We start from the raw sequence: 72,089 nt of genomic DNA, 5'->3' as shown, positions 1-72,089 counted from the left end.
GAAAGGATGCCCTTTGTCCTGGCAAGTCAGTAGAGTCAGAGTGTGTCTTGGGCAGCCCCAGGAGCAGGAAGTGAGAGGGGGCACCGCCGCCAGCCTGGAAGACATACTGTCTGTCCTCCTAGCTGTGTCCCGTCTAGCCCAACGTCTGTTGAGTGTGCTGAAGGACCAGCTGTTTTGTGCCTGAAGACAACTTGGAGGGGCTGTGCTCTGTAGTGAGCTGAGGATGGGAGTGGACAAGCTCTTTGTGGCTGCCGTCCTTTGTTTCTGCTACCAAGTGGCCACCCTGTGACTCTGTGCCCGTAATTAACACTCTGTGTGCCCGTCTGTCTGAGAGCGACGTACCCTGGGTCCCTGCTGCACATATCCTACACTAAATGCTTTGGGTGCTCTTCTCAGCTGGAATGAACAATTTCTTTTTTCTTTTTATGGTGTAGCCTATAACGCCTGTAGGTTAACTTAAAGAATATAGGAAGCAATGTGCAGCTTCCACCCATTAGTGGCGCAGGCAATTTTATCTATAGTGGTACCCATATTAGGGCTGATATCATCACCCAAGCCTGGGTATCCTGGTGACATGTGGGTAACTTTAAACCACTCGAAAAATGGCAAAGTATCCAGGTGATACGTGGTGTGATTTGAACCTACCGGTCGACGTCTGCCCGATCCCACGCTCACCATTGCTACAGTAATGGTGTCTAACTTACAGCATTAAGGCATACACTGAATTTCCAGAAGACATTCATCATGCATCACTAGCTGTCCTGGAGGTGAAACAGCTATTTTGTGCTGTGATCAGTTGTGATGACAAATATGGTGGCACAAACAAACATCTCGCGGTATCTTTTAACTCTAGAGACTTGACAGAGCAGCAAAGCATCCTGGGAATACAGAGGTGCCTCGCGATATCGGACATCGCAGTAACTAATTTCGATCGATGGACTAGCCCATCCTAACCAATTGATTTTGGGGGGCCGTTATGGCAGCTTTCTTCCCCCCCCTACCGAGTGCCAGTGCGAATGAATACACATATGACACGATTAACATGTCAATAAAGACATGCCAAATCCAACTGTAACTCTCTTTGTTCGTATACGATTTACGAAACTTGTAATTAGGTTGAGAGAGACAACTGCTTGCCTGTGGTGGTCATCAAAGTGACATTGATGGTGATTTGTGGTCCCTGGCTGGTTGGACCCACGGCCTGCCGAAATGAAATGCTTGTTATGTATTTCCGTTTGCTGGGAGAGAGAGAGAGAGAGAGAGAGAGAGAGAGAGAGAGAGAGAGAGAGAGAGAGAGAGAGAGAGAGAGAGCGCCATGACTGACTTTAAATATCCAGACGACAGACAAATGCAACCTAAAACTTTTCAATCACTTGATTTCTGTCATTTTCCAGTCTTTGGAAGTTTACAATTTCATTTCTTTCTTCTTTTGAGTGAGGGTGATTTAATGAGAAGTGGACTAGCTTTCCTTCTTGTAAATGACATGAGCATCAGCACGGTGAAAGTGGTGGTGAGTGGTGACGAAAGCGTCGCTATGTAAACTAAACATCACCGCCACCTGATCTCTCTCACTCTCTCTTCCAGAAGCACTTGTTCACGTTGCAGATTACTGCTTTAGATTGGCTGCGAGTGTGGCTATAAGGCGAGTTTACAGCAGCACAATACTCTACAGCAAGACTGCATAAGGTGCGGGCCTTTGAGGTATCTCAGCAGTGTAGCACTTCCCTGCTAAAATGCCATATGCCTAAAATAAGGGAACACTTTTCTATAGAAAACATGCCTTAATTTTGAAACGACGATGTGGAACAATGTTATAAATTAGAAAGATTTCAGAAGTAATTTCGAAAACGCACCAATTCATATAGAAGATAAATGCAAAGGAAGAAAGACAGGGATAAAGGGTGAGAAGGTGGTGTGACATTAGACAGAATTAAGGGAGGCCCGTAACATATGGGGAGGTGGCAATAGTGCGGAAACAGTCCCTTAATTTGTGTTCCTCCCTTCCTTTGCCACCTCAGCAATGTCCTTCAGGCAGTCACTAAATGTTTGTTAAGGATACCACTGGACCACATGGGAATTGGCCATTACACTAAATTGGAAGCTATATTTCTAATTCTAATATTCTTGGTAAAACAAAGTTTTATTACTGAACACTTCTTGAATAGTAATGCACTCTTTTATTTTGACATTGAGTGTAGAATAAGATGGATTAAATTATAAAAAAAAATATTTCCTTTATTTTAAGAGGACAGACTACCGCAAAGAGAGTGTTTAAGACAATCCACTCTTAGTAATGCACAATTCGCTGTAACGGACAACCCTCACCCTCGAAGTGTCTGTTAGTGCGAGGCACCATTGTATTTTTTTCTTAGTGTTCCAGCCGTGCAACTTGATTTTCCTGAAATCATGTTATTCTAAATAATCTGCATAATGCAAAAAAAAAAAAAAAAAAAGACTTTTCCTCACGTTATTCCAGAAATTGCATATTCTAAACACGCATAAATCAAGAAATTCTTATAACTAATGTAGATAACACATTGAAGACATACACTAACTACAAAGTCATGAAAGATATCACCAAAAATACAATCAAGAAGTGTATAGAGAAGAGCATTACCAGCGCGTCATGAGCATAAGAAAGTGTCCCAGTTTATGTTCATTTTCTTTTATCATTATTTGTTGTTATCATTAACATTTATTATGTATTTCAATTGTATGGTATGTTTTGTTCCTCGTTTGACAGAAGTTCAGACTGAAGCAAACTGACAGCGCTTTGCTATAACCCACTCCACTCACCTCCATAGCCATTGTGACAAGCAAACACCACCCACGCCAGCACCGCGCCCCAGGCCAGCCGGTGCCCGCCGCCATACACCACCTGTGTCATCACCTCATATGGCATGGGCACTATCACCCTGTTGTAGCTGAACATGCCAAACACCACCAGCAGCCCCGTCACTGCAGCCACCGTCCAACCCACACACACTGTCAGCTATGGGGTCAGGGCAGGTTAGGTTGGGTTAGTTTGGATTTGTTTGGGCTGGGTTAGGTTACGACAGGTTATGCTGTAACCAGAATCATATAAACACCCAGAATCCCCACCACATCACACCACCACATAACAAACATGAGGGGGAACATAAAAACCAAACACCACACAGCACCACACATCAGTCTTAACACTGTTCACCCAAGTTGGAAAGTAATATTAGCAGTAGGAGTAACAATAAGAGTAATAGAATCAGTAGCAGTAGTTTACATGTATATACCAGGCTTGTAATTCCACATGGGCAGCACAGACAAACTACCACACACCACACACACATGACTCACAGCATTCATCTTGTATCTGGTGTTGCCTTGTTTGTAGATAATGTAAGCCAGCCACACACCAGCCAACCATGGGCTAGCACGTGACCAGGGCGGGGCATAAATCATGTCAAAGTAGTTACCGCTCATTTCCGACCTGCAAGAGACACGGAATGAGTGAGTGCCTGCTGGTGAAAAGTACATCTCATCCTAACTCATACATGATTTGGTGTTGCTGAAAGAAGGTGGAAGTAAATACACCAGAGGACATTCAAAGATAGGGAAGAGTCGGTGCTTAAGGGACATCAAGAAGTATTGTTTTCCATAATAGTACTGTAGATATTTAGAAAATTAGAATAGCTTGAATGTGGAGATCATTACAGCAACTAACATATACATGTATTTAAAGAAAAACTTGGATGAATACAGATATGGAGAATGGACATTATAAACTTTGCTCGAACCATGTAATGTACAACTGAGTAAATGAGCACACACACACACACACACACACACACACACACACACACACACACACACACACACACACACACACACACACGTAGTGTGTCGCCCCTGTTCACCTAGCAGTAAATGGGTACGGGATGTAACTGGAGGGGTTGTGGCCTCGCTGTCCCGGTGTGTGGAGTGTGTTGTGGTCTCAGTCCTACCCGAAGATAGGTCTATGAGCTCTGAGCTCGCTCCGTAATGGGGAAGACTGGCTAGGTGACCAGCAGACGACCGAGGTGAATTACACACACTTACGTGACTAAAGGATTACTGAGAGATGTAGGAGGAAGGTCGTATTGGTAAATGATTGCAGCAGGAATAATGGCAGACGCAGCAGTCAGCAGGAACAGCCACGCCTTGCCTGTGGACCATAACATAATTTTACCAAAAATAAAAATAAAATATTGTAAGTTTCATAATTAAATGTTTTCCTTAAAAGCCCCCTCATTACAAGAGGCGAGTAATTTTGAAAAGATGTAGTGATGGGATGTGAAGAGGAACCTAAGCTTTTTTATAAGTATATAAAAGGAAAAATGACAAAGAGACCACCACTAAGTTAACTAAGGAAAACAAGAATTATGAAACAACAGAATAAATTAGTGAACCCTTGAATGAGAGCTTCTAATCGGTATTTAATGAAGAGGGAGATTTCATAGAACCAACCAACCAAGCAACACAAGAAAGATTAAGAAACATTGTGGTCCATAAGCAAAAAATCAGTAAACTGCTGGAAGGGGTGGACGTGAGGAGGCCAATGGGGCCAGATGGAGTGTCAGGATGGACACTGACAGAATGTAGAGAACAGCTGGTGGAACCAATGTGGAATGTGATCAACATCTCTCTGATGGAAGGGAAGGTACCAAGGGAGTGGAAAAGAGCAAATATAGTTCCAATATATAAAGGAGAAAAAAAATACCGGGCCCCTAGATTATAGACCAGTGTCACTGACTAGTGTTGTGGGAAAGATCTGTGAAATTGTAATTAAAGAAAAATGGTTAAAATATCTGGAGGAAAATTAAATAACAAATAACTTTCAATTCCGTTTCAGAAAAGGAAGATCATGCCTAACAAATTTACTGAGCTTTTATACAAGAATAATAATAGATGAAGTACAAGCGAGAGATGGATGGGTTGACACAGTGTATTTGGACATTAAAAAGGCCTTCAATAGAGTACCACATAGACGATTCCCATGACAAACAGAACACACTGGTGGAATACAGAGAAATATCTTAAAATGGATGACAGACAACCTGACAGACAGGGAAATGATAATGATAAGGGGCAGCTCATCTACTTGGAGAAAAGTCACTAGTAGCGTAACACAGGGTTCAGTGCTACCACTCATTAGGTTTCAACGTCCAAGTATATATTAACGATATGCAAAAGGATCTGAGTAGTTACATAAATTTGTTTGCGGATGATGCGAAACTTTTGAGAGTAGTAAGGAACATCGAAGAACGTAGGGAATTGCAGAAAGATATTGATACGATCTAGAAGTGGAGCCAAGAGTGTCCGAGAAGCGGTACCGGGCTACCAGATATAGGCAAATATAACTAGGTAAATACACACCAAATTCATACTTTTAGCTCCATCGGTCCCTAGGTGAAAGAGTCAGTCACCACACTTGCGCTCTACAGCTAATAATCGCATCACAACACAACAGGAGGGAGACACTCACCGAACTTTTTGGAGAAGTAAAGAGGGAGGATGATAAGTGGAGCCACCAGGTACAGCTGCATGTCAGTCCCCAGGTACCACGCCTGCCCCACACACTGCCAAAACACAACACTACTAGTACCCAATACTCACAACTTTACTACTACTCCTGTACTATGTTAAACACTAAAACACTCACACCTTTTCTTCTTTTGTGTCTGGAATGAAGACCTCCATGCCAGATTGTCTTAAGCCTCTCTATGTTTCTCTTCCCACTCTGCCAACTAACAGTCTGCATCTTCTCTTTTCCTCTCTCATCAACTCCTCTCCTCTACAACCACCACCATCACCACCACCTCCTCATATCTCACCACTCACCACTGGATCACCAAAGTAAAAATTGTCCAGGAAAAGTACGTCCCTCCACCAGTAGTTCCGACAGTTGGGGTAGAATGCTATGTCCCAAACGAACTTCAAGGGTCCAGTCACCCAAAACCGCATCACAGTGGCATACAGGCCCACCGTCAGGCCAATCGGAGGGAGCAGTCTGTCAGATAGGGAGGAAATAAGTGGCGAGGTGTTGCCAGTGATATTTAAAATGTAATGAGAGGTGTTGTAAGGATGAGAAAGGGGTGTTGCACCAATCTAAGCACTGTAGCAAGGGTGTTGTAGTAGTAGTAGCACTAGTAGTAGTAGTAGTAGTAGTAGTAGTAGTAGTAGTAGTAGTAGTAGTAGTAGAAATGGCAATCGCAATAGCAGTAGTAATAGTAGTTCATAATCTCCTATCCCCCAAAAAAACCTCGGAGTGAGACATTTTTCATATTTTTGAATTGAGAATAGAAGATTTTAGTAAATTCTTAAATTTTTTCTTTGTAAAACATTAAGGATAGTCAGTGGGTGAATGTGTGAGTGTGTGAGTGTGTGAGTGTGTGAGTGTGGGAATGGATGGCCTGGTCTGACAGGTGCAAGGTTCATGCTTCAATGCTGGCAGTGACTTGGGTGGAGATATCAGTCTTGACACCCTGGTGGGGCTACATGGCGCAGGGCCTTGGCTGGTAAGGCTTTGGGATTCTTAAAGCCTCCAAATAAATAATAAGAAAAAAAAGATAAAATTCTACATACACCACGAATGAGGCTCTACAGTGTCTGCAAAATAAATAAACAAAGAAGTAAACAAAAAAAAACTATTGATGAAGTGGGAGCATGACAGTGTACTCAGGAGCCACAGCCTTGATCTGCTCCCGCGAGAGGCGACACGGAATGGTCAATAGTCATGGATGGCAGCTCACACACCCTCATGATGCAATGCTGTTGTTGACAGTAAAACCAGAGTCACACATTCACATATCAAGCCCACGTATGCTCACGTACGCGTTTTTTTTTTTGTCCATATGTGGTGATGGACCGTGTATGTGGGTTGTGGCAATGTACATAATGGTTGCGCGGTCAGCACAACGATGTTGTATACGAGGTACATCTATGCACTATGCTATAGTCATGTAGTAGTAACCAGAATGACCAACATATAAAGGCCACGCCCACACATGATTTGAGCAGCAAACCATGCAACCCATATGTACATATGGCATAACTCTTCAAATATTGTTGCACAGTGTGCAGTCACCAACCCTCACCATGTAACAGGTACAAAAGGCCTGAGTTCTGCACAGCAAGCCACAAACTCACGCCGTGTTGCTGATTGCCATGTCTGCCTGCTGCCTCATCCTTGTCGTCATTGTCCTCATCATAGGTCATGCTATTGAATCTCATCAAGGAAGTGCCTGAGCCATTCCTCTGTCTCTTGGTGTCCTTGGGCATGACGTTTGAGACGGCGCACCGGCACGTGCCGGCGCGAGACGTATCCTCTCAAACGCCGGTGAGAGGTAGCGAGTTGCCGTGCCGGGATTCTTTGGGACGCTCGCTCCCGAGAGGTGGTGCTGCGGTGACGTCATTAACAAACATGGCGGCCCAAACAACATGTTTCCAGTGCCCTTCGTGCCCTTTCCAGGGACTAGACTATGACTTGGTTCTCCGTCACACCCACAGATACACTGGGAAGTACTTTACAAGTACTTGAGTGGGAGAGGTGCTTTGAAGCAGTGGCAATATTTCGCAGTCATGGATGAAATATTTGCTGGAGATCCATCACAGCTCATGATGCTTTGGCCGCCAGGGACGCGTTACCATAGCAACGAAGCGGGTTTGTTTATTTTACAGAGGAAGCTCCCAAAAGCGTTTGAAAAGACGATCCGGGAGTCTCGGTACGCCGGCACATGCCGGTGCGCCGTCTCAAACGCAGCCCTGATATGCTCCCTACGTACATTATCACGCAGCATGATACATTTTACGTTGCACTTATGTAGCCGGTTGCCAAGTAGTGATTTCGCTTCATATGTGACCATGCGTGCTTTGATACGTAAATGTGTGACTCCGGACTAAGAATAAGACAAAGGTTGAGCAGATGTATCTCCCCACACTCCCCTATCCATCACTTTCAACACCGGGACATCATTTTATCATTTTCCTTTTTTCTGCTTGCATTGTGATGGTCCCAGCAAGCTTAACAACAAAGAAAAGTGTTGTGATGGTGTGTGTTTAAAGAAAGGCTCAGTAATTGTGAGACTGGAAGGAAGATAGGAAGATACACACCCACCCACCCACACACCCTTTGTCTCTCACCGCATGAATCTGTGTACATAGAAGAGAGGCATATTGAAGGTGTTGGTCTTCTTGGCCTGCCTCAGCACACTGTAGGCCACAAGCAGCCCACTCAGGAAGAAGAAAGTGTCCACACTGGGAAAGCCATTCATAATTGTCTGGGCCAGGATGTTCCGGTAGCTCTGTCAGGAAAGTGGTAGTGGTGAATGGTGAGGGGAGGAAGAGGAATAGAGGGGAAGGCAGCAAGAGAGGAAAAAGGGTAAAAACACTGTATGGTCATTCAGTTTCCGAAGCAATTTACACACACAGTTCTCACCCCTAAGAGCAGTAGTATATTAGCCATGTTTAAAATCGGTATGGTCTGCTGGTGGCACCAAATCACCCACACCATTGAAAGTGTTCTGAAACAAAGAGAGAAGGAAGAGTTTAAAGGATTCTAGTGGATGTTTTTTGGGGGGATTTTAAGGATGTTTTCATGACTTTAGTGTAGTTTAATAGGTTCTAAGGGAAGTTAACAAGATTTTTAATGGTTTTACATTCACCTCATTGCATGCAGGCAGGTGATGTTTCCTGGAGTGGCCTTGGGGTTCACCTGGAGTATCTTGGCCAGGTTGGTGTAAGCTGAGAACACCAGCAGGTAACGAAGCACACCTGTTAGGCAGTGCACCAGGTGAGGGAGTGAAAAATAGTAACATAAAGGTGAGTAGTATATTGTTATTTTTTGAGTAGAAAATATCAGTTGTGAGGAACGATTGACACAAATAGTGACTACACGTATATACACTGGTGACGTCACGGAGGTCATAAATACTGGCGCGTGGGTTAGCTCACCCTTCTTACTCGCGCTGGACACGTACGGAGGTAAGACAGCCCCAGTGTTCTTTGTGACCCTATATACACCACTTGGAACCCTTAGACCTGGTATCTAACCTGTATCTGTCCTCACTGTTGCAGGGACCCCATCCCTTGCCTGTCTAATACACCCCCTCCCCCTTCCACGTGTGCTGCTGATTTTAGAGACCACAAGAGAGAGAGAGAGAGAGAGAGAGAGAGAGAGAGAGAGAGAGAGAGAGAGAGAGAGAGAGAGAGAGAGAGAGAGAGAGAGAGAGAAAGAGTGTGTGAGGAAGCGGAGGTAGAGGGGCAACCCACGTCCAGATCGCCATTTGAGTGGTTTCCATTGTTCCTAGTCCCCTCATAGGTCATGTGCCAGGTTAGTTAGGTTAGTGTTAGGACGGGTAGGTGACTAGAGTGTTCACAGCGGTATTTGTTCATGTCAGGGCATTGCCAACAATAGAAGAGGAAGTATATTTTTGTTAATTTTTATATCATTAAAATTTACTTAATTTTTACCCTTTTGGTTTTCACTTGTTTCAGGGAGGACAGAGAGGCTGAGAGTTCTGTACACATAGTTCAGTGGAGGTAGCAAATGGCACAGTCTAAGATATACTTTAAGGTTTTGCTCTCCCACAGCCAAGTCGTCAACAATGTTCCTCCTGGTAATAATGTGAAAGCGTTAATCTAATCTGACATGTTAGTGGGTGAGCTGCAGTGTAGCTGTGACTGCACTTCGAGTGTGACTGTCTGAGCCACACTTGCTACGTGCCTGTACACCCTCAGGTGTACAGGCAACACAACACTGGATCCTAACACATTATTTAAGGATGATTCTTAAATCTGAATTCATAGTAGAACCCATCACCATTTCATCATCGTTTTGTTGGAATATATGCTAATCCCATCAGTGTGTACCCTTAGCCAGGAGTTGGTTGTCGGTGTAGTGCAGGTAGATGTCCACCACTGAGGCACAGACTACCAGGCCAAGCAGGAAGCTCACCAAAGCTCTGAGGGAGGGAGGGAAAAGGAATGAGGAAGTGAGGGGAAGGTTACACTGCATTGTTTACCCGCCCACCCACACACACACACACACACACGCACACATACACATACACATACACATGCACACACACAAATAGCAACAAGTAGGTACGGGATGCAATTCCAGGGGTTGTGGCCTCACTGTGCTGGTGTGTGACGTGGTCTCAGTCCTACCCGAAGATCAGTCTATGAACTCTGAGCTATTTCCGCAATGGAAAAGGCTGGCTAGATGACCAGCAAGTAACCGTGGTGTTTTACACACACACACACACACACACACACACACACACACACACACACACACACACACACACACACACACACACACACACACACACACACACACATACACACACACCGGATGTAATGTGCATGTAGAAACAAAGGTAAAGGAGGAGGTCCATGTTAGCTTTAAGGAAGAGGGATATAAAAGGTGGAGAAGAGACAGAAAAGGAAAAGGTGGTGGAGGAGTGTTAATAATGGTTTGTGATGATATATGTGAGAAGGAAGGGCACTATGGAGATGGCATGGCGGAAGTAATGGGAGTAACAATCAAGACTTAAGAATTAAAAAAAAGAAGAATCACAATCCTGTATGTACCACCTAAGACATGGAGAACAAAAGAACATAAGGAAATGCAACGAGAGGTGATTAAGTGCTTGGATAATATGATAAGAAGAGATGGAAAAGTACTATTAATAGGAGACTTCAGAGTCCATCGGGAAGAAGTGACCATGTAACATTAGATATAGAAATACAGGAATGGGAAGTGCTAAGATATTGGGTGGACTACATACGGAGAGATTAAATTGTGGAAGAGCAAATCTTGAAAAGCTAAAACAATTTCATAGTGGCACAGAATGGAATTATGAACGGAAAGACAGTACATGGGAAATATGAATTATTCCTACAGAAGTATAACGAGGGTGAGAGGAAATACGTACCAATCTATAGAGTAAAGAAGAGTATACATGCCTGATGTGTAGAGGCTAAGAGGGAAAAAGATAAACCTTGGAAGAAAAAAAAAAAAACCCAGATCTCTGACACCAATATAAAGATGCTAGAAATGAATATGTTAGAATAACAAGAGAGGAGAAAGAAACTGAGAAATATGAGATGTGAAAAAGTGAAGATGAACCCAAGCTTTTCGACAACTATATCAATGGTAAGATGAAGAATAAGGGAACGATAGAAAAATAGTTAAAGAAGGGAAGACATACCAAACAATAGAAGAAATGAGTGAAATAATGAATAAGAGCTTCAAGACTGTTTTCACTGAAGAAGAGGATTTTACAGAACTATACAAGACATTGCATTTGTACATGCTTGCAGGAAATCATAGTGCACAAACAAGAAATTGGAAGACTACTAGAAAGTTTGGATGTCAGAATAGCGATGGGACCAGATGGTGTGTCAGGCTGGACACTAAAGGAATGTATATATCAATTTTTAGAATTAATTTCGGAAATAGTTACAAGCTCATTAAAGGAAGTGAGAGTACCACTGGAATGGAAGAGAGCTAACGTAATCCCAATACTCGAAGGAGGAAAGTCAACCGAGTCATTAAATTACAGACCGGTGTCACTTACACGTGTTGTGGGAAAGTCATGTAAAATTGTTATTGAAGAAAAATAGGTTAAATATCTGGAAAAAAAAAGTTATATCGAACAGATAATTTGGGTTCAGAACAGGAAGATCATGTGTGTCAAATTTACTAAGTTTCTACTCAAGAGTAGTAGTGGACTGGAGAGCAGAGATGGATGGCTGGACACTGTGTACCTAGACATAAAAAAGGCTTTTGATAAGTCCTCTCAGCAGACTATTTTGGAAGTTGGAGAACACAGGAGGACTGAGGAGAAAATATCAGATTGGATAAGGGATTACTTGAAGGATAGAGAGATGAGAACTGTGATCAGAGATACATACTCATCTTGGGGTAGAGTAACAAGTGGAGTGCCACAAGGATCAGTGTTAGCCCCCATTATGTTCCAGGCATATATAGACAACATACAGTATGGAGTATCCAGTTATATAGATTTGTTTTTTGCTGATGATGCAAAATTGTTAAGAGTAATTAAGACCCCGGAAGACTATTTGCTGCTGCAGGAAGATGAGGACAAAATCTATGAGTGGAGTAAGAAGTGGAAGTTAGAATTCAATGCCAAGAAATGCCATGTAGTGTAATTAGGAAAGAGCAAGCGAAGACCAGTATGGAACTATTTGATGAGAGAGGAACAAATAATGAAAACTAAAGAGGAAAACATCTGGGAGTGGTTGTACATGAAACTCTGACCCCCTAAAACACATAAGTAAAATATTTGGAACAACGTATAAAATGTTGACTGATATTAGGGTGGCATTTCAATACATGGAGAAAGATATGATGAAAGAAATTATAACTAGTATGATACGTCCCAAGTTGGAATATGCAGTAGTGGTGTGGTCGCCGAGCTTGAAAAAGGATACAAGTAGATTAGAATGGTTCCAGAGGATAGCTACAAAGATGGTGCTAGAATTAAAGGATCTAACATATGAAGAAAGGCTGAAGGAAATGGGACTGCCAACCGTACAAAATAGAAGAGAAAGAGGAGACCCAATAACATTATATAAAATAGTTAATGGCATTAAAAAGATAGACAAGCAAGACCTGGTGCTGGTGACAGAAGAAAGTGGAAGGACAAGAGGACATGCAAAGAAGATTAGGAATAGAGGCAATGTGAAAAGGATATTTGAAAAAACAACAACAGTTTTTCACACAGACCAGTGGAAAAGTGGAATGCTTTAAATGATGACGTTATGCAGTACATAATGTGCATAGCTTTAAAGAAAAAATAGATAAGTGGAGATATGGAGACAGGATACTATGAACCCCGCTCGAACCCTGTACAATAGAACTACGTACACACACACACACACACACACACACACGCACACACACACACATTACTCCAGTCATACAATATTTTCTTCTTTTAATTCTTTCAGCATTATACTATTTTCTTTTACATTAGTCACCATAAAAAAGCTTTACTTTAAACATTTATCATATTAACATGTCCTAAATATATACAGAGAGAGAGAGAGAGAGAGAGAGAGAGAGAGAGAGAGAGAGAGAGAGAGAGAGAGAGAGAGAGAGAGAGAGAGAGAGAGAGAGAGAGAGAGAGAGAGAGAGAGAGAGAGAGATACTCACATAAATCCAATATCCCCATCAGTAAATTCTACCTCTTCTTCCAGCACAGAGCACGAGAACACCGTCGGGTAGATGCCGCGTGGCAAGAGCTCCAATAAGAGGCTTTCCTGTTGGTGAAGCAAAACAATAACACATCAACACCAGAACAATAAAGAAATGACAAGAAAGAGAGAGAGAGAGAGAGAGAGAGAGAGAGAGAGAGAGAGAGAGAGAGAGAGAGAGAGAGAGAGAGAGAGAGAGAGAGCAAATATCAATACAATAACAGCAAAGGAACAAAAGAACATATAGTAATTCATATGTACTTAATCTAATCCAACCTAATCTAACACACACACACACACACACACACACACACACACACACACACACACACACACATCATCTTTAACTCTTCCTTGGCGTGAACAAAATAATAAATGAGAAAACAAATAAAAGAAAAGAAAATAGTAGAAGAAATAAAATGAACATTAAATACAAACCAAAAAGCAACAAAGAAAGAAAAAAAAACATGCAAAAGAAAAAAAAAACTTAACCTAACCTAACCAAACATCACAAAAAAAAAAAAAAAAAAAATCAAAGAAAAATAAACACACAAAAAAGTGAAAAATGTAAAAAATGTAATCGAATCAAATTAACGCAACATCCCACCTGCAGTTCCTCCGTGGTGCACACATCCGGTATACACGTTTCATACTGCACATCTCCGTACGGCAATGCGAGGGGAAGCACACCAGCTTCGAGGCTCCCGTGCCAGGCTCCCCAGCAGTGCCAGGTCCGGCTTACCAACATGTCGGCGGAGGAAGGCAAGGTACTCAGCGGCTGGATCTGTGTCTGGTAATGTGTGTGCCTCTCCTTCTCTGCTCCGGCCATCCTTACTGTTCTTGATTAGTGAGCTGTTTAGGATGTGTTGGGTTGGGTTAGGTTGAGTTGGGTTGGGATAAGTAGGGTTATGTGAGGTAACGTGAGGTATGGTTAGGTTAGGTTACGTTAGGAGTGATGAAGGTAAGTTAGTAGTTGTGACTGTAATGATGTTACCAGTAAAAAAACATAGTAATCTTTAAAAAAAATAATGGAATACATGGACAAATAAACCATGCAAAACAGACATCACCATCCACCTTCCATCCACGCTGCATAAACCACAGACCAAAGTGTTGACCAACTAACTCACCACACCACACCACACCACACCACACCACACCAGCACACCACACAAAAGCTCATATGTGATAGTTTACTCTCAAGTCTTCCATCATTAAGTAACAAAAAGGCTCCCACATGATAAGCTTGTGGTGTTTTGACTAAATTGATCAGAAACACAACAGAACATGGTTTGTTGTGAGATAATTTTGTAGTTTAACCATATTCTTCAACACACCCCAAAAAAAAAGTAACAAAAGATTCTTAATGTGATAATCTTGCAGTTAATTTACCAACAACAGAAAACACTACAACACAACACAACCCAATACAACACCAGTAACACACCACAACACACCAAACTCAACCCAACCCAACCCAACACCAACACCAGTAACACATCACAATACATCACAACACACCAAACTCAATCCAACCCAACCCAACACCAGTAACACACCACAACACACCACAAGCCAACATAACACACCACACCACACCACAATACAATCCAAAGACTCTTACGAATAGATCCTGCAGTGCTTGCCCTTAATTCCTCCATCAGATGAGGCAGCGGTGACACACTCATCATAGAAGCCAGTGTATGGATTCCCCATAATCTGCCCATCTGTTGTCTTCCCCCATGAGTCAACCACTGGAATTGTTTTTGCCTTCTTGAGATGGGATAAAGGGGTTAGATTAAGAAACTATTGGTATTGTAATCTAAACTGATGAATTGTTTTTCCTTCAGTTACAATCAATATGGATGATGTATTAAATTGTTCTTGCCTCATAATTTTGTAAAGGTATATATGTAAAAGCTAGTCATTAGTGAGTTGACTTTTTTTACTTTAAACACTCTTCTGTCCACCTCCCAGATACAAAAGTTAACCAACCAGTATTCTCAGTCTTTCTACTTTTTCTCACCACTATTCTGTTCACTTCCGTAATGCAAGAGTTCAACCAGTATTCTCAATCTTTCTACTTTCTCTCACCACTATTCTGTCCACCTCCCTAATGCAAGAGTTCACCAGTATTCTCAGTCTTTCTTCTTTCTCTGACCACTATTCTGTCCACCTCCCTAATGCATATTTTTCAGTGATCAGTTAAGGTCTCTCTCTCTCTCTCTCTCTCTCTCTCTCTCTCTCTCTCTCTCTCTCTCTCTCTCTCTCTCTCTCTCTCTCTCCAGGGCACTCACTGTACTTGGCCCACATGGTAGAGGAGTCATTGGACTCCAGGGCCTTGGCCATCTCCCTCAGGGCTCTCCCACAGGACTGGAGGGAGGCACAGACAGGGGGAGGTACAAAGCGCCCAGATTCCATGCCGCCCGCCTCACGTGATCGGCGTCATCTGCAAATTGCAATGACCAGCTATTAGCCAGCAACATTAGCGTAGCCTTGCCTTTTCTTGCCTTACCTTGCTTTTCCCTGCCTTGCCTCACATTACCTTGCTCTATCTTGTCTAGTCTTACATTGCCTTGCATCATCTTGCCTTGCCCTGCTTTACCTTGCCCTGTCTTTCCTCACTTTGCCTTGCCTTGCCTTGCCTTTCTTCATCTTGTCTTGCCTTGCCTTACCTTGCCTTGCCTTGCCTTGCCTTGCCTTGCCCTGCCCTACTTTACTTAGTCTTGCCTTGCTTGCCAAACCAGCCAGCCTGAACACACGGTCAAAGCCATCCACCATTAAGACACTCCATTCACCAAGAACATAATGCATACTGTAATCTGCATGGGAACTAACAATATATGGGACTTTTTTTAAGCTGTTTCTGTTGCCTTGGCTAGTTTTTCTCTTACATAAAAGAAAAAAAAATGTATGATAGATTGAAGCTTCCTGTTTCTACTTATTCTTATTCCTTCCCCTCTTTGAATTATCATCCCTATTTATGAGTGTGTGTGTGTGTGTGTGTGTGTGTGTGTGTGTGTGTGTGTGTGTGTGTGTGTGTGTGTGTGTGTGTGTGTGTGTGTGTGTGTGTGTGAGAGTCAGCATTTTCTTGTTGGATAACATATAAGCCTTAACCAAACCATTGCGTAACACTGGACATGAGGACAGACCCTGCTATCTACACATTATCTCCACCCCAATGAGTAAAGGGGCAAGGTGTCATGTTGCTTAAGTGTGTGTGTGTGTGTGTGTGTGTGTGTGTGTGTGTGATAATTTGATAAAGATTGCGCCATGCTTCATCACAGCCTTAACCTTACTCACAGATAAGAAGGGAAAGGTTAATTACATGTATGAGTAATCAGTGACTTATCTTGATCAATTTTAACAGGTTCTAATGGGGGATTCGATTTACATTTTTTCTAATACTATTGCAATGGGACCCTTGAAAACCCCACTGACTTCCATTACAGTGTGTTCAACTTTCACTGTGATCATAAAAACACTCTTCACCTTCAACACCCCAGTAACTTCTATTAGAGCCTGTTGAAAGAAATGGTCCAATTAAAAAAAAAACGTAAATAAATGAGAAAAACAAGGCATAAATCAATATATGAGTGAATAATCATGAAAGTGTTCTAGTGATGATAACGGTAATGATGATAATGATGAAACAAGAATAATAATAATGATGATGATAATAATAATAATAACAATAATAATAATAATAATAACTAGCAATAATAACAACAATAATAATAAGTAATAGTAGTAGTAGTAGTAGTAGTAGTAGTAGTAGTAGTAGTAGTAGTAGTAGTAATAATAATAATAATAATAATAATAATAATAATAATAGATAGTAATAATATAACATTAATAACAATAGTAATATAGTGAAACCTGCATCACAAGTTTAATATCCATGACCCAGTTCGTTTTACGCTCAGTTCGATTTCTAAGTCAGCTTTCCCATTGAATCTAACATTTTCTAAGTCCTCAAAACATTTTCAAAATATTTCTTTCGCGTTTGAAGACAGGAAATGTGTTATTAAAAGACATCTATGGAATTTATGAAAAAAAAATATATATATAATCATCGAGAATATAAAAGAAATAATATAAAGTGTTTTTATTAATTCAGTTACCTAAAAGTTGGGATGATTTTTGGGCAAGAAAGATCAAGGGCGCAATGGAGGAGGAGGAGGAGGAGGAGGAGGAAGATTGTTTGGAAGGAGAATCTTAGGACCCATGATAACACAACTACAGAAATCATTACGAATCAATAAAAAAAAAAAAATGCACTAAAACTAAGATAACACCACTGGAAAACACAACAAAGATGCTTCCATAACGAGAAGATCAGGAACAGCATTCATAAATAACAATGACACTAGCACCAGTTCACCACCACTGAAAAATACATAACAAGCCAACAAACAAAACCAAGTGTGTGTGTGTGTGTGTGTGTGTGTGTGTGTGTGTGTGTGTGTGTGTTTACCTTCATGAAGCAGCGACTCAGCAGCTGCCCCTGTCACCACCACAACCGCAACCGCCACCACCAACCTGCCCAACATGCTGCTGACTGATGCCTCAATGACCAAACTTACACTGCTTCAGCCCATCTCTATCTCTCTCTCTCTCTCTCTCTCTCTCTCTCTCTCTCTCTCTCTCTCTCTTATCTATTACTTCAGATAGGAAAATAAAGAAATGGTTAAGATTTTGAAGTGCCTTATTTTTTTACGATCTCACAGTTTTCTTTATCATAGCGTTCCTCCTGGTGAGAGAGAGAGAGAGAGAGAGAGAGAGAGAGAGAGAGAGAGAGAGAGAGAGAGAGAGAGAGAGAGAGAGAGAGAGAGAGAGAGAGAGAGAGAGAGAGAGAGAGAGAGAGAGAGAGAGAGAGAGAGAGAGAGAGAGAGAGAGAGAGAGAGAGAGAGAGAGAGAGAGAGAGAGAGAGAGAGAGAGAGAGAGAGAGAGAGAGAGAGAGAGAGAGAGAGAGAGAGAGAGAGAGAGAGAGAGAGAGAGAGAGAGAGAGAGAGAGAGAGAGAGAGAGAGAGAGAGAGAGAGAGAGAGAGAGAGAGAGAGAGAGAGAGAGAGAGAGAGAGAGAGAGAGAGAGAGAGAGAGAGAGAGAGAGAGAGAGAGAGAGAGAGAGAGAGAGAGAGAGAGAGAGAGAGAGAGAGAGAGAGAGAGAGAGAGAGAGAGAGAGAGAGAGAGAGAGAGAGAGAGAGAGAGAGAGAGAGAGAGAGAGAGAGAGAGAGAGAGAGAGAGAGAGAGAGAGAGAGAGAGAGAGAGAGAGAGAGAGAGAGAGAGAGAGAGAGAGAGAGAGAGAGAGAGAGAGAGAGAGAGAGAGAGAGAGAGAGAGAGAGAGAGAGAGAGAGAGAGAGAGAGAGAGAGAGAGAGAGAGAGAGAGAGAGAGAGAGAGAGAGAGAGAGAGAGAGAGAGAGAGAGAGAGAGAGAGAGAGAGAGAGAGAGAGAGAGAGAGAGAGAGAGAGAGAGAGAGAGAGAGAGAGAGAGAGAGAGAGAGAGAGAGAGAGAGAGAGAGAGAGAGAGAGAGAGAGAGAGAGAGAGAGAGAGAGAGAGAGAGAGAGAGAGAGAGAGAGAGAGAGAGAGAGAGAGAGAGAGAGAGAGAGAGAGAGAGAGAGAGAGAGAGAGAGAGAGAGAGAGAGAGAGAGAGAGAGAGAGAGAGAGAGAGAGAGAGAGAGAGAGAGAGAGAGAGAGAGAGAGAGAGAGAGAGAGAGATATGACCTGACCACCACACCGAGAGGACGTGCCTACCTGTACTCCCCAGTCAAGGTAGCAACACTCAAGGAAAGTGAAACTTTGTGCCTCTAAACACGTGTGAAGTGTTAGTGTTAGTTACTGCTCAACATAAAAACATATTCTTGTGAGAAACTTACAGTGCTGCAAGCGTCAACTTAAGTGATAACACGCCATACATACAAATACCAAGAGTGAAGTCTCAAGCGACAGCTGCGAGGTACGAGACCAGTGTGTGCTTAGACTGGCCACCACTGAAAAACTGTGTGTGTCAGCAACATTTTGTGACAAACTGTGAGCGTTAGTAACCTACTCAGTGATCTAATGCACCTTACTGTGATCTAGAGTGTAACCTGTCATGGCTGGCAATCCGGGAAACCACTCTCTTATTGCTCGACCTCCAGGGTTATTTGGGTACGCTCCGCGGCAATGGTGTGCGGTGTGCGGTAAAACCACCGCAGACAAACCCTCTGTCAACTGCAACACCGACGAGTGCCCAAACTCCTGCCACACACACTGCCTAAGGGATAGTACATCATTTGACTGCAGCGAGGTAGGCAACCTGCGTGAGGCTCAGGAGTCAATGCACACGTGGAGTACCTGAGCAAAGAGCAGCACCAACCCCCACAGCACGACCTCACTGAACAACACGACGAGGACAGTGATCTGTTACGCCTTGACAAGCCTGAGCTCATTAAACTAAACAAGTCACTCCGTAAGGAACTAAGGAGTAAAAAAGCCATCCTTAACTTGTTTGAGCCTCACACTCACCACATCGCTGAAAACAGGGAGTACTTGGTGTCCGTCATCCACTTCCTTGACAGGATTGTGGCGCTCAGATCAAGCCTAGAGGAATTAGATACAAATTCCATCGCCTGCACCGCACGCTCGGAGAGGATCGACAAGGAGTGGCAGCAACACGTGACCAGCAACGAGGCAGCCCGTAGCTGGTGGACCTCAGGTAAACCACGTGTTTTCCAGACCCCTCGAGTATCTAGCCAGATAAATCCCCATAATCTTGAAAGCACTTCCTGCCCACCTGGCCGGACCTCACAAGTGCAGAGTCAGGTCAATTCCGCCCCACCAGTAGCTGCTCCCAACCCTGCTTCCAGCCCACCTGCTTCCAGCCCACCTGGCCAGACCTCACACGTGCCTAGTCAGGTGAATCCCACCCTCCCGCACACGAGCTAGGGCTGTCTGTGAACGTTGCTGCATTATTACAAGTGCAGTAGTCGGTCGCGACGGACGCACAGGAGAGCTAACGTTATTAAATCCTTGCCAATCAGCTACATCCAAACGCAAACGAGGAACGCGTGGCCGGGATTCCACATTAACCGTAACCGATTCCAATAGGACTAGAAAGTGGTCACTACCGTGCAAATCTAAAAGACAGTTAGGAGTGCAAAGTGAAAGATCAATGGAGGTAAAAATCCCAGTTTGAGTATGAAGGTGCGTCACTAAACCGGAGTTTTGAAACTTCCAAACCCTCATCCTCGATAAAAGAAGCAATTAAAACCCATGAGGATTCGTAACATTATCATCCCACAAGGGATCATGACCGTTAAAATCCCCTAACAAGAGATAAGGAGGGTGCAGATCACGTGCAAGACTGTCAAGATCAGGCCGTGCTACAGGAACACCGGGAGGGAGATACACTACACAATGTGTAAAATTTGTAAAGGAATACCTTGACCGTATCCACTTGTAACGGAGAGGTAAGCTGCAAAGTAACAAGTGGGACATCCGAACGAACAAAGATAGCGGTGCCACCATGAATCAGGAATAGGAGTACTAAAAAATACCTGGGAGGACTAGAATGAGTCAAATACAAGCTGGAGAAAACCTGAAGACCAATACTCGGAGCTCCTCCCAAGAGGCTTGAAGAAATTTGAAAATAGATTAATTACAACAATTTTGGGTACGATGCCATTGAGGAAATTTGAAAATGATTAATTGCAACAATTTCGGGCGAGTTCCTTTCAGGAACTTCCCTCTACCTTTATCAATTTGAAATGGAATAGTAATGCGGCGAAAACCAGCAAAGACCAGAAGGTCCAGCAGAAGGAGGAACTGGGACAGGGTAGGAGGAGCGATCGAGTTTAAGGGAACTTCGTGTCTTTCCGTAAAGCATTATCAGCCACAGCTGCAGAGGGACCTGAACGATATGGAGAGGAAGTATATATGGAGAAATGCACAGAATCTTCCATAGAAACAGGTGAGTCGGCCCCAGAAGAGCGGAAAAGCCCAGGAGAACTTAAAGAGGCGCCCTCAGAAACGGATGAGGACCTTTCAGCAGACCGCGAAGAAGGGGTATTAGTGAAAGAAATGTATGATGGAGGCAAACTTGCCAGATGAACTGAGTCGGTGAAGCCATGGTGTTGCTTGGGAACAGGGCGGGTGAAAGCTCTGTGCCTGGAACTATGAGACACTCGAACCTCTGGGGCAGAAGACATTGACGCAATAGCAGAATGAAGTCTAATCGAGACCTCTTTATAGCCTCACTATCTGCCTCCAATCCAATTTTGAAAACCGATTACAAACAGAGATATCCGAAGTAGGACGAGAAGCTGATAAGAGGGATGGCCTAGTGAGAGTTATGTTATCTGTGACTCAGAGTTATGGGCTCTGTGCTGGAAAGAGTAACGAAAGCCTAATGAGACTGCATAAGAAGAAGCCTTACCCCGCCCCTTTCCTTGTCTATAGGCAAGTTCTCGACGAACGACACTAAGACTGATAAAATGGGCATTGGCATGTTGAACATCCTGGTCTAGGCGGTACCAAGAACACTACCGGATGAATGAATAGATTTTGGATTCGGCGCCGCAACAGCAAGGGTCATCTGGCGCCGCTACAGTATGCAAAAAAAAGATATAAATGTAAGCTATTAGAAACAAAGAAATCAAAAGTAACTCAAAATACAGTTAATGGAAATAAAACATTAAAATACAGATTATAAAATAATATTCACAGATTGAGGAGAAGGCCAGCTTCCCCTAGGTATCCAAAACATCATGGCCATGGGCCAGACACGCTGGTCCGAGGACCTTAGAGAGATAATAGACAACGAACGCTATCTCTACCGCGACACCGGTAGAGGTAACGGTGTCGTAAGTCCATCAAACTTGGACACTCCACCAGCAAGTGCCGCACCGTAAGCGGCACCAGGCAGTCATCACAGTAGGGTTGAGGGTCCCTGGTCAACAGATATCTTTGTGTAAGGTACGTGTGACCGATTCGCAGTCGCTCCATTACAATCTGTGCACTGCGGTCGCTGATATGGATGGATGTCCAGTGATGGAGAACGGAAGTGGTGATCTCTCCGATTTTTGAAGTGGCACCATTCGGTATACGTATTTCTCCCATGAACAGTGCATTGCAGCCCCACAGCCCAAGTTAAGTAAGTGTTCTTGAGGAAATAAGGAACTATAGAGTGATTGAGTCGCGCGTGTCGGCGCCAGTGAAAAGAAAATTACCTTAATGTTTTGTGAAGTAGTGAATTAAACCATGTAATTCTTTTTCTAGGATTTACTTTGTGGTGAGTGATATATCCTCTTCCAGTGTACTAGACTAAGTCGAACGAATGAACATGATTGTGGGGAGGAAAAATTCTCTTGGTGTCAGTCAATCAGTTTATTTCCTCTGAATAAAGCATTGTGAATTTGTATTGTGTTAACAATTTGAAATTATAACCAGGGCCTTAATTCAGCTACCGCTACCGTTTATCAAAAATAAAGTTTCAAATTTTCTTTTAAAGTTTCATAATCTTTCTTCTTTTTCCTTCGCATAACGCCTTACAGGATATATTTATTGATAAATCCTGGAACATTTGCTACTATATCAAAGTAAATTACTGGATTAGTCCACAAAATATATGAAGCGGAAGACAAAGAGGTGACCATGTGTTTCTCCACCTTTTCCCAAATACTTGTAGCAATGTTGTGTCCCGCCACCATGCCTCCCACTCCCAGTCCCATCGCGCCACCAGCCCCCAGCCACCACACACTGGAACTCTTGACATTCTAAAGCCACAAAAACCAAGACACAAAGCTAATAGAGGAGATTTCTTATAGTACAGCTGATAGTGTTCTCTCTCTCTCTCTCTCTCTCTCTCTCTCTCTCTCTCTCTCTCTCTCTCTTTCTCTCTCGGATGAAAAAGATTATTAATCCTGCCTTAAAATTAGAAAATAAAAGTTACCATGTGATTTTAATACATTTTATTCTGCCTCGAGAAGCCCAGTGCGTTTGACTAGTAGCCTATCATTATCATCATTAGTAGTAGTAGTAATAGTAGTAATAGTAGTAATAGTAGCAGAAGTAATAGTAGTAATAGTAGTAGTAGTAGTAGTAGTAGTAGTAGTAGTAGTAGTAGTAGTAGTAGTAGTAGAAGCAGTAGTGGTAGTAGTAGTGGCACCTTTGGTGAGGCCTTCCTTTCCCTCCTGATCCACATCTCAGCTTGCTTTAGTCACTTCCTCTACAGTAAAGACGGGGTTAGAGAAACCCACTCCATTGGTGGTGGTGGTGGTGGTGGTGGTGGTGATGGTGGTGCCTGCCTCTGCGCTGTCACCATCGGGGTTGGCAGGCGGTGGTGGGGCAGCCTCTCCTTTACTAGGTGGTGCGGGCCGCGGTGTGTTGTGGTCTGTGGGCGGTGTGTGGTCACAGATACTTACAAAACAGCACCCATTAAAATGCGAGGGGACAAAAATAAATAAAATGGAATAGAAAAAAAATTAAAACCTCTTGACCAAAAAAATAACTCCTGTAAAAAAATCCACCAGGGCTGACCACCAACGTTACAAAGAAACTTTGCTCCTACAAATAATTCTAACACACACACACACACACACACACACACACACACACACACACACACACACACACACACACACACACGAGACAAACTCAACTATATTTTGTCCAAACATAAACGATGCACTAAGACAAACTTTACACTAAAAATACCTGTAATCAAACAAACATAATCAAAAGAAATCTTAAATATAATCGCGAGGCACTTTAATCATAGAAAAGAAAATAATAACAACAACTAATAATAATAATAATAATAAATAATAATAATAATAATAATTGGTACCTTGCAATAACGGACACTTCGTGGTGAGGGTTGTCTGTTGCTGCGAATTGTCCGTTACTGAGAGCGGTTTTTTCGCGAGACCTTTAAACACTCCTTTTTACTTTTTCGGTAGTTTATTCTCTTTTAATAACAAAAAATGATTTGATATTTAATCTGTCTTATTCATGTCGAAATAAGAGAGTTCATTATTGTTCAAGAAGTGTACAGCAATAAAATTTTGTCTTATCAGGAATAGATGAATTAAAGACAGCTTCTCTTGTTGTGAAATGGTCGATTCTCATGTGGTTCAGTGGTATCCTTAAACATTGACTGACAGCCTAAAGGAGCTTGCTGAGTTCACAAAGGAGGAGAGGAAGACGAGGGATGATCAAAGTCAGAGTAGACTACCTCCACACTATTGCCACCTCCCCATATATCACGGGCTTGCCTACTTTCTCTAACGCCGCTCCACCTCTTTACTCTCCGTCTCTTTCTTTCTTTTTCTCGACCCCCTGTTTTCTATATGCAAAATTGGTGTGTTTTCGAAAGTACTTCCAAAATGCCTCCAACTTTTGTTCCATATCGTTGTTAGTGAAAATTGAAACGTGTTCTCTAGAGCTAAGTGTTCCTCCATTCTATATTTGGCATCTTTTAGGAGAATGCGACCCTGCAGAATGCAGATACCTCGCAAGCTTGCACCTTATAGAATCTTGCTATAAAATATTGTCCTGCTACAAACTTGCCATTTGGCCATCCTCACAGCCATTCTAAGGCAGTAATCTGCAACATGAATAGAATAAGTACTTGAGAGAGAGAGAAAGATAGATAGATAGATAGATAGATAGATAGATAGATAGATAGATAGATAGATAGATAGAGAGAGAGAGAGAGAGAGAGAGAGAGAGAGAGAGAGAGAGAGAGAGAGAGAGAGAGAGAGAGAGAGAGAGAGAGAGAGAGAGAGAGAGAGAGAGAGAGAGAGAGAGATCAGGCGGCAGTGTTGTTGACTTAGCTTCCTGGCATGGAGCTAATGACACAATTTGCTCATGTTTCATCTAGAAGAAGAAAACTTAGCCTACTTCGTATTATATTACTCTGTCAAAAGAAGAAAAACGAAATTGTAGACTTCCAAAGACCAGTAAAAGAAGACAAAAAACAAGTGATTGGAGTGATTTTGTTTGTATTTGTTAGTTGCCTGCACTTTCGTCAATCACTCGTACCTCTCTCTCTCTCTCTCTCTCTCTCTCTCTCTCTCTCTCTCTCTCTCTCTCTCTCATAAGTGGAAGTGTCATTACCCTCGCTTGCCCAACAAAATTCAAATAGGAATGTATAACCAGCAATTCACTTCTACAGGGCACGGGTCCAACCAGCTCAGGACCCCATTATGAGTGTCACCCCAGTGGTCCCCACAGGGAAGCAGTCGCCACTCTCCACCTTATTACAAGTTTCGTAAATCGTAGACAAACAAAACGAGTTACAATGGTATCAAGTGTCACTTTATTGGCTTGTTTATCGTATCTTATGTGTATTCGTCCGCACGGCCACTTGGGAACAATGGATTTGTGAAATAAAACTGTCATCACGTTTCAAAAGAATGTGTTAATGTCTGACCAGTACGTTATTGAGCGAAATCAGTTACTGCAAGGTCCGTTATCACGAGGTACGAGTAGCACTGCATTACAAACTTAGTCATACCTAGTCTAAACATAAACAAAGACTCACGGGGCCTCAGCAACATTAGGTTAGGTTAGTTTAAACAAACACTTACTAGGCCTCAGCAGTATTCGCTCCAGGCCCACCACGGGGGACTCGGCCAGCAGGGACAGCAGCAGGGCCAGCGGCAGCGTCACCACCACCGCCCCCACCGTGGAGATGAGCTGAGGGGCAACAGTGACGCCAGGTGAGGCAACAGACAATAGTAATGAAGCATGAAACAGAAAAAATTCTTCAAAAATCTAGTCAGAGAGAGACGGAGAGAGCAGTGTTACCATGTTGAGGTGTGAGAAGTAGTATGCCCCGCCCTGGCTGGTGTTGCAGTGGATGATGTACTGCACAGGGAGGGCCAGCAGGTAGGTGGTGTAGGTGAGGCGACTGACAGGTTGCCACACCGGGTGAGAAAGGAACCCGTTCACCACACCTGTCACAAACGGTGGGTAAAACTAATCAACAACAGGAAAACACAACTAATCAAGTCAGACGAGTAGAGGAGGACGAGGAATGGAAACAAGACTCATCACCAACTTACAACTACATGACCTCTAAGTCTTAGTGACAGGTGGTGAATCGGCCTGTGCAGCTGTCATGACTGACAGCATCTTGGCCACGCGGAACGCTTTACACAGGCACATGAACAAGCAAAGCCTAACAATACAGTACTGCAAACACCAATAATACAAATTAACAAAGGGTAGTAGAATGAACTGCACAAGCACAGAAGTGACAGTGTGGCTGTGATAGGCACTTCTTGAGTGATATGGAGTACTGTTGTGATCAAACAATTAGGTAAGAGCAGGAGAACCACACCACAAAGCCACTGACGCGCCCAGCCACAGTACAACTAGTGATGTGCATGGTGGAGTGTGGGAACTGCAAGAAGCGTGGCGTGTGGCGATGTGTTTATCCACCACACATTATCACATGTTTAATTATCATTGTTATTATTTCGGGTATACCACATTCATATATATATATATATATATATATATATATATATATATATATATATATATATATATATATATATATATATATATATATATATATATTCATTCATCTACTCTGCATACTTATATATTGTATATCTAGTATTTTTACATGCACCAGCGGTCTCTGCTCTGCGCGCTTATTTGTTTATCGCCACCTGCTGGGGTCAGGTCAACTTAGTCTGGAGGTGACGGTCGCCGGGTTGTAACCTTTCTTAGACCTCGAAATCCTATGCATAGACACCAAAATTATGATTTTACGACATCCAGGAATAAAATTATGATATTATTTCACTTTGTAAAGATCGGATTATGTAAATCTTATAAAATAGCCAAAGTTTGTCCTAGAATATTGAGTGTGGTCTCATTTTAAAGCTAATGAAATGCTGTAAATTGTTCATAAAGGCAATATCTTTTATATCTGTGACTGTTTTTTAGTGACCGTAAAGTAAATTTTATCTTCCACAAAAATTTTACCATTTGCGTAAGAAAACACGCGATTATGATAATTTGGGTTTAATTTACAATAGATTGAATGTCATATTCTGATTCCTCATGTTTTAAAACATATAAAACCATGATGCATATATGCTCAAATGTTATTTAGTTATGTAGGTAAGGCCATCTATGATTACATATGATGTGAGAATTTTAGCAGAGCATATGCTAGAAAATGGAAGAAAATGGGTATTGCATCCCAACTTTTTTTTTCGGGAAACATATCAAAAGTGATTCTTAGGATATCTCTGAAGAAGATGAAACCATCCAGGATGGATCCTGGGGGGGTGGGTGCACGCAACCCCCTCCCTAGATCCCGGACTAAATGTCGTTAAAGAAAGAACAAGGAGGGCCACTGTCAAACCCAAAGAAGGTGGAAAAATGGTGTAAAAACGAGGAAAAGCTAAGACGTGGCTGTGGTCGGAATCCGTGGCCTAAGAGTCCTGTGGATTGATTGATTGACTTTGATGTAGGCGCCGCAACAGCCAAGGTCATTTGGCGCCGCAACAAAATTCTAAATAGGACGAAATAGGTTGAAAAGAAAATTTTTTAAATAATTAAAAGCAATTAAAAACAATACAATTAAAATTAGCTAAAAAACTAAATACGATAAAACCAAATAAAACATCAAAACATGTATAATAAAAAAAATAAAATTCTAAAATTCGCAAATAGGGGAGAAGACCAGCCTCTCCCAAAAAAAAAAAAAACATCATGGCTGGTCCAAGGACCTCAGATAGGTGATAGACACCGCTATCTCCATCGCGGCACCGATAGAGGTAGCGGTGTCTTAGGTCAATCAAGGTAGGGCACTCCACTAGTAGGTGCCGCACCGTAAGCAGCACCAGGCAGTCATCACAGTAAGGTTGAGGGTCCCTGGTCAACAGGTACTTTTGTGCACAGCGGTCCCTGACATGGGTGTATGTCCAGTGAGGGATAGAGGAAGTAGTGATCTCTCCCATTTTCGAGGTGGCGACCGCCGTTAGCCACCTCCTCTACCAAATTGCAGCAACCGTCAAACGAATAAAATGAAATACATCTCGAAACGGAACAGGGGCAGGAGAGGGAGTGCGACTTGTTGCCTCCTTAGCCAGGCGATCTGCGTGTTCATTTCCGGGAACACCTACGTGACCAGGGACCCAACAGAACCCAACACGATATCCTCTTTTGGTAAACAGATATAGCCACTCCAAGGCTGATAAAACCAATGGGTTAAGAGAGATAGTGGAAGAGAGAGCAGTAAGAACATTGCGACAGTCACTAAAAATTATAAAAGATGAAACCTGGGGAGTAGAAATGATCTGTAAAGCAAGGACTATGGCAGACAGCTCCGCAGTAAAGACGGATGCCACTGAAGGAAGGCTACCACACCGATAAAAAGAGGGGAAAACCACACTAAACCCAACGCCTGCGTCGGATTTGGAACCATCACTAAAAACAGGGATGTCATCAGAATGGGTAGAAAAGTGTTCTAAAACCCGTGTGTGGGACAGAGCTGGTGGAAAATCCTTCTTACCATCCATGGTAGGAGGGCATAATGAGACAACAGGAAGCTGCCAATAACCAACTCGTGGGAGCCAGAAAGAGTAGACAGGAGTGGGGTCGATAAATAAGTCCGCCATGAGAATTGCAACTCGAAGGCCAAAAGGTTTAGGGAGACTAGGTCGAGTGACATATATATGCCTGCGAGCACGAGTCCCGCAATAATGACAGACAAGGGACAGAATCAGGAAGACGATGGGTGCGAAACCAACACCGGAGCATCGAAGACTGGCGCCGGAGGTCGAGCGGCCAGAAACCAGCATCCACTAGTAGGCTAGGTATTGGAGATGTCCGAAATGCACCCGTAGCCAAGCGGACCCAAGCATGATGCACGGAGTCAACCGACGAGAAGACACCGGGAGTTGAGATGTGCTGGGTCGTTGGACCGCAGCCTTTCGCCCTACTGGTGAGTGATGTGAATTATCACCATTCCTACCGGTCACCGGAGGACGAGGGTCAGGCTGCACTGCACTTTTCGCTACAGTGGGTCCACGAGGGGCGGCTGTAATAATATCATCGGTCATCTCCATGCTAAGACCATCTTCACATGAAGCCCGATCTGAGACAGAGGGTGTCTCAGAAGGCTGAACAGAAACCGTTGGTGCCACCATTGCAGAGCGGTTCCTGGAGGACTCGCGGTCATGTGCACCAGGGGAAATCTTAGATTGCTTTGGCTGAGCTAAATCTATCGACTCCGCAGAGCCGCGGTGCCGCTTGGTCAGCCCCTTCGGAGGCTTAGGTGATACAGGATGAACATGTACATCCACAACTTGGGTCACGTTGGTCAAGGCAGGAGGATTCCCATCGCATCTTTCAGATGACTCAACTGAGTCATCAGGCAAAAGGGCAAACCTGTTAGCTAAACGAACGGCAGAACCACCACCCACAAGAAAGTGAGAGGTAGTAGATGTCTTCGGACCTGCAGACTCAGCTGATGAGTTCATGGCGAGCACTACCAAGGCTAATGAACTAACTATTAGCGAGCTGTAGAATATCCTGTTCCAGGTAATACCTCGGGCATTGCCTGGAACGTACCTGGTGAGCATCACGGCAATGGAAACAATAAACAGCAGTATTACAATGCTCCTCAGAATGTGAGTCTAATGCTGAGCAATTACCACATCGAGAAGCTTCCTTGCAGGAGCTTTTGCCATGACCGTAGCCGTAGCACGAGAAACACTGAAGAGGGCGGGAAATAAAACGCCTCACCCTAAGATTGATGGGACCGATATGAACACGGTCTGGAAGGGTGGAACCAAAGAAGGTGAGAAGGACCATGTTGGAGGAATTCCTCATCTTAGTCACCTTTTGGACTGAGCTAGGACACATAGCCAGTATTTCCTCCTCAGGAAATTCATAAAGATCCTGACTGTGCACACAACCTTTGCTATAATTAAAAATGGGATGGGCCTTTACGGTTTCAAACATACTGTAATTAGGGCATGGGAGATGTTGCAACATCTTCGCCTAAGTAATATCTTTAGCTCGCACGAGCACCCCCTAACCGTACTTCTTGAGATTTGCCTCAGGAATCGTGCCGATCTCTTTGGCAAGGTACCGGGAGGCATGGGTGAAATTCCCACGCCCATTTCTGTAGTATGCCACAAACCAACATGGAGGTGGGATCTGGCAGACTTCTGGAACTGAATTCTCTAGATAGTTGGGATATAATCCATGTCACTGTCTGAAACATCATGTGATTGGAGAAGTTCAGTTTTAAAGCCAGAGCCGGCAAGGGGCAGAGATGCTACATGTTCAAAAGCCAAACGGGCTTCATCACATGACAGAAACGTCACATAGCAGCGGTTAGATGGAAAGTCCTTATCATAAACAAGTCGGATGCGAAGAACCGTGCCTTGAGAAGGGAGTGCAAGGCGTGATAAGAAAAAGATGGGTTAACATTTACCATCAAAAGGGAGTCAAATGCAGCAGAAATGCATCCCTCAGAAGAACTCCCAGAACAGGAGACTGCTGTGGGAGGCCCTTGTGGAGGGGAATCCTCCTCCCTACTCAGACCTGAAGATGACGTCTCGCGGGCCAGGTCAGCCACCTCACGAGAACCTGATAATTTTTGTGTTTTCCCATAAGCATACAGTAACACAAAAGATTAGCTCCAGGGGCAAGGGAAACCACCTACTGGGACTACAATGGGAGCGCTGGCTGCCGTGGACGGGGTACCTCGTCCCCATGCGGACCAGTCGCTTTAAAAAAAGGCCCCACATAATACGAATGTTTGTCCATGACAGAGCTGAGACCCCCTCCCAAAGCATCCCAGCCTGGACACCCAACCATCCAGCACAGGACGCCCCCTATTAGGTGATCCCTCTATCAGGTGGCTCCGCTGGTCCACTGGCAGCTTACGTAGGATTCATTTAGTCTGGCCCCTCACTGGCGACCTTACTAGCATAGGTAGCCCTCTCCCCCTCGGAAGTGCGGAGCAGGGGCCTAAGCCCACTCTAGTCTAGCTCGCATGGTCACAAGGGCATGCAAGCCCCCCCCCCCCCCCCCCCACCACGACAAGGCGGTTCCCATCTGGGGCGGGGTAGAGTCCTGTGGAGCCGCTGAAGGACCCTGCCTCTTCATCAAAACACTTCATTGTTACATGAAAGGCCTCTCGGAATAAGGATTGAGCTCCCCACTCCCTGCGATGGGAACAATATTCCCCTTTCTTTTGGAGGAGGACCTGGTGTTTGGCATCTCTCTCTATCAGGCCAAGAGACCAGCCAACACACTTGTCACAGCGATTATCCACAGAACAAATACCATGATGGCAAGCAATGCACACAGAATGGAGGTTGTGGGAGAAGCTACCAATGAACTTTTTACAGCCAGGGAACACCTCCTCGGAGCCCTACCACCTACCTGGTGGTAGATGGTCTAAAGATGAGGTGAGCAAAGATGGCAGCAGGTGACCTGCATCACATCAAGAACCAACATGTAAACATAACACCTGGTCTTGTGCAGCAGGTCCCAATTCCCCAACCTCTTCTGGAGGAGCGTCTCCATATTCCGTCAACAATCTGTACAGAAGACTTAGCACAAAGAAGTAATCAAACTGGGAAACAAACTCCGAGAAAGGCGATGTGAACGTCGTGAGCCTGGATAACAAAATGGGAACGAAGGTTATGGTGTGCGGGTGATGTGGAGTCGCACTGCCATCTAGCTGGAAGTAATCACAATCATTTGTCTTACTCCAGGCTGGGTTAATTTCTCGAGAGCATTATATACTTTATTAAAAGAAGCAGACTGTGTGAAACAAGTAAAGTGTTGTGTGTTTTACGATTAAGTGAATTTAGAGCCAATTTAATTCACACCATTTCTCATTCACTTCAGCACATAAATGTACTATTCTCACATTTTCTTGTAACTAATAGAAATTTGTCACTCACATATACATTAGCTTCCTCCACTTACCTCCATAACCATTGTGACAGGCAAACACCACCCACGCCAGCACCGCACCCCATGCCAGCCGATGCCCGCCGCCATACACCACCTGCGTCATCACTTCATATGGCATGGGCACCACCACCCTGTTGTAGCTGAACATGCCAAACACCACCAGCAGCCCCGTGATAGTAGCCACCGTCCAACCTACACAAACTGTCAGCTGTGGAGTCGGGATAGGTTTGGTTGGGTTAGGTCAGGTTAGATTGTGTTAGATTGAGTTAGAACGGAATGCGTTGTGGTCAGTTGGATTGGGATGGGATAGGCTGGATTGGGCTGGGCTGGGCTGCGTTGAGTTGGGTTGGGTTGATTTGGTTTGGTTTGGTTTGGTTTAGGCTTAGTTGGGTTAAGTAATGTTTAGTTGAACTAAGAATATACACATTAATTTCTTAATAAAATAAAGCAAAACTCACCACATGTGTATAGAGTACTTTTTTTTATTTAGAATCTTATGAACTATTGCATCCTAAGATATAAACCTTAATCTACTAGGCATCCTGTATACTAGGCTATCAATCCCACACTGTGCACCCTTAAAAAAAAGCAAAACACATGCATGCACGCACGAGCACACACACACCACTCACAGCATTCATCTTGTATTTGGTGTTGCCTTGTTTGTAGAAGATGTAGCCCAGCCACACACCAGCCAACCACGGGCTAGCGCGTGTCCAGGGCATGGGATAAATCTTATTGGTGTATCCATCAGTCTTTTCCGGCCTGCATGAAACAGAGGAAGTGACAACTTGCTCCTCTAAAAGTAATAACAGTCTATTTTGTTGTGATCTATTCCTGTGAGATTATTCCCTGCTCTTCACCCGCAAAATACTTAAATACACATACGCACTTACATGACTAGAGGATTATTGACATATGTAGGAGGAAGGTCGTAGTGGTAAATAATTGCAGCAGGAACGATGGCAGACAAAGCAGTCACCAGGAACAGCCAAGCCTTTCCTGTGGACCATAAAGTAACATCAGAACACAACTCAAACCATTAGGCCTACACATAGCAGTCCCATGCATGGGTATTTTAACTTGTCACCCTTCCTCATGCAAACATCTGTCTAATTATTATTACTCTAATACTTCAACGGGTCCCTATTGGCACACCAGTTAAAACCTGATCACTGAGTCTGTTTCATTCATCCACCACTCTATTTTATAACTAATTCCTTTCAATCTCTTCTTCAAACCTAACTTTCCCCGTGCATTCATACACAAGTTATTCTTAGTCCCTTCAGCCTCTGCTGGAAAAGAGCAACAGCAGCAGCAGCAGCAGCAGTAGCAGTAGTAGTAGAAGTAGTAGCAGTATTATGTTTATTATCTATATACCAAACTGACAATCCCACACAGGGTGACCTAGACAAAGCACTACACACTCACATACACACCATTCACTGTTTTAGCCCTACTAGCTCTTGATGGAAAGGGACAGTCTCACAAACTACCCAACTACATCCCAGGAGCTCTCTATCACAATTCACTCCACTACACCAAGCCTTACTTTGTATCACACTTGCTAAAATCCACACCAGCGTCACAGCACAACAGCAGGAGTGAGGCACTCACCGAAACTTTTGGTGAAGTAGAGAGGGAGGATGATAAGTGGAGCCACCAAGTACAGCTGCATGTCAGCCCCCAGGTACCACGCCTGCCCCACACACTGCCAAAAAAACAACTTTAGTAGTAGTCAACACTCACAAAACTCACTACTACTACTGTGCTATGCAGCGCACTAAAAAACTTAAATAATTGCGGATTTTCTATTTCCTGTGTCTGAAATAAAGAACTCCATGTTAGGTTGTCTTCAGTCTCTGTCTCTCTCTTCCCACTCTTGATCTCAATGTAGACTCTTTTCCCCATCATCAACCAGACAAGTGCTTCACCCACCACCACCACCACCACCACCACCACCACAACCATCACCTCACATCCCACCACTCACGACAGCACTATCGAAGTAGAAGTTGTCCAGGAAGAACACGTCCCTCCACCAGTACTGTTGACATGTCGGGTAGAAGAAGGAGCTCCATACAGACTGAATGGGTCCAGTCACCACGAACCGCATCACAGTGGCATACAAACCCACCGTCAGGCCAATGGGGGGCACCAGCCTGTAGGGAGGAGTTGGAGAAAATGGTATGGTATTGATAATTTTTTCTCTCTTGATTTTATGCAAGAAGAGAAATCTGGCCAAGAACTTTGATACTAATTCTCGAACAGGTCTTAGAGAGTTAGCTTAAAGATACGGTGACGTGGAGCCATCGCACAGGTGGCGAAGGCTGCACCAGCGCCAGGAACAGCTGTAACCACCCAAGAGAATGAAAGGATCTGGATAAAAAAAAGAAGGACAGATACAAAAACAGTAAATTGTTGTTACTTCTCTCTCTGCCTCTACCCAGACCTGAGCAGATTATTGAGGATCTTTGCCCCTCACCATCTACCCAGGAAAGTCATCAGAATATTGCCACAACCGACTAGACTTTACTTAGACGCGTCTCTGCTCCTCCCCAAGACTCCAGACAACGACACCGCTTTTTTTTTCACCCCCTGACCATGGAACGCGCCCTTATTCCTACTTTTATGCCACCCTGCTGAGTGAAAGCTTCATGGGCTTCATGGACCCTGGTGAGGAGCGCACTCACGCAATCATTATACATGGTGTGTCGACCCACATTAATGTTAACTTTATTGAGGTACCAGGTAGCGTTCATGGGCTCAAGAGGAGGATGGTGGATCAGAAGCTAAGATCTCAACTGTTGGGTGTGACTAATAAGGTGGCCCGTGAAGCGCATCTCTTGGGCCTTGGACGTCGGCGTATGAAACGGTACATGCCAGTGCGGGACCTACGTCGCCACTGCAGTCGCTGGGGACACAAGGAGTGGCGTTGCCAGTCCTCTTTGATCTAGTCCAGGCACTGCACTTATGAAATACCGCGGCATTTCATAAGTAATTCACTATCACTCAGTGCCACGGAATCGAGGTTATCCTCATGGCATGAGCGTATATAAATACTAAGATATGATATCCATTATAACAGGCAATAAAGGAGTGGAAACAAATGTCGTGATGAAAGCAACACGCAAGCTAAAAGGGTCACAAGAAGAAGAAGAAGAAGAAGAAGAAGAAGAAGAAGAAGAAGAAGAAGCGGCCGAGTCGCCGCAAGTCTCCGCTTCGTCTGTGGGCGATCTCATCTCTGCTTTATTTTTTGGTATTTCATGTAAGATTTCACTTTATGCATTATAAAACAATCCTTTCTTGGGGGCAAGTTTTGTAAAAAAGTAATAGAAATGTTTTGTGAACATAGATGCATATAATTATAAGACAGTAACACCCCAGCAACCTGAGAGCAATCTGAGAGCAACCTCGTTACCGTCCCTCCAAGCGTTCATGGATGCCATTTCGCGGCAGGAGGTTGCTCAGACGTTGTTTAAGTTTCTTGGATCCAGCTCCCGCTCTTCTCGTGCCTCATTTGCAGTCTGCCAGCACTGAGTACAGACGAAATCTCTTCCATCTGCCTATAATTCACCAAGATGACCCCAAAACGTCCTTCATCATCTTCTGCATGTGGGGTTATTTTTGATAAGTGGATTTTTGATAAAGTGGACAAGCTCAGAGGAAGATGGTGACTGACTGTGATGTGAGTGGTGAAGGCAGTGATGCAGTGAGTGTTGTGTTTACATGTTCTTTGTTTTGTTGTTTTCTCTTATTATTTTTTGCTTTCTCTTATTATTTCTTGCTTTTTCCTTTACTTTATATACACTTCAAGTATTTAGAATGCTAAATAATAAAAACATGTTAATTTAGCCCCCCAAAAATAGAGTATTTTGTACGAATTTTTTTGGACCACATCCCACATCCCCCATATTATCTATTGTTTCTTATGAGAATTACTTGTTTGTTTTACCTGTACAGTTCTTGAGGTGGCAAGTTGCTCTCCATGACCAGAATACATTGAGAGCCTTTCAACATGACTACTTTGTCAATACTTAAGTTATGATTTATATATGCACATTTATTCTTATTACTATCAAATTTAAAGTAAATAAAAAGCATTATAAATATAAAATCAAATACAAAACTGAGTAATATTAAGGGAGAGGGCGTCAGTGGGATTCAAGTTTGCAAAAAAAAAAAAAAAGTAGCTAAATGCCTTGTCATGTACTTAGTGACAAGTGCAGATGTAGCCGAGGACTGTATTAATGTTGTTATGTCACTGCTCTAACCCGTTTGAAACCCTCAGCGTGTTAGTGTTGATATTCAATCAATGCATCAGTCCATGAGGGACTGATTCCCTCACGTGCTGCAAGACATGTTCATGATTAAATTATCCAAGTATCCCCACGTTCAGGCTTTTCATGTTTATTGCGGGTTCAGTCAATGGTAGCAGGTCCAGATGTTGGCTGTTCATCTGCGATTACATTTGTGCCAGTCTGGCACTAAGGTTTCCAGGCCGCCCCTGCACACATGTCCTCCACTAGGGCAGAACTGTATACTGTTCAGGAGGCACTCCATATTGTGGCGCCTCTCCATAAGGGCGTTTACTTCTTTGTTGACAGTCAGGCTGCACTGTATACTTTCCCATCTACCTCCCTCTTGATCTTATCCACGCCCCAGAAGGTGATGACGCCACGGTCCATTCCACCTGGATACCCTCATGTGGGTACCCTACTTAATGAATAGGCAGACCCCCTTGCCCAATGTGCCCTTCAAGACGACACAGTGGACCCTGGCATCGAGTGCACTCGGATTTTGTTGAGAGTAGCATTAAGGACTTTGTGCATAGTAGCATTAGAGATCAGTTGGAGCTTTGTTGCCACAAGGGCAGTGGCAGTAGTAGTATTTACTATGTATGTATCTCCCAGAGCTGTACTTACACCTATGGGAGACACTGCATCACACGACAGGGTGCAGTGAAGCTCAGATTAGGCTATAAATACTTTAGGGAAGATTGTGCTTCTCCCAGTGTGTGCTGTGTGCTGTGTGCTGCACCAAGGGGACACACTGTACTTCATTATGTCACGGAATGTCCTCTCAATGCTAAATTCAGGCCACAAATTCATCATAACTTGTATACTCTCATTGATCATCTCTTGGACCCAGCCACTCTCAGGGATATATTCAAGGAATATATCCTACGTTTGCTCCCAGACTGTTGATGTTTATGCAATAAGGTGTGCAACATCTGCATTTATTTCTTCATTTATATTCTTGAAATGTATACCATCTAATTATATATTATTGATACTCTATCCTAAAGTCTTAGTCCAGGGGGGGGAGTGGCAAGGTCCATCCTCCTCCTTTGTTGTATTTCATTATTTAATGCAACAATAAATCTATCAATAAATCAATCAACCTATCATCTCACACAAACATTCCTCTCTCTCTCTCTCTCTCTCTCTCTCTCTCTCTCTCTCTCTCTCTCTCTCTCTCTCTCTCTCTTACCGCATGAATCTGTGCACATAGAAGAGAGGCAGATTGAAGGTGTTGGTCCTCTTGGACTGCCTCAATAAGCTGTAGGTGACGAGCAGCCCACTTAGGAAAAAGAAAGTGTCCACACTGGGGTAGCCGTTCATAATTGCCTGGCCCAGGATGTTCTTGAAGCTCTGTCAGGGATGTGATGGTAGTTGTGGTGAATGGAGGAAGAGGAAGAGGAGAAAGAGATGGAGATAGCAACAGCAAAGGAAAGAAGAAAAAGACACTCGATGGTTATTTAAATTCCAAACCAATTAACACACGCACGTCTTACCATAATAAAGGTTATAATATTAGCCATGTTGATAAGAGGCGTCATCTGCTGGTGGCACCAAATCACCCACACCATCGAAAGCGTTCTGAAAGAGGAAAGAAAAATTCAACATGCCCTAGTGAGAGTTCCTGGAGCTTTCAAGGGTGGTTTCATGACCCCACTGATAGTTAAACAGGCTCCTGTGTTATGGTTTGCTCTTGTGGAAAATAGTAGTAGTAGTAGTAGTAGTAGTAGTAGTAGTAGTAGAGGATTATCATATAACAACTATCAAAATTCCAGACATCTTCACTAACACCTGATGTAACATTGGAAAACATGTAAATAAAAAAGAAAAACTCATATTATTTATCTTTGCTGCTGCAACAAGGTCACAAAGCCACAAACAAGCAAACAGTAATCCAAACTGATGCATATATCATCGCAGGGTAAAGAGAAAAGCCTGGCAAATAATGTGAGGCGCGTTATGTGATGAAGGGAAGGCTGGGACCATCGACTTCGTACAAGGCCCATACACATTGTGACGTTAGTCACAACGTGTCACACTAAAACAGCTTCCACATAGTAAACCCTTCCCATTTCTTCTCTCCCACCATTTCAACCTACAGAAATGCGACATTTTTCAGTCATTCTTGGGAGCTGCAGTTCAGAACATTTGAGGACTTTAAAAAAGATTCCCTGACACAGATTTCGACACGTGAATTCTGGACATGTCCGGGAAATTCCGTACGTAAACAACCCTATAGTAGTAGTAATATTGGTAGTGGTAGTGATAGTAGTAGTGGTGGTGGTGGTGGTGGTATTTCTATACAGTGCTCGTCACGGCATTAAGCTGAGTAATCGCCCCGGCATAATGGCCTATCATAGAAAGGGGATCTTTTTTCAGCACGGCATTAGGCTGGGTACCAGGAGTTGGCAGGACCTCACTGCCAACCAAACAAACATCACAGTACCACCTCCTGTCGTGGTGAGAGGATGTGCTGGCGCTAATGTGCCGTTGTTCTCTGATTAGCGCCATCTTTTGTCTGTGTTTCCTTCTGTTTCTGGACTGTACCTTGGTTAATATGGGTTAAAGAAAGTCGTTAATGCCTGTAACTGTAGCTTAGATAATTGGGCTTTACAAAGCTAGGCTCCAGACAGATGAAATAGAGGCGAATGTTGGTGTGAGTGAACGATCTGTGAGAAACTGGTTGAAGCGTTTCAAAGACGACGATGTCAAGTCACCGTCTGGTAAACCTCGGCGTGGTCCCTTATAGAAGACATCTGTACGTACTTTAACTGTGCTGAAAAATATATTATCTAGCTGCCTTTTGAGCTCAGTTAAAATACGTACAGATGTCTTCTTTGAGGGAGCAGGCCTAGGTATAGCAGACAATAACTTGACACCATCGTCGTCCTTGAAATGCTTCAACCAGTTTCTCAGAGATCATTCACTCACACCAACATTGCCACGATTTCGCTTGTCTGGAGCCCTGCTTTGTAAAGCCCTACGATCTGAGGCATTAGTGACTTCCTTTTACCTATATCCACCAAGTTATAGCCCAGAAACAGAGAGAAACACAGACAAAAGATGGCTCTAATGAGAGAACGCAACACTTCCTCTCACCATGACAGCCACCGGGGCAAGGAGGCGGTACTGTGCTGTGCATTGGAAGGCAGTGAGGTCCTGCTAAATGCTGATACCCAGCGTAAAGCCGTGACGAAAAATGACCCCACTCTATGATAGGCATTGTTCTTCGTCATGGCATTATGTCTGGGCTCTCATCCGACATTATACCGTGACGAGTACTGTAAGTATTTTCCTTTATACTGAGTCCCTGGTAGAAGAGAGGACAAACACAGACACAGGTAGAGTAGGGCGCACTAGTGACAACAAACACAGCAGCCAGTTAGTCACCTCATTGCATGCAGGCAGGTGATATTTCCCGGACTAGCCTTGGGATTCACCTGGAGTATCTTGGCCAAGTTGGTGTAGGCGGAGAATACCAGCAGGTAACGAAGCACACCTGTGGGCCAGTGCACCAGGTGAGAGTGATGAAAAGGTAACAAAGGTGAGGAGACCAACGTCTCATATTATTAAAGCCTCTGCTCTCCCCGCTATGACTATCTTTCAAAGACAAACACACACACACACACACACACACACACACACACACACACACACACACACACACACACACTGTGTTGGATGCCAGATTGGCATAGGTTTGAAGCCCACCAGAGACTGGTCATCACTGGGATTTTTCAGCTAACAAGTTTGGTAGTTAGCGCCCCCCCCCCCTTATCCGGGGGATACGGTGTGTTGTGTTTGGTGTGTGACGTGACAGTCTTACCCACAGCTGCCCTGAACAAAGGATGACAGAAGCAGGGAGCAGAGTGTACCTTTGGCCAGGTGTTGGCTGTCGGTGTAGTGCAGATAGATGTCCACCACTGAGGAACAGACCACCAGACCAAGCAGGAAGCTCACCAGAGACCTGAGGGAATCAATATATCTTCTTCTATGAAACACTTAAATACTTCATGTAGATATTCTCATACTGAATCCTCTCAAATGCACATACAAGTTTTTCTTTACTTGTCAAAAACTTCATACTAGATCTAGACATTTTTATCATAACTCTTTCATTATTGCACAATTATATTTCTTTCAATCACAAAAAAATTTACTTTAGGCATGTGTTGTGCTACTCACTTAAAATACATTTAGACTGTGTGTGATGAGGTGTTGTGTGTGTGACACAGACAGAAACAAAGACAGACAGACACACAGACACACGGAAAGGTCGTAACCTCGCTTTTCCAGTGTGTGAAGTGTAAGTGGTCTCAGTCCTACCCGACGATAAGTCTATGAGCTCTGAACTCGCTCCATAATGGGGAAGGCTGGCTGGGTGACCAGCAAGCAACCGTGAATAAACTCACATAAAGCCAACATCGCCGTCTGTGAACTCCACTCGTTCATCCTGTACAGAACATACCACCACAGAAGGGAAGACTCCATGTGGCAAGAACGCTTGCAACAGGCTGTTCTGTTGGAGAGAGAGACAGACAGAGAGAGAGAGAGAGAGAGAGAGAGAGAGAGAGAGAGAGAGAGAGAGAGAGAGAGAGAGAGAGAGAGAGAGAGAGAGAGAGAGAGAGAGAGAGAGAGAGAGAGAGAGAGAGAGCAAATACAATAGTAATGTATGAGCCACATTATATTCTTTATTCTATCTACACTTCATAACAACCTAACCTAACCTATCCTAATCTAACTAACATCCCTAAGCCACCTCACCTGCAGCTCCTCCTTGGTGCACACATCCGGCATGCACGTGTCGTACTGCACATTTCCGAATGGCACTGCTAAGGGCATCACACCCATGCGAGGCTCCCGTGCCAGGCTCCCCAGCAGTGCCGGGTCCGGCTTACCAACATGGCGGCGGAGGAAGGCAAGGTACTCAGCGGCAGGGTCTGTGTCCGGCACTGTACTCTCTCCCTCCCTGGTGCTGGTGGTAACTCTTCTGTTTGGGGTATGTTTGCTTGTTAGGTTAGGTTCTGGGGTAATGGGAAGGTATGGTTAAGAAGGACTGGGTTCTTAAATACGGTACTAGGTAGTGGTGGCTGTATCATAAGAATAAGTAGTAGAAGTAGTAGTAGTAGTAGTAGTAGTAGTAGTAGTAGTAGTAGTAGTAGTAGTAGTAGTAGTAGTAGTAGTAGTAGCAGCAGCACAGCCGCAGCACTAGTAGTAGTCGTAGTAGTTGTATATAACAAAAACTCTGGCAACCTTCCCTGTTAAAAATGAAAGCTGTAAAGGACATGTTTCATCCAGCAACAGACATCATAGAAGTATTCTAAGACAACGTTGATCCTCACATGACCCAAAGTTCGCTACCAACCCATGAAAGCCTTACCCATCAAGGTAATCATGACTGCAACATCAAATGACAAGCTGGACCTCCTGACTTAACTCTTGAAATAAGTAATAAGATTCCTCAAAACTTTCCGAAACACATTACACTGGTGACTGACAACATCCATTATCCTCAACACATGAACAAACAAACTATTACGGCTTACCAAGGTAAAACATTGATATATCAAATTCTGACCTGCCTAATGTTTCTGTTTCAAGCTGTACTTTTCAATGTGGATAAGCAGCATGGATCTAAATTCAGGAGCCGAGTTTGGAAGTAATGAATGAAAATGATACTGTTATCCATAAATACCTGGAAAAAGTAATTTCATTGCCTTATGCATCAGCAGGACATAGAAGAGGCATTTCTGAAGTTTCATAGAATAAACAAACAGTATCAGTCACTTTTAAATCTCGTGGATTACATCAGACACACATGGATTATTCCAATACCAGGCCTTGGAAATCACTGTAGGCATTAGCTGAACCAACTGCTGCAACAACACACCCTACAACACACCACATTACCACAAACCCTGCAACACGCCACATTACCACAAACCCTACAACACACCACATTACCACAAACCCTACAACACACCACATTACCACAAACCCTGCAACACACCACATTACCACAAACCCTGCAACACACCACATTACCACAAACCCTGCAACACACCACATTACCACAAACCCTGCAACACACCACATTACCACAAACCCTACAACACACCACATTACCACAAACCCTACAACACACCACATTACCACAAACCCTACAACACACATTACCACAAACCCTGCAACACACCACATTACCACAAACCCTGCAACACACCACATTACCACAAACCCTGCAACACACCACATTACCACAAACCCTACAACACACCACATTACCCCTGCAACACACCACATTACCACAAACCCTACAACACATTACCACAAACCCTACAACACACCACATTACCACAACACAACTCAAAAACCCTTACGTATATATCCTGCAGTGTTTGCCCTTAATTCTTCCACCGGGAGAGGCGGCGGTCACACACTCGTCATAGAAGCCATTGAATGGGTTGAAAAAGTACTGTCCGTCCGTTGTCTTTCCCCACGAATCAATCACTGCAATGCATTTTTTTTTGTTTTAAGGTTTTGTAAGAGAATGAAAGCTACTGGTGTGTGTGTGTGTGTGTGTGTGTGTGTGTGTGTGTGTGTGTGTGTGTGTGTGTGTGTCACTGTTTGATCTGCTGCAGTCTCTGACGAGACAGCCAGACGTTACCCTACGGAACGAGCTCAGAGCTCATTATTTCCGATCTTCGGATAGGCCTGAGACCAGGCACACACCACACACCGGGACAACAAGGTCACAACTCCTCGATTTACATCCCGTAGCTACTCACTGCTAGGTGAACACCGGCTACACGTGAAAGGAAGCACACCCAAATATCTCCACCCGGCCGGGGAATCGAACCCCGGTCCTCTGGCTTGTGAAGCCAGCGCTCTAACCACTGAGCTACCGTGTGTGTGTGTGTGTGTGTGTGTGTGTGTGTAAGTGAGGAGCATACTTCTTGCATTCTCTCGCAACATTTCTGTCCACCTCTTTAATTAATGCAGGCTATCAAGTATACATACAGGGATTCCATGATTTATGTGTGTTTAGAATATATGATTTTGGAATAACAGGAGGCAAAAAAAAAAGTTTTTTTTCTATATTACACAGATCACTTAGAAAAACACAATGTCAAGAAAATAAAATTGTAAGGCTGGTCTAATTCCATGATGCGACCACAATGTCACCAGATGTTCCCTGTGTGAATATGCAAGACGCTGTCACTTCGCTCAGTGCTTCAATCTCCTTGTTACTAGTAATGGGGAGGAACCGATAACTTGTGTATTCAAGGAACCAGTTCCTTGGGCGAGTAGAACTCGTTCCGGATCCATTTCCACATGGAGTTGGTATACCGTGGCTGATGAATACCAACACACCCAATATAAAGCTATGTAGCGGTACAGCCTAATGTAAACACGTACAAGTAAGCAATAACAAAACCTATCTTCTTCATAAGTTTATTTTGATGTCCCGCAACTCGTATCCTTCAACTTAATGTCAGCTGAATGCAATCCCCCAGACCTGATACATGTACTGTACAGTTTAGTTCAATAATCATGTTCACTTCATGTGATTTCTACATTATACGATTCCTTCAGGAACATATCGCTCGCATAATTTGAGAAATCCTTGTATTTGTATTTTAATTTTTCTACCTCTTCTTGCCCCTATCTAGTCCACCTCCCTGATGAAATAGTTTACCAGAATAGTCAGTCTTTGTACTTTCCCAAACTGTCACTCACTGTGCTTGGCCCACATAGCAGAGATCTCGTTGGATTCCAGAGCCGTGGCCATCTCACCCATGGCCCTCCCGCAGGGACTAGAGGGAGACACAGCCAGGGGGAGGTACAAGGCCCCCAGATCCCCTGCCGCCCGCCAAACATAGTCAGCGCCACCTGAAACAACACACCATTAGTCAGTAACATGAAATTTGTCTAGCTTGGTAAATATCTACAAGAGGTTCTTCGTAGGCCAAATATGGACGTGTTATTTCCTTAGACTTTTTAGAACGTGAAATTTGATCTATTTTGGTTTTCACAACCAACTAAATAAAGACAAAAAATCTACTTTAACCTAACCTAAATCTAATCAAACTCTACTTTTGGCACAATGTGTTGACTTTCAAAAGCAATGACCAATGCTGTGAACCTTCCATTAAATTTTGATTTGGAGTGAAGGGTGTATGTGTGGTAAGTGCATGTAGTTTTGTGTGAAGAAGGAGAGCTGTCTTTAGAGGGTAGGTTGTGACTATCCCCTTGAATTGTGAGACACAAAGGGAAACATTCAACGAGATCACAACTAGCTTTAAAAGAAAAATGGGACCCGAAATAAACAACGCCTCGGAGTCCCCCTCTGGGGAGGGGACCAAAAATGTCCCCAGGTCGTACACCTCTCCTGTTGAAGACCACAAATGCCTTGACACCTCCCTCAACTTTTTCTACATTAACTTCTGCAACATTCGCGGTCTTAGATTTAATTTTCATCTCTCCTCTACTAAACTTCATCTTTTTTTCCTCACCGAAACACAGCTATCTGAGGCAACTGACAGTAGTCCCTTCTCTGTTCCCTCCTACTTTCTCTATTCTCATTTTCATTCCAAAGCTGGATGTTGCGTCTATGTACGCAACGACTTAACTTGCTCTCGTGCCCACGCTCTTGAATCTTCCGAATTTTCCACCATCTGGCTACGACTTAACAATCACTCTCAAACTAAATTCATCTGTGCTGTTTATCTCTCCCCTAACTCTTCTGACTATAGTAATTTCTTCGACTACTTAACTTCTAAAGTGGAGCACATTCTGTCCCTCTACCCTTTCGCTGAGATTTCCATTCTTGGAGATTTCAATGTTCACCACCAGCTTTGGCTTTCCTCTCCTTCACTGACCACCCTGGTGAACTAGCCTTCAACTTTGCTATCCTCCATGACCTAGAGCAACTGGTGCAACACCCTACTCGTATTCCTGACCGTCTTGGAGACACGCCCAACATTCTTGATCTCTTCCTCACCTCTAACCCTTCTGCTTATGCTGTCACCCTTTCATCTCCGTTGGGCTCCTCCGATCACAATCTCATTTCTGTATCTTGTCCTATTTTTCCAATCCCTCCGCAGGATCCCCAAAGCGAAGGTGCCTCTGGCGTTTTGCCTCTGCCAGTTGGGGGACCTGAGGAGGTATTATGCTGATTTTCCTGGAATGATTATTGCTTCCGTGTCAGAGACCCATCTCTTTGTGCTGAACGCATAACAGAGGTGTTAGTATCTGGCATGGAGGCGTACATTCCTCATTCTTTTCTCAACCTAAACCTTCTAAACCTTGGTTTAACTCAGCCTGTTCTCGTGCTATACATGATAGAGAGGTTGCCCACAAAAGGTACTTGAGCCTTCCATCTCCTGAATCTCATGCACTTTATATCTCTGCCCGGAATCATGCCAAGTCTGTTCTTCAACTTGCCAAACACTCTTTCATAAATAGGAAATGTCAAAATCTTTCAAACTCAAACTCTCCTCGTGACTTCTGGCATCTAGCCAAAAACATCTCAAATAACTTCACTTCTTCATCTTTCCTCCTTTATTTCATCCTGACAGCACCACTGCCATCTCTTCTGTCTCTAAAGCTGAACTCTTTTCTCAAACCTTTGCTCACAACTCCACCTTGGACGATTTTGGGCTTGTCCCTCCCTCTCCTCCTCCCTCTGACTATTTCATGTCTACAATCAAAATTCTTCGTAATGATGTTTTCCATGCCCTTGCTGACCTAAACCCTTGGAAGGCTTATGGACCTGATGGGGTCCCTCCTATTGTTCTCAAAAACTGTGCTTTTGTGCTTGCACCTTGCCTGGCCAAACTCTTCCAACTTTGTCTATCTTTCGGATGTTCGTTGCAAGTTGCAATCGTGTTATTCTAAGTGAAGACTTATTCTTACTGCAGGTAATATATTATACGGTATTGTATTTTCTAATTCTAATTCATCTAAGATTAATTACACCACTTCTCAAGATTGCTCATAATGTCACACAAATTCAATCAATGCCCTTAAAAATGTTAAGCTCATCTCCGTAAATCCTTATCTCCGTAAATCCTTCATCAATGTTAATCACATACAATAAAACCACAAACATTAGGTGCCAATTTCACAGCTGATGCATCTCAATATCAACTCAATGCTTGACTTCTATAAATGCCCATATAATGTATACACCACAATATATCATATGTTATTATCTCCTCAATATGATATATCTTAATGCATCAACTGTGGGAATTGCACTACACATACATAAAATCTTAATATAACATCCTAATAAATACACATCCTATAATTGTTTCCTCCTTTCACTTAAATGACATAAACATTGTCTTAGACTGCATTAACAACTATAGAGCTTTACTCACTAATACAAGAAAGAGTCTGTCCATGACTCAAATGTTTCTTCTCCTCCTCTCGGCCACTGCCTTCTGCTTTCTCCTCTCGTTTCTGCCAAGATTCTAGAGAGACTCTTGCTGGTTTCTGCTTATTTTAAATACTCAAGGTTTCGTACCTTTTCTCCACGCCCATTTTACCATCTACCATTCAGAGATCAGACATGTGGAGGTCCACGTGTGACAATGTAAGGACGAGAACACATACGAAGGTAATGTAGAAACAACCTTAAACGTAGTATACACAACATTGCCTTACTGGTGTTTCATAGGCTCAACTTTTCCCTAGTCTCATAGCACGTTCACCATTGGTCTAAACATGAAATACTGCTTGTTCATTGGCCATTTAAAACCACCAATCCTGTTTAACTACACGTGGGGAAACACGTGTTGACTATACTACTCTCCAACGTCGTAACCAGAGTATTTTGTTTTGGGTGTTTGTTTGGGTTTGCGTACCATCTGATGTCTGGCTTCCCTCTCTCTTGTTTATGTTTTGCCTCTCACTCTCGTGTTCACAGCAGGGTCCCTTTTACAATTCTCCCGTAGACGTAATTATTTACATCCTTGTGCCACTGCTGCATCACGCTATGTCCCACCAGGCTGTGGCATGCCAGGTTATGACATATCGACTTGTACCTTTCCTTCCTGCTGGAAGTTCGCCTACATTCAGCCTGTTCCTAAATAGGGTGACCGTTCTATCCCCTCAAACTACCGTCCTATAGCTTTAATCTCTTGCTTGTCTAAAGTTTTTGAATCTATCCTGAATAGGAAGATTCTCAAACATCTGTCACTTCATAATCTACTGTCTGATCGCTAGTGTGGCTTCCGTCAAGGTCGCTCTACTGGTGATCTTCTGGCTTTCCTTACTGAGTCTTGGTCATCCTCTTTTAGAGATTTCGGTGAAACTTTTGCTGTTGCGTTAGACATATCAAAAGCTTTTGATAGAGTCTGGCATAAAGCTTTGATTTCAAAACTGCCCTCCTACGGCTTCTATCCTTCTCTCTGCAACTTTATCTCAAGTTTCCTTTTCGACCGCTCTATTGCTGCTGTGGTAGACGGCTACTGTTCTTCTCTAAACCTATTAATAGTGGTGTTCCTCAGGGTTCTGTCCTGTCACCCACTCTCTTTCTATTATTCATTAATGACCTTCTTAACCAAACTTCTTGCCCTATCCACTCCTACGCTGATGATACCACCCTACATCTTTCCACGTTCTTTCAGAGACGTCCAACCCTTCAGGAAATCAACAGATCACGCGGGGACGCCACGGAACGCCTGACTTCCGATCTTTCTAAGATTTCCGATTGGGGCAGAGAAAATCTAGTAGTTTTCAATGCCTCAAAAACTCAATTCCTCCATCTATCAACTCGACACAACCTTCCAGACAACTATCCCCTCTTCTTCAATGACACTCAACTGTCTCCTCTTCCACAATGAATATCCTCGGTCTGTCCTTTGCTCATAATCTTAACTGGAAACTTCACATCTCATCTCTTGCTAAAACAGCTTCTATGAAGTTAGGTGTTCTGAGGCGTCTCCGACAGTTTTTCTCGCCCTCCAACTGCTTACTCTGTATAAGGGCCTTATCCGTCCCTGTATGGAGTACTCTTCGCATGTTTGGGGGTTCCAGTCACACAGCTTTGCTTGATAGGGTGGAATCGAAAGCTCTTCGTCTCATCAACTCCCTCCTCTGACTAACTGTCTTCAGTCTCTTTCTCACCGCCGAAATGTTGCATCCCTTTCTATATTTTATCGCTATTTTCATGGTAACTGTTCTACTGATCTTGCTAACTGCATGCCTCCCCTCCTCCTGCGGCCACGCTGCACAAGGCTTTCTTCTTCCTCTCATCCCTATTCTGTCCAACTCCCTAATGCAAGAGTTAACCAGTACGCTCAATCATTCATCCCTTTCACTGGTAAACTCTGGAACTCCCTCCCTGCATCTGTATTTCCGAATTCCTACAACTTGTCTTCTTTTAAGAGGGAGGTATCGAGGCATTTGCTCCCCTAATTCTGGCTGACGGTTTTGGCATTTTTTGAAGTCTTTGGAGAGCCAGCGCTCAAGTGGTCCTTTTTCTAACTTTCTTTTTTGCCCTTGGCTGGCCCTCTTCCCTACGTAAAAAAAAAAAAAAAAAAAAAAAACGAGTCTTTTCCACGCCCACACTGATGACCAGTGGTTCTCAAGAGTTCCTCCTGTTACCATCACAAATGGTTCTCTCACCCAGTTCACTTTAAGGACAACGATTATCACCAGAAACATTAAAAAACACCAAGAACATCCTTGACAACCAGTGTCATTTCAGCTACAATCTCCTTAAGAAGTGCAGATGCGGCATCGAATGGTGTTATAGCGGCCCTGGAAACAACACACCACTACCTCAACTGTACATAACCTTCCGTCATTGCATTACACTCACCGCTCGGCGCTCTCCAGTCTCCACGTCCACTGCACTCGCCCTATCCAGCTGGCCACACCGTCCCAACACATACAGGCACATATTCAGAGTCCCTAGGCACATAATTATACAGAAGCCCTGGGCACCTCCATGCTGATACTGCTCTGCTAGTGCTGGTTTCCTTCACCGCCTGGGTGAGTGGGCAGCGGCTCTCTCTGGCCACTGTTCACGGGCTGTGTTCCGAAACACCTATAATTTTAAAGATCACTGTGGTGTTTAGGAGGGTTATCAAGACTTTCTCCTTTTCATGATGTATAAAAATTGCTTCTTCTTTTGATGATGTAGAAATATTGGTATAAACACTGTTTCTCCTTTTGATGAGTTAGAAATATTAGTATAAATACTATTTCTCCTTTTGATGATGTAGAAGTATTGTTAACTATCACTAGAACACTAAAAACAGTCACAAAATTCCGTGCCACACTGTCACTCCATCTAGAGTGGAGATGGCACGTGAGCGACATGAAAGCTAGAGGATATGCCGAGCTCACCACGTGCACGGAGCTCCTCCATGTTGACATCGACCTCTACCGCTAGTATATACTTATACTGTATTTCTCTCAATGATAATTATTCTATATTCTCTTGTGATAATGTTTTCTTTCGTAGGACAGGTTCGAGTATTCACTTGTTTAATGATCATGTACTCATGTTTTCATTCATTTATTTATATGTATTTTTATTCAGTTAGCTGCCATCTGCAGTGATAGGGAAGGCTGGGCTTGTTGATTAGGAACACACTGCATTATGTTAACAATTTTGTTGGTGTGCATGAGTAACAAGGTGGGATCGAAGCTTTCTACTCGTGATGGCGTGTGCGCTTGCGACATAAATCTTTATTCTTTATTTGCGCCATATACTTGTAGATTATAAGCGTTGAATTGTATTTTTCATTTTCAATACGTGGACTAGAGATAATATTGATAAATCTTTGAAATGGTTCTGTCTCTCTCTCTCTCTCTCTCTCTCTCTGTGTGTGTGTGTGTGTAATTCACTGTTTGATCTGGTGCAGTCTCTGACGAGACAGCCAGACGTTACCCTACGGAACGAGCTCAGAGCTCATTGTTTCCGATCTTCGGATAGGCCTGAGACCAGCCACACACCACACACCGGGACAACAAGGTCACAACTCGATTTACATCCCGTACCTACTCACTGCTAGGTGAACAGGGGCTACACGTGAAAGGAGACACACCCAAATATCTCCACCCGGCCGGGGAATCGAACCCCGGTCATCTGGCTTGTGAAGCCAGCGCTCTAACCACTGAGCTACCAGGCCGTGTGTGTGTGTGTGTGTGTGTGTGTGTGTGTGTGTGACTCATCACAATAATTATCAATGAACCTTCGATCTAGACATTGCGAAACACTCGTAAGGTGACGCAGCAAACTATGCAGTAGGTTACCTGCCGTCTACTATTTCCATTCTCCCTCCTCTTGTTGAATTTGCGTGTGTCACCGTGTGATGATCGCTGACTTTTATCACAACCTATCAGCCTGACTAATTACGTTTTTTTTTTTTTTTATAACTTTTCCAGTAATTCAGAGGCAACAATCTTAATTAAAAGTTTACAAGTCCTGATCTCCGTCAATCTTAACAGCTTCTAGTGAAAATGTTTAACTTTTCATTATATTTATCAAATGAATATTGTGACAAGCGATAGGAGGTTTAGATAAATGGAAGTTATTAGGTTTTCGAGTCCTTTAACGATTTCAGTGATAGTTTTAACAGGATTTTGTGGAAGTTCCTGCAATAGTTGATAAAACAACCTACATTATATAAAAGAAAATAAGGACATGGGCCAAACATTTGTAATACACTATTCTTTCACTAAGAATATTTGCAGAGGCCTCAGTGATGGTTTATCTGCGCCTCATGAGTGGTTTTCATGTCCTGAGGTAGAACATTCTTGCTAAACTATAAATAGCTGGAATCATGAAAACACCTTCAAAAACACCTTTAAAAACCACAATAACATCCGCTTTTGAAAATCCCGAATAACTTTGATTAGGACCTGTGTTAAACCAGTTCAGTAAAAATGAAAAATAATGAAAATAAAAATAATAAGTAAAAATAACAATAACAATGATAACAATAAAAAAATGAACAACAACAAAAATGATAACACTACCATCTCCACTATAAACAAATAACAAACCAACAAACAAAACCACTTGCGTGTATTCACCTTCATGTAGCAACGACCCGGCGTCTGTCCCCGCCACAAACACCGCCACCACCAACCACCCGCCAAACATACTGCCCTGCCGTCTGACGCTTCACTGATCAAACCTACACTGCCTTCTCCTCCTTCTCTCTCTCTCTCTCTCTCTCTCTCTCTCTCTCTCTCTCTCTCTCTCTCTCTCCTGAATCCAAGGCCCCACTTTCTTATCTCTAATCGCAAGGTGACATATCAAGATTGTAGAGATTGTAAGTGTTTACAGCCGCGTTTCCTCGATCAAGTTGTGGTGAGATGATGCTATAGCTACGTCACGACTAGAGGCCGTGTTGTAGCAAGATAACTTATCTTCATGTTGAGATCATCTTGCCTCCAGGTCAAGGGGCTCCAGTTAACTATAGACACATTTTTGCGGTCAACTTGTATTGACCAACTCGAGTTAAGATTAGTGCGCTCGCCAAAACGCTCCCTCTTGCCCTAGCAAAGATTGTAAAGAAGAGGAAATGGAGGGAGGGGATGAGTTAAGGTAGCCACAAAGAACGCCAATCTTAGGCGGGCGGGTCCCGGAGCCGCGAGAAGAGATGAACGAGGCAGAGTGGGCGCCATGAGGCTTTGCAAGTTTGTCTGGAAGGCAGAGAAAGCCTCTGAACGCTGCCGCCAGAACAGACACAGTACCTGCTTCCTCTCGTGTGGTTTGCTTTGTCGGACGTTTCTGTATAGCCTTGAGACGAGGAGAGCAATTGTGTTGTGCTGCTTGAAAAGAGGAGAATAGCTGTACCTTGCTTCTGGGCCAAGGTATCAGCTGTAGGCAGTTGGTCAATAAACCCAGCAAGTTGACCCTAGTGACTGTACTTTCCCACTTGTGCCTGTATATGTCTGCCCTGTGAGTGCTTGTCCACGCCACTTTGCTCGCGACTACGGCCACCGGACTACGCCCCTGTGATTATCCTGTGTCTTCCCCTGATGTCACTGCCGTGCTGTGAAGTCTGAGGAGAGGCTCTGGTAGGAGGCAGGTACGGGGATGGTTGATACGTAACAATATATAGCAATGGTCAAGTTAATTTGGCAGCATAAAAATAGTTTTTATGGTGTTTTCTGTGGTTTTAGGAAGTTGTAGTTTTGGTAGTTCTTATGAACTGGTAAACAATCTTATGAACTGGTATACAAATGTTTTCATGTCTATTTCTACCTGTCGTTCCTCTCCATATCAATGTTTGTCTGCTCTTTAATGCATGGGTATTCAACCTGGGGTTCGCAAACCCCTAAGGGTTCACAAGAAGATTTCCAGGGGTAATTGGATAGCTTACCTAATAATATTCCATACTGCGTTATCATTAGTCACTAAATTAATATTGTGATCGATGTCAGATTACTGGGGATTCAAACAGATATGGTCTTATAACTCAGGGGGTTTTAACGAGAAAAAGGCTGAGAACCGCTGTTTTAATGTTTCCTCCTGATTCAACGTCAGATCAGTACCAAGTCAATGAGCAGTTTTAGAAAATTAATGAAGTGCAGAGTGAAAGTGACAGACGAAATACTGTTTCATACACGTGTCTTCTTGCACCAACCCTTGTGTCCTCCGATTGCTGAGTCTACTCCAGTCACCCGCTCTCTGACACAACAACGGGAAAAATGAAAGGTGGGTGATCAAGAGGTGGAGGGGAGTGTGAATGCTATAGAATAGCCAGCTAAGCAAAAGAAGGCGCGCTGCTGTGTGAGGTGTACTTAACCACCTTCCGTTGAGCTCTGTGTCAGTTTTACACCACTGCATTAGAGAGAGAGAGAGAGATAGCCAGCTAAGCAGAAGAGAGAGGCGCGCTGCTGTGAGAGTGTAGAGACCACCTTCCGTTGAGCTCTGTGTCAGTTTTAGACCACTGAGAGAGAGAGAGAGAGAGAGAGAGAGAGAGAGAGAGAGAGAGAGAGAGAGAGAGAGAGAGAGAGAGAGAGAGAGAGAGAGAGAGAGAGAGAGAGAGAGAGAGAGAGAGAGAGAGAGAGAGAGAGAGAGAGAGAGAGAGAGAGAGAGAGAGAGAGAGAGAGAGAGAGAGAGAGAGAGAGAGAGAGAGAGAGAGAGAGAGAGAGAGAGAGAGAGAGAGAGAGAGAGAGAGAGAGAGAGAGAGAGAGAGAGAGAGAGAGAGAGAGAGAGAGAGAGAGAGAGAGAGAGAGAGAGAGAGAGAGAGAGAGAGAGAGAGAGAGAGAGAGAGAGAGAGAGAGAGAGAGAGAGAGAGAGAGAGAGAGAGAGAGAGAGAGAGAGAGAGAGAGAGAGAGAGAGAGAGAGAGAGAGAGAGAGAGAGAGAGAGAGAGAGAGAGAGAGAGAGAGAGAGAGAGAGAGAGAGAGAGAGAGAGAGAGAGAGAGAGAGAGAGAGAGAGAGAGAGAGAGAGAGAGAGAGAGAGAGAGAGAGAGAGAGAGAGAGAGAGAGAGAGAGAGAGAGAGAGAGAGAGAGAGAGAGAGAGAGAGAGAGAGAGAGAGAGAGAGAGAGAGAGAGAGAGAGAGAGAGAGAGAGAGAGAGAGAGAGAGAGAGAGAGAGAGAGAGAGAGAGAGAGAGAGAGAGAGAGAGAGAGAGAGAGAGAGAGAGAGAGAGAGAGAGAGAGAGAGAGAGAGAGAGAGAGAGAGAGAGAGAGAGAGAGAGAGAGAGAGAGAGAGAGAGAGAGAGAGAGAGAGAGAGAGAGAGAGAGAGAGAGAGAGAGAGAGAGAGAGAGAGAGAGAGAGAGAGAGAGAGAGAGAGAGAGAGAGAGAGAGAGAGAGAGAGAGAGAGAGAGAGAGAGTACTGTTGGATTCGACAGTGTCTTAAATAATATCCACAATGAGTTAATGGCTGAACATCTTCTGCAAAACGCCTATTTTCAGTGAGACTTATCTGGATAGGGTATAGTGTTGGTGGAGCAATGCGCCCCTTATTACAAGAAGAAATGGGGATCAATACAAGATTGTGAAAGAATGACCACAAAAAAAATGGACAAGTTTGAATATTCTTCCCTAGTGCTCTATGAAAAAAGGCAGGGTGGTGGCACAGGGTATCAGCACTCCCTACACTATGGTTCCTCCAGCGTTCATGTACAAGGGGCCAAATCATTTAAGTGAAGGCCCGTGTTGGTTCAGTGCAAAACTCTGTTGATGCTCCTTTTGGCGGGAGATAAGGAAGGCTTCTGTAGAGACGACAACATCCACGAGCACTTGTGCACGGAGCACCGTTCTCCTCTTCACTAAGTACCAAGCTGCTAACAGAGCCAGAGTTGTCCGAGTACCCTGGTGGAAGCAACAGTAGTGTGCTTCATCCACAATAAGCGAGGTGATATGGCACAAGTCAGGCAGGATGATCACAGTGGCTTCATTCGTCCTTAGTATGGGTCTTGGTAAATGGTTAGAGTCCAGGTTAAGTTTTCATTTTCATTAGGGAGGAGCAAGCATGCTCGGGCCAGTCTCTTGCAAAGCTTAAAATCATCTCCGTAAATCCTCTCCTGACCTAAACAAATCCAGTAGTTAAGGGGAATTTTTTTGTTTTTTGTTTTTTTGACTGAGGGGCCCACTTCAGCATTCGAAGACTTTGTGACATATGTTGTGAATTAACCACTAATGTATGCTGTACGGTTAACTGCCTGACAAAAGGTAGAACAAGCCGTTAGTGTGAAACAGCCAATGACATTCCTGTTAGACTGTTGAACAGTGACATTAACCCCTTGCATGGCAGAGTTGTTGGCATTTGTAGTCGTGGTTGCGACGATAGCGGCTGTTAAGTCCTTAAATTACCACTTGACTTCCGCGCTTAGCTCACAATCATTGATGTAATCCTCTTCTGCAGATTCACACGAGGTCAGGTTGGACAGGAACTTTGAACCCGTCCACCAGCTTCGACTGGTGACCAAATTGCGTAGGGAGATTCCTCTCATACCCAAGTTGGCTCGATTGCCGATTCTGCTAATGTAATACCATTAGCTCGAAATGAAAAGTTGACGAATAGAAGAAACTCTGTTCCTTCTGGGAAGTTCTATCCGAGCCCAATGACCTCCCGCACTTTAGTCTACAAAGGCTGCTCCCCAACCGGTCAGGGAGGCATCAGTGTGTGAATCAAACTGCGGAGAACTAAAGTGTAAAGAATCGAATTGAAGATTGATGCTGTGAATCCACTAAATTATTAAGGTTTTAGCATGAACATCCAGGATAAGAGGCATAAAGAAATTCGTGGCTGAGGCAAATTCTCTATTCCTGTACCTCAAGATAATTACACCCAAGAAAGGCCAACTGTACTGCTGGAGCAGAAGCAACAGCCAGACTAATGAAAGAAGCCAGATCCTGCAAAGTGACTTCCTGCCAGAGTAGAAATTCGCTCTGTTGCTTTATGTGCTCTGTTCTTCGAAAAAGGGAGTGTTGGCAGTCATATCACTAGAATTCAGAACTACATAAAGGAATCCATCCATTCGAATAAGCTCCAAAACCGACTATCTTGCATTAATTGTGAGCTCTAATGAATCAAACAACTGCATGGAATAGGTAACATGACAACTTTCTCTGCTGATGGCACTATAAATATACAATCATCTATCTGTATAGCAAGACACTATTATACCAAACTTGTTCAGATAAGAGAGGATGGGTTTGAGCGGTTTTGTTGAGATGCGAAGAGCAGATGTCCAACCTATAGGGCGGCAGGTAAAAGAGAAGGTTGATCTTTCCACATGAACCAGAACCACTTCATTACATGCACAGAGAAAAATGCTCATTTAGATCTTTTTAAGTCGCGAATCACTATTTATCATACCAACAAATTCTAATAACTGGTAAAACGGTTTGACAAAAAAGTTGGCCATCTGTGAGAACACACCTCTTACTATTTCATGTTGAGAAATTTAAGTACTGCGTTGCCTAAAGCAAAATTATCAGTTTTTGAAAATGCGAGAGGTTTAGGGAGTGTCCTCTGCAGAGGTAACCGATCAAAACCCAAGATGGAGCTCCACACAACAGAAAGAATTTAGTTATCCTAAATAAATTTCTCATTGCAGCCTAGAAGCATATATCTTACCACCCATAAAGATATCCAGTGTGTTCATGAGCAAACAATTCCACACTCACAGGGGTTGATCTTACTGGCAAGTTCATTGTTTGTGCATCCCCTTTACCTAGAATGACGTTTCCCTAAAAGGAGTCTCTATGTCTTTGTAAATGCTCTGTGATAATATGGCTTCTTGGATGGCAGTGTGTTGAGCCTCAAATGGGAACAAGGTAACTCACCCCACTTCATAGTCTCATATACATAGTTCGGTCAGGGTTGAATCATGGACAGGAACATGGAGACGAACAATCTTTTTCCTAAAGTGGTTAATATATTTCAGACCAGAAGCCAAAAGCTGAATACGATTTTTCAGTCCTAAATAACAGTTGACAGAACACACTGCATGATGTTACCAATGCATAGTGTTGGTGTGTATTAGTATGTAGCAATGCTGGATCGAAGTTTACTACTCATGAGTATTATATTTTGTTACAGTGTGTGTAATTTGCTTGCTCCAAAAATCTTCATTCCCTATTTGATCATAATTTTACCGCCATATACTTGTAGATTATAAATATTGAATTGTATCGTTTATCTTCAATACGTGGAATAGAGATCAAGATGACATATTGTTTTTATATATATATATATATATATATATATATATATATATATATATATATATATATATATATATATATATATATACTATGTGGACTTTTCACGGGAATTTCTGGGCTAGAGGGGATATTTTTTGTGGTACCTCCTATCTCAAAGCCCACCCGCTAGGAAACCGCTGCCCAACCTACACTCGGACTGTGGACAGGATTCGAACCCGTGCGCTTGGAGACCCCTCGGACCCCAAAGCACGCACGGTTCCACTGCACCACGTTTCTCTCTCTCTCTCTCTCTCTCTCTCTCTGACTCACCACAATGATTATCAATGAGCCTTCGATCTAGACATTGCTTAACACTCGTCGGCTGGCACAATCTTTATCTATCACCGTCTGCTATCTCCATTCTCCCTCCTCGTGTTGAACTTTTGTCCCACCGTTTGACGATCGTGAACTTTTATCACAACCTCCATCAATATCAGACTGAATTAAATACGATTTTTTAAGTAATTCAGGGCAACATTTTTGATAGTTCACGAGTCTTATCTCCATCAATCTTAACAGTTCCTACCTAGTGAAAATGCTCAACAATTTTATTCTATTTATCTGAAGAATATTGATAAGTGATACAGGATTGAATAAGCGGAAGTTATTGGGGATTTTTAAGTGCTTTGATGATTACAGCGATATCTTTTTTAGCCTTTTAATATCTAACCTCCTTGGCTCGGACCGCACCAGGCCTCCCGGACAAAGGCAATCCTCTTCCTTGGCCTCTCGGTGACCACTCTCGCTACCTCATCGTCCCCCCGCCTCCTCTGCTACAACATGTTTCGTAACTTGTAGATCATGTTGTGTTTCATTAATACTGTTGATGCACACAACGGGCTCTACTGACGCTGCTGTCTTTTGTATCATGTTATTATGACGAATTATTTGTTTCTACTAGCTGCTGATTGGTTAGTGTCCCTTGACCAAAGAGCGCTGCTATTGGCTGAGCGAAAGATGTCAACCTTGCACGAGCTACATAATGCCATCTAGCGGAGAGAAGTGAAACTGAGCTGAAAATAAAGTATCCAAGACGGCGACCTTCAGTAACCTTTAGTGCATTGCATTAGAGGGAGTATGTACGGACTCCTTATTTTTTGTTCGTAAGCAATTCATAAGTAGGGGGCATAGTTCCCGCCCCTTATCTCCACCAATCTTAAAAACTTCTAGTGAGCTTGTTCATCTTTTTTATTCCATCAAATGAATATTGTGATAAGTGATAGCGGGTTTGAATAAGTGGAAGTTATTGGAGTTTTTAAGTGTTTTAATGATTTCAGCGATAATTCAACAAGATGCAGTGGAAATTATTGAAGACTTTCTGCTTCCTGCAGTAGTTAATGATGATAAAAAAAAAAAAACTACGTCATGAATAAAAAAATGAGACCACTAACCAAAGTTTTGCAGTAAACAGTGCTTTCATTATTTGTAGAGGCCACAGACATTGTTTTCTCAGGCTTTTAGGAACGTTTTCTTGATTTTCCATGTTTTGATGTATATATATATATATATATATATATATATATATATATATATATATATATATATATATATATATATATATATATATATATATATATATATATATATATATATATATATATATATATATATAATATATACGAGTAGTATACACAAACTTGAACGATGAAAATATACTTGAAAACCACAATACCCTCCACTGGAGCGTGTTAAACTATCACCTGATTCATGAAAACATAACTGAAATTTCCAGTAACATCCACTAGAGCCTGTTAGACTATTATTTGAATAAAAAAAAAAAAAAAAACTTGATTTAAAATCCAAGGTAACTGACTTTTTTTTTTTTAGTACCTGTGTTATTAATTAAATAAAAATTAATCATAATTAAAAAATAATACATGAATGAATGAATATATAATAAATGGAGTATATAATGATAACATTAATGATAGTGCTGAATAAATAAAAAAAAATTGTAAATATGATAATGTTAATAATAACAATATAGCAAAACAATATTAACAACAGCAACAACAACAACAACAACAATAACTATAATAATAATAATAATAATAATAATAATAATAATAATAATAATAATAATAATAATAATAATGATAATAAAACATTGTGACAATCTGTGTGAAAGTGTGGAAGGGACACACGGGCAGTGGATGAGTGCTTAACTTCCTGGCTAGTTTCGCCTCACCGCTCCTCCAAAAGAAGAGGAAGAAGCTGTGAGGAGAAACTAGTCAGGAAGTACACTACTCCACAGCCCGTGTATCCCTTGCCCACTTTCCCGCAACAATTATAACAACAACAACAACAACAACAATAGTAATAATAATAATAATAATAATAATAATAATAATAAAATCAACAACAACAACAATAATAATAATAAGAAAAATAGGAAGAAAAAAGAAAAAAAGAAAAAAAGCAGAACAATAACAACGAAAATGATAATAACACTACCACCTCCATTAAAAGACAAATAACAAACCAACAAATAAAACCACTTGTGTGTTTACTTTCATGGAGCAAGGACACTGCCTCTGCCACGAACACCGCCACCACCACCAACAGTCCGCCCAACATGCTGCCGTCTGACACTTCACTGACCAAACCTACGTACTCTCTCTCTCTCTCTCTCTCTCGTGAATCCAAGCCCCTCTCTCTCCTATCTCTAATCACAACATGACTCATATCAAAGTCGTTGTGATTCTATATGTTTTGAAGACTATATTGTAACTAAGAGAGAAGGACAGGTGGAGGTAGTCATGGGGAACGCCAGTTTTAGACGGGAAGAAGCTGGCCAGGGAAAGTAGGTCCCCGAAGCTATCTCAGAGGCAGAGAGAGCCCTGTCGCGACTCGCCAGTTAGACGCACCTGCTTCCCCTAGCGTGGCCCACCATGTCCGATGTCTCAGTATAGTCTCGAGATGAGAAGAGGTTCTGTATTGTGCCGCTTGGAAAAAGAAAAGCAGCCGTACCGCGCTGCTGGGCCGAGAGGTTAACTGTCAGCAGTTGTGGCCACCCTAGGATTTTTTTTTTTTTTTAATGTTATAGCCTGTGGCGCCTGTAGGTATACTTGAAGAGTATGGTAAACGTTGTCCAGCTTCCACTCATTAGCGGCGCAGGCAATTATATATATGGTGGTACCCATATTAGGGGACATATCACCACACAAGCGCATCTTTGGTGTAAGGCTACTACATCTCCTCCTAAAACCTGAATATCATGGTGACATTTAATTAACTTTAAACCACTTGACAAATGGCGAAGTTTCAAAGCGGCACGTGGTGGGATTCGAACCTACGCATGGACGTCTGCCCGATTCTACGCTCACCACCTTATCCACTACACCACCGCCTCCCTAAAGGAGTGGTGCTACACCGTTTCTGCAGCCCTGCTCTTGTGCTCGTCTGTTGATGCCTGAATAGCCGTGAGGGAGTGTTCTGTTTCGTGGATAGTGTTAACTCTGCCTTCACAAGGACAAGGAGGACATGAGTAACTCTGGAAAGCCAGACCCTGTGTGGCTGTGACTGGGGAGGTGTGTGCATCGTTCTGTACTTGCCTTGTGTACTTGCGATGGTGTGTTGCTGAATAAATCCAACAAGTTCACCCTAGTGTCTGTCCTTTCCTCCCTGCGCCTGTCTGTCTGTCTGTTTGTATTCGTCTGCCCTGTGAGTGCCTGCCCATGCCACTTCGCTCGCGACTAGGGTCACTGGACTACGACTCGTGAGTTTCCTCTTGTCTTTCCCTGGTGTGCCTGCCGTGCTGTCGACACTGAGAAGTGGCCCTGGTAAGTGGCAGGTAAATGGGGTCTACGTAACGAACTGGTGTGCTGAATACGTGGGATTTAACCATATGTAGAAAACTGATGAGTGATTGATTGAATTGCTGCTGAGTGGCAGAATGGCAGAGGCAGACAGCAATGGGGGGGCAACTGCGGCTAGTCAGGCAGACATTCGAGCTCTCTTGGTTGCCATGATGGAAAAGAAAGATACCCACGCACGCAAAGCACGAGAACAGATGGACATCTAGGAACGTGAGGCACAACAATAAATTCAGACATGCACGGAAAAGATGGAAACAAAAGTACACGAGGCACACACGTAGCTGATGGAAGCTTGGAAGCTGTGGAACAGACGAATCGTGACTGCCACGCCTGTACACCGATACCTGGTGTGATAAGCTGCGGGATGAGCTGCAAGGAAGCCTGAGTGTAGTGAAGAAGTAAATAACAGCAGGTGAAATTAAGGTGGTGATAGTGAAGGAAGAGCAAGCTTGAGAGGATGTATGGACGAGAGCAGAGCAAACACTTTTCACCCTTATGGGCAGAGTCCGGAAAGAGCGGCATCCCTCCCTCCGGACTTCCATCGCGTGGCCGACCATCCAGACAGGCTGGCACCGTACTACATGCCACCTCTAGTCAACCCCCTGTGTTTCTTTCACTCCCTGACTCCCCTCCAGTGACACCGCCACGTCTTCGGCTACAGCAATCTGTGTGGACAGCCCCCAACACAACACAAAAGAGGAAGCCGTCAGAATTTGACAGAAGAGTGGCTTGGGGGACTTATCTGTTGCAGCTTGGGATGTTAGCAGGTGCGTAAGGTTGGGATGGAGCTGAGTGCGCTTTGCAGCTAGTCTCTAGTCTAAGAAGGCTGGCACTGAAGGTCCTGGTGCACCTCACCCCAGCATAATGCAGTGTACCCCAGCACAGTAGCAGCATTGGAGAGGTGATCTGGGCAGCACCTGCAGATGGAGGTGTACCAGGCATGCCTCAAGGGCAGGATGAGGGAAGCACAGGAGCCTCTACCCCGCCTAGCGCAGGATGTGGAGACGTTGGTAAGAAAAGCATACCTGGCAACAGCTAAGTAATCCCTCAGCCGGGATTACTTTGTGGATGCGCTGCAGAGCAGGGAGCTACAATTCTATGTGAAACAGACAGCATTGCATGGTCCCCACCCTGCCGCCACCTATGAGCCCACCGCTCACAGGCTGTCTTGCCTTAGCCATCAGAGGGAGCCAGCCCAGACAGCTACTGGGGTGTGTGTTGGAAGTGTGGTGTCCGTAGCCACAAGCAGCAGCAGTGCAAGGATGTGCAGTGGACACATTCAGTGGAGGATGTACACCACATCAGAGCTGCTGGAGGTGTGGTGAGATGGAGTACATGACTATGGACTACACATGGTCTAAGATCGCTACACTGAGGGAAACGCTTCCAGGCGGAGTACAGGACCCATGGCTCAGCCATCACTTTCTTGGGGGCCCAAGTGCTGGCCAGTTGACGGAGGACTAGGGAAGGGCGATGTGATGTCTGCTGTACCAGTATGTGGATGTGTTCAGCAAGGGCGACCTGGACCTGGGGCAAATGTTCTTGGTGAAGCACTACATCCAGACAGGTAATAACACCCCAGTGAAACAAGCTCCACACCAAGTGGTCCCTGCCAGGCAGCATGCAGTGAGTGGTGGTGGAGATGGTCAATCTGGGCCTCATTGAGCTGGTTATCACCTGTGGTCCTCCCTCACAAGAAATGTGACACAAAGCAGTTCTAAGTGAACTACAGGGCCCTCACCAAGGTCACTGTTAAGGACTCATAATCCCTGCCATGGATAGATGACACACTGGTCACATTGAAGGGATCTCAAGTCAGGTTACCATCAGGTGGATATGGTGGAGGAGGATATGAAGACAGCTTTCTCCTTCGGCTAGGAACTGTGGCACTTCATGCCTTACGCAGTGGGTGCTGGATGGTGTACAGTGAAAGTTAGCCCTCTTGTACATAGATGATGTGCTGGTGTATGGGGGCACTTTTCAAAATGAGCTGGATTGACTGGAGAAAGTGTTGTCTCACCTGAGGGGGACCAACCTCAAACCGATCCCAAAGAAGTGTGCCCTATTCCAGCATGAGGTGCTGTTCCTGGGACATGTAGTGGGGGAGGAATGGTATGCAGATGGATCCTGAGAAGGTGGCAACTGTGGCAGAGTGGCCGTTGCCACTAGCTTCACATCAGTGGTGGAAAGTTGGCAAATGCAAAAGATGGTGTCTTGTGTTGCTAAGACCCGAACAAAGAATGGAAAAGGCACTTCCTTGACATGCGAAGCATTCTCCTACCATCTGACTACTTCCTGTCTTACTCCCAGAGAGAGTGGTGCTGACAAGTCTGGGAATGGAGGTACTTCCATGTTTCATGAAATAGCATCCTGCCCCAAATCATTCATTCCTTGTAGCCAGGTGATATGGCTGTTGTGGCATAATAACTGCAAAATTATCTGCCATGGGATCTCATTTCAAGCCGAGGACATTTGACGAGTCAGAGGAAGTTCTGGTTTTGTGTAGCTTATGGAGGTCTGTACTGACATCAGCAAAGATGATGACAACACGTTTCATGTTGGCGTTGGTTTTGTCTTCCACTGGAAAGCTGAGACACAGGTTGTCCATGTATATCCCTCATTTGATTGAACCACAGAGATCCAATCCAATATTGGGATGTTGACTGAGATGAGTGGCTATTGTTTGCAGTAGCATGAAAGATGAACAGGAAAGTCTAAATGGGATTTGTTGAAATCTCCACTTACCCATAGGAACTAAACATACTTCTTTCTTGATTCGTAGTTTGTGGAACATGCTTTAATGTCACTCTGACAGCCTACTTGGTTGAGGATCATGGATAGGAGACAAGATAAAGGGTTTGATGTCAGACTCCTTTCTGTGTTATCCTTGGCGGAGCCGTGAAAGACCATTCTCAGTTTTCCGTTGCAATAAACGCCTTGATGGGGCAAGAAGAATTTTTCTTGGTCTTGCTGATGGGGCGAGTACTCAATGATGTAACTCGGGTGTAGGTCTCCAAGGTGCTCATCATATTGATGAAGGCCGTCTGTTGTCAAGCTGTTTGTCATCTGGTCAGTTCTTACTTCTGCTACTCTGAATTAGATGTTGGTCATCCCTTGGACTTCCAGACAAGATTCATCTCATAACATTGCTTGATCTTATTGCACACTGGTATAAGTTAACTTTAAACATCTCTAACCTCTTGGTCAATGATATCTAGAGATTTTAAACTAAAAAGACTCTCTATCTTCATCCAGTAGTGAGACTTGTGTCTGCGAGAACTGTGACTCTCCTGCCTTCCTGTGTATAACACACCAGAAGATGGTTTCTATAGCACGAAGCCCCTTATCCAGGGGATTTTGGTTCCAAAGGATGGCATCATACATTTGGTCAGTCCCAATGACTATATCAATGGGTCCTTCTTTGAAGTCATCTCCCAAGAAACTGCTTTCAAGTATACTTAAATGATGGAGGCTTCCTTTGTTACAGCAGAGCACATAAATGCTTAGTCTTCCACATACAGAGGTCTATGGAGAGACAGCCACATCTTGCCATGAGCGTGAACTTAATTTGGTCATAGTGCTGTATTTCTTCAAATTTCTCTTGAAACTTGACACAGGTGAACATATCAGAAGCTATCACATCCAGTGCCAGCTCATCTGCTAGCGACTCCCTTTGTATAAAGAGTCTGATCCACCATCAATCAGTAGGTGAACCAAATGGGTGTTACCGCCATTCACAGCAACCACCAAAGCAGTAAAGCTGAAACAGGCATGGCTGGTGAACACGCCATATAACTGAGGTTCAAATTCAACGTGATGTGGTAGTCCCCTCCTGGTGTGTGTTGTTGTCAGAAGACTGGTCATCTCTTCCACCTGATGTCCATCTATTGTCCTGCCTTCTGGTTGAAGGAATTGAACAAGTATGAACAAGTGTTGTTGGCTGGTATGGAGAGGCGAACAGTGGCTGTCAGTTTCTGTTTTCATGCTGATGGAGTGACAAATGGTGAGGTTTGTTGCAGAAAGGGCACGGCATATCATTAGAGTGAGGATCAACAGGGTCTCCGTCAGTCTCTTGAGTAACATGAGGTCATGGGGCCCACCAGGTAAAAGTGCCAGATAAGAGCATCTTTCTCACCACCACAGTATTTTCATGCCAACTGCTCTTCTGATTTTGCTAACTGCATGTCTCCCTTGCTCCTACACCCTCGTTGCCAAAACACTCTTCTTTGTCTCACCCCTATTCTGTCCACCTCCCTAATGCAAGAGTTAACCAGTACTCTCAATCATTCTCCCCTTTCTCTGGTGCACTCTGGAACTCCCTGCCTGCTTCTGCATTTCCACTTTCCTGTGACCTGAGCTCACTGAAGAAGATTTTAAGACCATTATCCATTCTTTAGGCTAACTCTCTTGCACATGCATGGGTACTGGCAACTAAGTGGGTCTTTTTGTTTCATTGTTTTTGTTGCCCTTGGCCAGCTTTTCCCTTAAAAAAAAAAAAAAGACTTGAAAATTAGGTGAAGATAATCAAACAGACAGACATTGCTACAGACACGCACGCACATACATACAAACACACACAAATACACATCTTCAATAAGGCATGGCAAATTATTAACATGTTTATTTTGACTTGATAAAACTCCATGATACAAAACAAGAGGTTACAGAGAGGGAGGAGGCAGGGTGGCGGGTGACTGTTGGTGAGGCGGTGAAGGCAGGTGGACACACCCGAGATGAGGCGAGCAGGTGACGGACTGACGGATGACTGACAATGTAGATGTGAAAAAGAGAGGAAGAAGTGGTTCCCTTCAATAAAAAAAACATAATAATAATAATAATAATAATAATAATAATGGTAATGAAGATATTACAAGTTTACTTCCAAAATTTCCCCCTTAAAACAAAAGGTAATAAACAAGTAAATACAACACATACTGACTTAGTGCTAATACATATCTTAAAGTTATCTTTCCTTAGAGAATAAAAAGGAAAATAAGAAATAAAAATATATATATACTATGCAGTATATTAGCTCGTTGATATATATCTAGCTGGTCAAGTTTGGCTTTCTAAAATGAAATAAATAAATAAAAAAAAAAAAAAAACAATAAGTAAAACAATAAAATGATATGAAATGAAATGAAATTATAAAAAAGAAAACAATATAATTAGACAAAAAAAGAAATATTGATTAATAACCGACATAAATGCAGTTTCACAATAATAAATAGTAGTAGTAGTAGTAGTAGTAGTAGTCAGGATGATTATGATGATAAGAAAAAAATAAATAAATAGAAATAATAAGCAAAATTAAAAATAAAAACTGAAAGGTAATATTGTTTACAGCATACTTTACAAAATCAATTTAAGACATCTTGAAAAAAAAATGAATAAAAAAAATGAAAAAAATGAGACAAGGCAGTTGAAAATACACACACACTCAAACTGACAAGATGAAAAATGAACTTACATTACCAAACAAGATATATTAAGAGTCAATATACTCAAAAGTTACTTATAAAATATTGTGGTTACTTAAATGAAGGTTAGGTGTGAAATATATGACTTGGGCTGGATGGAAACTTAAAATACTAATAAAACTTTGAAATGATAAATGGTATAGAGTGAAATGAAAGCAGACACTGATGATGATGATGATGATGATGAGGAGGAGGAGGAGGAGGAGGAGGAGAAAGTACCAAGAGGGAGGAGAAGAGATAATGAAAGAAGTAAAATATAATAATAATAATAATAATAATAATAATAATAATAATAATAATAATAATAATAATAATAATAATGGAATGAAGGAAAAACTGAAGCTGAATGAATAATGAAAAGCAAAAAAGAATGAAAGACAAAGAAAGACAGGAATTAAGAAGGAAAACAATAATGCTACAAAAATATATATTATACAATTTGTTTTCTTTATTAAAACGAGAATTTTTCTTTTTCCAAACCCTTGAAAACCCCAATAACTTCCACTGCAGCCTGTCAAACTATGAAACCATGGAAACCTTTGAAAACCCCAATAACTTCCACTGCAGCCTGTCAAACTATAGAACCATGGAAACACTCTTGAAAACATAAATATCCACTTGATAAAAAAGAACTAAAGACAAACAAACAAATAAATAAATAAATAAATGAACACGGAAAACAAAACAACAAACGCTAGACAAAAAAAAGAAAAAAAAAAAAATTATGTTCTCGCATTGATAGAAGAAAACAAAGATTAAAGATTGTGTGTGTGTGTGTGTGTGTGTGTGTGTGTGTGTGTGTGTGTGTGTGTGTGTGTGTCTCAGTGGCGAGTGACCTCCACATAAATGGCTATTAGGATGACCACCACCACCGCCCCCACCGCCACGTACAGCACGAATCTGTTTTGCAGTGTTCGCCGCAGCATTGAGCCAAGCACCCTGGAACTTTGGTCAAGGTCGCTGTCTGTATCCCGCAGCTGTGGAGAGAGGCAAGGTCAGGTTAGGTCAGGTGAGGATAAAAGAAAACCGATCTTAACAGTCACACAAACTAACAATATAAAACACACACATACACACAAATACAAACGCACACAAACATACAGAGACAAATTCACACATACACACACACACACATATGCCTGAATGAACACACACACACACACACACACACAGGCACTTTATCATATTCAAATGGCTCTTGATTCTAGTGACAGATTAGCAACATTTATGCATTTCTAATTGATAAAAACACCCTTGAAAATCCTGCTGGTCATCTCTCTGTCCTTGGAAAAGTCATGGTGAGAGAGTAAGTATTCTTAACAATGTTTTTTACAGTTTAAGTGACAGATTAACAACATTTCTGCACTACAAACTGATAAAAACAGCCTTTAAAACCTTGCCAATCATTCTTATGGCCTTGGAAAACAATACAGCAAGAGAAAAAGACAAAGAGCAAAGTGTTTCTGAAGACAGGAACCACGCACATACACAGACACTAACAAACAGACAGACACACTCACTCTCTGCCGCGCGTGGGAAAGAGTCTGGCGCTGGCTGTGTAAATCATTGAGTATCTGTGCTCCGATGTGTTCCGTCTCCAACGCTACCTTGTGACCTTGTACCAGGCGAGTTGAGGTGCGTTCCAGCGTCTCTGTGTTGTCCAGGAGTGCTTGCCGCTGCTCCTCCCCAGCACTCAGCCCTGCACTTATGCCCCCGCCACCCCCGCCAAGCAGCTCCTCCCTCGCGCTGCTACCTGGGGGTATTGCAATTGGGTGTGGTGTAGTGGTGAGGTGAGGTGAGGTGAGGTGAGGTGAGGTGATGGTATCTAAGTTGTTAAGTTAGACAAGCTCCACGTGCATGCCCACACAAACACACACACACACACACACACACAATAGACCTGAACTTATTTATTTAAGAGAGAGGTTTCAAGACATTTCTACCATCCTTTTGGCTAACTCTCTCAAACCTTCTCAAGGACTGGCATCTAAGTGGGTCTTTTTGTTTGACTCTTTATGATGCTCTTGGCCAGATTTCCCCTCTTACACAAACACACACACACACACACACACATGCACACACACACTCACCAGGGGTAGTAGGTGAGGCCCGCACCCTGCTACACTCTGCCTCAAGGCGTCTCAGTTCCACCTGGTACCCTCGGATGTGTGCCCGCAGCCTCTCCCGCACTGCTGGCTCTGCATCGCGCACCTCAAGCTCCATCCGCTCCAGCTGGGAAGTGGGGAGAGGTTAGGTTGGTTTGAGTTAGATAAGGTTGAATTAGGTTAAGTTAGGTTGGGTTGGGTTAGGTTAAAAAGGTTGGGTTGGTGTTGGGTGAAGTATGGCTAGGTTATGGTTTTGTTAGGTTGAGTGAGGTTAGATTGGTATCATAACTGAGACATAACACGACAATATAGTTTATATTATGTAGTGTACATATATCATAGTTTATTACTTAGAATATAAAGCACTGTTGAGAAATTATCACCAGTTGGATTCACAGTGCATGTCACGGGTAATTTGTTTTGGAGTATAAAAGGGTCGATTGAGTCTGGTCCACTCTCTCACTGGCCTCGTACACCAACACTGTCTCAACAACCTACTCAGATCAGCAGCGTACAACCTCATGACACATCCCAGGACCACACTCCTATCATGGCACCAGCATAGTCAGCTGAGTGTGTATGATTTAACTTAACTTAATAGACTTATCCCAACAATAATGGAAGGAAAACTTAGGATATGCAAATCTAAAACAGATGAATACAAGACAAGAACACAGGATAATGAAATAAGGTGTGAAGAATCAAGAAATATGTTACTGGAAGAAATACTAGGAAGAATGGAGGAGAAAAAGTACAGCTGGGCAAAGAGTTTAAATAAATACCTAGAATGTTTAAAGATTAGAACAGCAGACCTGGAAACAATGCCTCAGGAAGAGTTAAAAAGAAACATAAGAAGCTGGGACACAGATCAACGGAATAGATCATTAACTGAAAAAAGAAACCTGGAAATATATCAAACATTCAAAAAAATTTATCAACTGTGAAGAAAAAATATGATAACACACCAGCCTCCATGACACTATATAGAGCAAGCACCAATAACTCAAGCTTGAATAGCAGAGAATGTATGTGTGAAGAGGAAATAGAAAACAAACGCTGAACATTTAATTTTTTACTGCCTGGGGTATCAAGGTGTGCGAGAAACATCAACAACACTGCAGCCACCTTACCAACAAGACAGGAATAGCAACATTGGAGTATTTGAAGAAAACATTACCAAGTTAGACGAAAAGAAAGAAGTGTTACATAAAATCTGGAAAACAAGACAAAAGACAAAAATACAAGAACAGTAACAATAAGAATAAAATAACAAGATGCCGAGGTGCTGTTACAAAGGCTGCAGCTCTCCACTTTCATTGACATCTAGTTCACACGCACGTCGAGATAATTGTGTTGGATCTGGCTTGGTTTGGATGGTTTGGGTTAGTTTAAGTTAGACAGTATTGGGTTGGGTTAATGTAGGTTAGGTTAGGTTAAGCTGAATTACACTGGGTTAGGTTTTGTAAGGGTATGTAAGGTTAGGTTAGGTTAGGTTAGGTTAGGATAGGTTTGATAAGGTTTTGTAAGGGTATATCAGGTTATGCCAAGTTTAGTTCATCATAAAATAGTTCAGTTCAGTTTCATTTGGTTAAGTTAGGTTAGGTTAGGTTGGGTTTAGGATTGGTTTAATTCCATTTGCTATAATTAAATCAGGTTTAGAAGGGTTAAAGAAAAACACACAAATACATCTATACAAAACTGCTATAAGTAAGTAATAATGATATAATAAAATGATCTTTCAATTTAAAAAAGAAAGTAGAAAATTGTTAAAGACACCTTACCTAGAATCCTATACACAAACACATCCACTCTCTCTCTCTCTCTCTCTCTCTCTCACACACACACACATACACTCACCAGTTCCTTGGCCTCATCCACAAGCTTCTCCACCTCCAGGATGAGAGGCCTCTGCTCCGCTGTGGAAGGAGAGAGTGAGAGCACCACAGATCACTACAATCCCCACCCACACACACAATTCAAACTTTCCTGGCTGGAGAGAGAGAGAGAGAGAGAGAGAGAGAGAGAGAGAGAGAGAGAGAGAGAGAGAGAGAGAGAGAGAGAGAGAGAGAGAGAGAGAGAGAGAGAGAGAGAGAGAGAATGGCAGTTTCCCACTAACAATGATAATAATAAATAACTACTAGTATGTACTTTATGAAACTCTTCCCTAATGCAAGTACTGTAATGGTAAATTTATAGTCACACCAACAGCTCTGGATGCAACTATTTTTTCTGGTAGATTTTGACCTATTTTGAATAAATCCGCACTTCGTTTCTGTTGCAAATCGGTATAATTATTTTTTTTTCCATTACCTCTCTCCCTCCTTCCCCTACAAATCACCACCACTGCTGTCAATGTATTTATTTAACCAAAACTAAACAAACCCAAATTTTAACCTAACCTAGCTAACCTTAAGTAAACTAACCTAACCTTGTTCAGGCGACACACACCATTGCTGTCTTCCTCAGAACTAATGAACTTTATCTAACACAATTAAACTGATCTAACCAAAGCAAACCAGCCTAACCTGACTAGTAATGCTGAAAAACTAATACAAAACAGTTACCTTATTTCTCTTCACAAAATCTGGCAATGCAATGGAAATAATCGAGGCAACACCCTGCCCAGGCGGACATCTTCCATAGACTCATTCAAATAGAGTCACTTCTCTCCACAAACAGCTCTGATTGACTAGATTTATTATGTACTATTTGTGTTGGTCAGTGGCTGCTTGCTCAAACAAAAGAACTATTCACCGTCATTCATTTCACTCGCGCACAAATAATGTGACAATACTCACACACCAATGGACATGTAACAGTGCTCCTCAATGCCCAGCAGTCCGTCACACAGGCTGGTGTCTCTCGCTCTCCCAAAAAAGTAGTCATTTTTACACATTTTTTTATCAACGTCATAAACAATTAGTGATGGGTGTGTATGGTTCACTTACTCAGAATGAAAAGCTCTGCAAGATGAGAAGGGCAACAAGAGCCATGTTGCCGCTGGTGAAAGAGTGTAACAATACCCAGGTAATTTGTGTTTTTGGTTAAGGTCTAGAATCAGTCCTTCTTAGCATATAAAACTACCACATTTAGTGTTAATATACTCACATCACGTTTATAAGTTTTTTTCTGGCTCAAACCTTTTACTGAATTATACTGATGCTTTGGAAAACTCAGAACTGCGGCCATTTTTCCTGAGATTTTTTTAAATTGCCAAAAATGGTCTGTTTTAGCCTTCCCCACCAAAAAATCCTGTTTTCCTTTATGCTCCCAAGCTCGCTGTTGTTGGGGAGGTTTTTTTTACACCATGTGGACTCTTCATGGCAATTTCTGGGCTAAAGGTGATACTTTTTGTAGTACCTCCTATCTCAAAACCCACCCGCTAGGAAACCGTTGCCCTGAGTGAGGAAGCCCAACCTACACTTTGACCATCGACGCGATTTGATCCAGTGCACTTGGAGACCGCTCAGACCCCAAAGCACGCATGGAGGAAGGACTT

At 43.1% G+C, this 72,089-nt stretch overlaps 2 protein-coding genes and 1 pseudogene across 7 annotated transcripts in view; all 3 read right to left on the bottom strand.

The window, feature by feature from the left end:
• The window catches only part of LOC123505563, a 19,893-nt pseudogene extending 2,035 nt beyond the window's left edge, over window positions 1-17,858 (bottom strand).
• Window positions 17,859-23,175: 5,317 nt separating this feature from the next.
• LOC123505337 (nose resistant to fluoxetine protein 6-like) lies at window positions 23,176-59,803 on the bottom strand. Of its 2 annotated transcripts, none has more exons than XM_045256578.1 (17): window positions 59,698-59,803; window positions 44,230-44,382; window positions 42,870-42,999; window positions 41,254-41,479; window positions 40,902-41,008; window positions 40,365-40,456; window positions 39,880-39,988; window positions 37,986-38,070; window positions 37,682-37,842; window positions 34,182-34,350; window positions 33,806-33,899; window positions 33,085-33,190; window positions 32,821-32,953; window positions 32,201-32,396; window positions 26,033-26,181; window positions 25,813-25,921; window positions 23,176-23,612 (listed from the first exon to the last, which is right to left on the bottom strand). In XM_045256578.1, the coding sequence occupies exons 1-17, from the start codon at window positions 59,762-59,764 to the stop codon at window positions 23,425-23,427; spliced, it is 2,274 nt and encodes a 757-aa protein (XP_045112513.1). In that variant the 5' UTR covers window positions 59,765-59,803; the 3' UTR covers window positions 23,176-23,424. The 2 variants fall into 2 exon arrangements, with proteins under 2 accessions (XP_045112513.1, XP_045112585.1); XM_045256650.1 differs by lacking the exon at window positions 59,698-59,803 and adding an exon at window positions 51,550-51,693.
• A 5,808-nt stretch (window positions 59,804-65,611) lies between these two features.
• The window catches only part of LOC123506069 (vesicle transport through interaction with t-SNAREs homolog 1A-like), a 191,608-nt gene continuing 185,130 nt past the window's right edge, over window positions 65,612-72,089 (bottom strand). For 4 of the 5 annotated variants that reach the window (XM_045258102.1, XM_045258253.1, XM_045258174.1 and 1 more), the window contains 5 exons: window positions 70,448-70,506; window positions 68,576-68,717; window positions 68,006-68,238; window positions 67,377-67,462; window positions 65,612-65,770 (listed from right to left, as the gene is read on the bottom strand). In XM_045258102.1, the coding sequence (XP_045114037.1) occupies window positions 65,626-65,770; window positions 67,377-67,462; window positions 68,006-68,238; window positions 68,576-68,708 (597 nt within the window). In that variant the 5' untranslated portion in view covers window positions 68,709-68,717; window positions 70,448-70,506 and the 3' untranslated portion in view covers window positions 65,612-65,625. Of the gene's footprint in view, window positions 65,771-67,228; window positions 67,463-68,005; window positions 68,239-68,575; window positions 68,718-70,447; window positions 70,507-72,089 lie in introns of those variants that run through there. The other variant, XM_045258036.1, reaches the window with a different exon arrangement.

This window comes from Portunus trituberculatus, chromosome 1, assembly GCF_017591435.1.
Source record: "Portunus trituberculatus isolate SZX2019 chromosome 1, ASM1759143v1, whole genome shotgun sequence".
Classification (NCBI taxonomy): domain Eukaryota; kingdom Metazoa; phylum Arthropoda; class Malacostraca; order Decapoda; family Portunidae; genus Portunus; species Portunus trituberculatus.
Note: the sequence above shows the minus strand (reverse complement) of the source record. Positions and strands in the feature narration are given on the sequence as shown.

What these genes read in the sequence shown, in the direction of transcription:
- LOC123505337 (XM_045256650.1), bottom strand. Translation starts at nt 51,619, where the DNA reads ATGTTTGGCGGGTGGTTGGTGGTGGCGGTGTTTGTGGCGGGGACAGAC. An exon ending in GCACCAAGGAGGAGCTGCAG is followed by an intron (nt 41,009 to 41,253) that starts GTGAGGTGGCTT and finishes TCTCTCCAACAG; the next exon opens with AACAGCCTGTTGCAAGCGTT. An exon ending in GACGGCGATGTTGGCTTTAT is followed by an intron (nt 40,457 to 40,901) that starts GTGAGTTTATTC and finishes TGATTCCCTCAG; the next exon opens with GTCTCTGGTGAGCTTCCTGC.